The sequence below is a fragment of the Stegostoma tigrinum genome, chromosome 1 (genome assembly GCF_030684315.1).
Source record: "Stegostoma tigrinum isolate sSteTig4 chromosome 1, sSteTig4.hap1, whole genome shotgun sequence".
NCBI classification, from domain to species: domain Eukaryota; kingdom Metazoa; phylum Chordata; class Chondrichthyes; order Orectolobiformes; family Stegostomatidae; genus Stegostoma; species Stegostoma tigrinum.
The window spans coordinates 22,020,114-22,092,202 of record NC_081354.1 but is presented as its reverse complement, the minus strand read 5'-3'; positions in this window follow the sequence as shown (position 1 = coordinate 22,092,202).

The window sequence follows — 72,089 nt, the reverse complement described above, 5'->3', positions numbered from 1 at the left end:
CTATCTAAAAATGAAACCCGAAGGGACAAACACCCCGATTCTATGGCCTCCCAAAAGTACACAAACTGGTAGTACTCCTCAGACCATAATCTCCCTCCCAGGCACACCAACACATAGGCTAACCAAGCAGTTACAACGAAGCCCAAAACACCTCACCCCACGCAATCCACTCAACCCAGAATTTCGTCAAATTCCTCAAAGGCATAAGAATAGATGAAGATGAGGTCATGGAGTACTTTGATGTTATTGCCCTATTCACATCAATTGACATGCCACTGACAAGAGGAACACAAACAACACTTCTAAAAGAACAAGACTTGATGACACTATCTCCACAGACAGCATGCTGAAGTTCCAGGACTTATGTCTCACAGCTGACTTTACCTTTAATGGGCAAGTCTATGAACAAATCAACAGAATGCACATTGGGTCACCTATCTCCGGAGTAATAGCAGAAGCCGTGATGCAGAGACTTGAAAGCAGACCCAACCTAAACTCTGAATCCGATATGCGGACTTACGTCATCATCAAACAGACTAAACTAGAAGAGACAGACCAACAAATAAACAACGCTCTCACCTGCATCAAATTCACCAGGGAAGAAGAAAAGAACAAACAGCTTCCATTTCTGGACATCATGGTAGCATGCAGGGCCAATGGGGAATTTCTGTCAAAGGTCCACAGAAAGGCCACACATACTGACCAAGTCCTGAATTTCAACAGCAACCCACCCCAACGCCCACAGAGCTGTGTAAAAACACTATCTAAATGAGCAACAACACACTGCAGCAATGCCAAAATGGATAAGAATTCCTCTACCAAGTATTTAAGGACAATGGATACTCGAACTGCTGGGCCCAATGATGCCTATCACACAAACAACAAGAAGATACAGTATGCCCTGACACACTCATCACATTACCATACATCAAGAACATATTCAAACCGACAACAAGACTCATATGACCATTGAGTATCAGAGTATTACACAAACCTCCGTCAAGCCCACGCCAACTGCTAACTTGAACCAAAGACCCCTTACCCACTATGCTCACAACTAATGTGACATACAAGATCCCATGCAAAGACTGTGATAAACATTACGTTGGAAACCGGCCACAAGAATACATGAGCACCAACAAGCAACAAAAATACACAACCAGGTGCAGTTGTTTATTGCGAACTGAGCGGAGGTGTTCAACAAAGCAGTCCCCAAGCTTCCACTTGGTTTCCCCAATGTACAGGAAGCCACACCGGGTACAATGGATACAGTATACCACATTGGCAGATGTGCAGGTGAACCTCTGCTTATTATGGAAAATCATCTTGGGGTCTGGGATGGGGGTGAGGGAGGAGGTGTGGGGGCAAGTGTAGCACTTCCTGCGGTTGCAGGGGAAGGTGCCGGGTGTGGTGGGGTTGGAGGGCAGTGTGGAGCGAACAAGCAAGTCACGGAGAGAGTGGTCTCTCCAGAAGGTAGACAAGGGTGGGGATGGAAAAATGCCTTGGGTGATGGGGTCGGATTGTAGATGGCGGAAGTGCAGTGGGTGGGGGGGAAGAGCTGGGCTTGGGGACCGCTTTGCAGAACACCTCCGCTCAGTTCGCAACAAACAACTGCACCTCCCAGTCGCAAACCATTTCCACTCCCCCTCCCATTCTCTAGATGACATGTCCATCATGGGCCTCCTGCACTGCCACAATGATGCCACCCGAAGGTTGCAGGAACAGCAACTCATATTCCGCCTGGGAACCCTGCAGCCATATGGTATCAATGTGGACTTCACCAGTTTCAAAATCTCCCCTTCCCCTACTGCATCCCTAAACCAGTCCAACCTGTCTCTGCCTCCCTAACCGGTTCTTCCTCTCACCCTTCCCTTCCTCCCACCCCAAGCCGCACCCCCAGCTACCTACTAACCTCATCCCACCTCCTTGACCTGTCCGTCTTCCCTGGACCGACCTATCCCCTCCCTACCTCCCCACCTACACTCTCTCCACCTATCTTCTTTACTCTCCATCTTCGGTCCGCCTCCCCCTCTCTCCCTATTTATTCCAGTTCCCTCTCCCCATCCCCCTCTCTGATGAAGGGTCTAGGCCCGAAACGTCAGCTTTTGTGCTCCTGAGATGCTGCTTGGCCTGCTGTGTTCATCCAGCCTCACATTTTATTATCTTTTACACAATGTTGGTTCAACTGATGGAAAGCAGATTGATGTAGCATTAAATGAGGTCAGGTTCAATCTAATGTATTAAATCCAACATTTTATGCCATAGCTCAATTGACAGAATTTTATGTCATGGCACAAAATTTGGTGATAGTAATAATAATCCATGATTCCCAACACCTACGGGTTGTGTTATTTGATCGCCAAAATGATATCCAATATTTTCTCCAGGATTTCTGTGCTTCTTTAACAATCCTGACTACTCACATATGAGCTTCTTTCCATTGTTGCCCTGTCCTTGAGGAAAGGTGGAATTTTTCCTGATCCATCCATCTCCTTTCAGGGAATAGGCCTGAATGTACTTTAATCTGTTTCTGAGAATGTGACTGTCACAGGCAAGGTTAAACACTTAGTGTCAATCGATCTTAATTGTACGCTGTACAATGGATTAAATGCATCTCCAATCTTTACCTTGCACTTACTTTTTGCTCCCTGCCCACAATAAAGGAAGAAACAGGCTTACAACTGAATATAATTCCATGTGTTTATTAATAGATGTAATACAGTTAGTGAAGTTGAAGATAACTTCATAGTTATCTATGAGCCATAAGACTGCACAACGTGGTGTTGGATGGTTGGAGAGTTTATAAAGTGTGAAGGAAGAGGACTGATGACATGCTCGTGTGAAGTGATTTGATGGACTAAGCTTGAGAAGGCAGAGTGAGATTGTGGGGTGATATGCACAGTAGGACACTGATATACAGTGGTCCTTTTCTGATATACTTAGGTCATTAATGTACTTCCTGCACTTGAGCATGGCACAATACCCCAGCTACAGGCCAGTTATACTTCATCCAGCCTACTGTCAGGACCTGGTATAACTATGATGTCTTTTAGAAATGCCTCACTGCTGTGAGAGCAGGATTTTAATATCCTTCCTTAAATAAGATGACCAGAACTGAACACAATGCTCCAAATGAAGTCTGACCAACAATTTGCAGAGGTGTTATATCACTTCCTTGCTTTTATAGTCTGTGCCTCTATTTAAATCTTCTTCACAGCTGTTTCAACTTGCCTGACCAACTTTAGTGGATTATGCACGTGAACCCCAAGGTACAGATAAATTAGACTTTAGTTTGGAAAGCCTGGTTGGCAAATACATATTAGACTAAAGGATCTGTTTCCATGGGCTGTGTAACTCTTTGACTCCAGAAGCTATATTTTCTCTGTTTCTTGCCACTGCGCAGACCTCCACATTGTATGTGTAAAAGTTGCCTCTGTATCCAGAAGTCTATGCAGGCCCTCTCAAAAGCGCATCTTTGAAAAAAAATCATTAAATAAGGCACAGGCTTTGATCATTCTGAATCCATACTGACACTGGGTTCGTTTTTGCTTCCAACTCCAAGCTGCTCCAATTTCAATTTTAGCTTAAAATGTAGGCATTGTATTTGTTACATAAGGTAACATTTCTGAAAGAATTAACATTGAAGTTGCATCAAGCTCCTTCCAATCTGATGATGCCAGACCATCTTTAGCTGAAGAAAGAAATAGTTTAGCACGAGGTCTCAATGGAGACAGATGTGTCATCTCTGGCTCCTGATAGTATTTGTCATTATACTTAATTATTCATTATATCTTTTGCTTATTCCTGTCATGCAATGAGCTGTATCTTGACTTTAAGATGGTGCCTCTTCTCAATCAGGCTTATTTGCAGTTTATCCTCCACCACTGCTAATTACATGTGCCTTTACACTCAACACAGAATTGAAGATTAAGGGTCTTATAGCATAATGGTAGTGTTTCTATCTCTGGGCTCAGGGTTCTGGGTTCAAGCTCCTTCTCTATGTCCTAACACATCTGGAGAGGTTGATTAAATATATCTCGATAGAATAATTGGGGTGTTGTGTGGTAAAATGGGCTGGAAGGTCCTTGTTCAAGCTCTACTTACCACACAGGTACATCATAACATCTGAGGTTGATTCAAAAAACTGTTTTTGAAAGGTATATTTTCAGACCTTCAATGGTCACTGAATGCCGCAGAGTCTAGGGAACAGCATCAAGCACAAAATTGACATTTTAATTGAAATTTGTGTTTCATTTGTGGTTTGGATTTTTGTTGCATGCTATTCAAGGGATGTTATTCTATATCATTTTTAAATTTAGTTGTAGACCACTTATTCCTTTAGTGTACATACGATCTAAACTCCAAAAACTGATAAAGGAATAAAGTTCAGATATATAGATCATTCAAACAAGAATATCTCTGTAACCCTAGCCTTCAATTGGCTGATCATTTTTTTCATTTATTCATTCACAGGATGAAGGCGTTGCTCACCAGGTCAGCATTTATTGCCCATTCCTAATTGCCCAGAGGGCAGTTAAGGGTCACCACAATAATGTGGACCTGGAGTCACGTTTAGGCCAGGTCAGGTAAGAATGGCAGTTTCCTTCCCTAAAGGACATTAGTGAACCAAATAGGTTTTATCCAACAATCTGCAATGGACTTATAGTCATCATTACCTTCTTAATTCCAGATTTTTATTGAATTCGAATTCCACTATCTGCCATGGTGGGATTCAAGCATGGGTCCCCAGAATGTTACCCGGGTCTCTGGATTCACACTACAGCGACAATACCACTAGGCCATTGCCTCCTGCAACCTTGAAATGACCAGCATTACACTCTGCCTTGTTGACTCCAGCTTGTTGTGCCTCATCTCATGTAGATCACATTCTTCAGAACTCGCCCTTCCCAAATCCCATCACATTTTCACTTTACTACACTGATAAAAATCTTACACCGCAGCATTTAACAATTCAGTTCGAAATTTAACCAAGCCTTGACCAAGACAATTCCTCATAAACGGATCTGTGCTTTTATTTTTTATGGTCAGAAATCACACAACACCAAGTTATAGTCCAATGGGTTTATTTGAAAACATAAGCTTAAACCTGTTGGACTATAACCTGGTGTCATGTGATTTCTGATCTTGTCTACCCCAGTCCGACACTGGCACCTTCACATTATTTGTCACCGCCTCCTTGAAATATTGAGTCCTTTGTAGATAAAGGTGCATTGTAAAAATTAATTTCAAAGCTGGAATGATAAGTTAGATAGTATGGCAGATTTGAATTATTTTAGATTTGTCAAAAGCTATTGAATCTTTTCAGGAAGAAAGCATCAAATTTGGACAGAAGGACATATTGTTGCATTTGAATTCATTAGAAAGATGCACTGGACCAAAATACTTCAAAGGTTTACTTTTGAAATTATCTGCCTGCTTGTAGATAAGTCTAACCAATCATCATTCATGTGCCTTTATTGTAAGCACAAATTAAATAACACAGTGGTCACTGTGGCTACACTGATAACCGAGTGGATGATATTGGTCTTCTTGTGCATCAGGAGATGACAATGCAATAATATTCCTGTGAAATCTAAATGTAACACAGATGTGGATTCTGTTTACTTGGGGATTGCTTGTGTTTATTTGCAGCTAAACTAACACAGAATACAGAATAATCTTGATACACAAATAAAGGTAATACACTGTGGATGCTGAAAATCTTGAAGAACAGAGAAAAATTGCAGGAGAAATGCAACAGGCCTGGCAGCATCTGTGAAGAGACTTATTGGTTTGAGTCCAGTACGACTCTTTTTCAGAACTGACAGTCTGTTTCTTGAATGCGAAAGTGCAAAGAGCCAGTTTACTGAGGTGATAGGAACTGCCGATGCTGGAGAATCTGAGATAACAAGGTGTAGAGGTGGATGAACGCAGCAGGCCAATCAGCATCAGAGGAGCAGGAAAGCTGATGTTTCGGGTCTGGATCCTTCTTCAGAAAATTTCTCTCTGAAGAAGGGTCCAGACCCGAAACACCAGCTTTCTTGCTGCTCTGATGCTGTTTGGCCTGTCGTGTTCATTCAGCTCTACACCTTGTTATCTCTGTTTACTGAGGTCATTAGCTGCCATCTAGCAGTTGATAACTTACAAGCTGAGTTTCTTAAAGGATCATTACTCTAAAGGCAATACCATAACAACATAGGACATAAGCAACATCCAATAAGGCAGATTGTAGGTTGTGGGAAGAAGTAAGTCTAAGGTGATTAGAGCCTATGATTGAGAGGAAGATAGGGAGAGTATGTGATGAATGCACCTGTTTCTCTTGGCTACATGTTCAACAAATATAAGCCTTTCGATTTGTACTGACTTACGCTAACCTCCTAAAGACAATCTAATGCAGCAGCAGCCTTGTTGCTCCTAGAAAATCACGCATGTATTTCAGACTCATTACAGCAAGGCTTTCAGGGATTTTTTATATGCTAGCAGTGGGTGCTGAGCAATCTCATTTGTCAGCTAATATATGCACAGCAGGGTCCTGGTTAAGAAAAATGACTAGTTTATTAGTTTTAAAATAACAGCATGTATTCAAAAAGTACCTCAAAAAAAGAAGAATGTCCAAGTTGCTTAAGTGAAGGGTAATCAGACACCAACTGACACTGAACAAAAGAAGAGTGCATTCATCCTTTTGTTACTGCATTGGCAGAGGATTTGTGGCAACGAAGACACACAGGAAGATATCGCATTCAGGGAAGTTAACAATTATTTGTTTGCCTGTTAACAATACATAAATCCAGAACAACATCTGTAAAACTGTACAGTAGAAAATACATTCTGAATATACATTAAAGACAAGATACCTTTTATTAGCCATTATGTAGGTTGAGAATTAAGTATGTTACTTAAATAATGACCATACTTGGAATTTAAATTTAGCATTAATTGATCTGGTTTCAAAACTAGCAATTACTAATGAGTATTTGTTGTGATATAGTTCACCTTTGCAGGTGTTAATATACTTACGTGAAGACGTTGCTATTGTATCAACCAGAGATAATGGGAACTGCAGATGCTGGAGAATTCCAAGATAATAAAATGTGAGGCTGGATGAACACAGCAGGCCAAGCAGCATCTCAGGAGCACAAAAGCTGATGTTTCGGGCCTAAGGCCCGAAACGTCAGCTTTTGTGCTCCTGAGGTGCTGCTTGGCCTGCTGTGTTCATCCAGCCTCACATTTTATTATATTGTATCAACCAGTTCTGTTCAAACAAAAATCCACATCCACATAGCTGTTAGATATCAGAAGGATTGAAAAGCGCTGATCAAGGAATTCTTTGGAGAGTTGCTGTTACGAAATCTTGACAGTCCCTTATTAAAAGAATTGTGGGTATATCTACACCATACATGGACTGCAGGGGTTCAAGATGAGCATCTTATCATCATCTTCACAACAGTAACTACAAGTCAACAGGATATGCTGATTTAATGAGTGACACCCATGCCCCAAAAATGAATATGAAAAGAAAGGCTAAGTAAAATGCACTTATTTGTATAGACTGATACTTTAGTGCAAAATGTTGTTTGGCTTACAAGACAGTAAATGTGGACCAGGGATTTAAAACAAACAATATCTGAGTGGCAATCAGACATCAAATCCATTGGAATTGTTATGCACTCACAAATTGAAAATTCAGCACAATTATGATGTTCGAAAAATTTTGATCATATTGCTCTTCATGACGAATATACAATTTAAGATTGTGCTCTTTGTGTGTAACTAACAATGCTTGCCAGCTTACTGTATTTTAATCCATTTTAAAGAAGGTGTGAATTTCAATATCTTGCTTATTTGGAGGCAATTTCAAGTGATTTGCTCTGCATAGCATTCAGGTTATTCAGAGTTCCTATTTATAAGTGTGAATAGGATAATTAGTGGGTACAAAACATTAAGTTATTGAATGTGGAACATAACTCATGAGAGTTGTGAAAGCAAAACTTAAAAGACTGTTGAGAAAATGAGTTGTGTGGGTTATTCTCCCAACAGTGATGCATTTCATATTTAATTACTTGAGCTTTTCTGCTACAAATTTAAAGTCTAAAATATAATAGGGAAGTTGGGGGAAGTAACAATAAGAGGTGCCAAAAATGTGTAGCATTTTCTCGATCAGATAGACATGTGCCTTTAAAAAAGTTAAATGGCATTACAATATTCCACTTTAAAATTATTTTTCTTTGCCTACAGTTACTTTCTTTGTAACATGGAGTTGGTTATTCAGTCAGCTATGTATATAAAATGTATAGAAAAATGAATAAACACAGCCTAGACTGAGTATACATCCGTAAAATACAGACTTATTTGTAAAAAATTGTATAATATGGACTGCAATCCTATAGTTAGGGTAGTTATAGTGTCATAGTCAAAGACTCAGACAACACTGAAAACAGACCCTTTAATCTAACTCTTTAATCCAATCCATGCTGACCAAGTTTCCCAAACTAGTCCCACTTGCCTACATTTAATCCATCTCCCTTTAAGCCCTTACTATTCATATTCCTATCCAGATGTCTTTTAGATGTTTTAACTCAACCTGCATCTACTTCCTCTGATAGCTCCTTCCACATATGATTCACCCTCTGTATGGAAAATTTACCTCTTAAGTCGCTGTTAAATCTTTCTCCTCTCACCTTAAAAATATACTCCCTAGTTTTGAACTCCCTCACCTTGGTGGAATGGGCTTTGCTATTTGCCGTAACTATACCTCTTATGATTTTATAAACCTCTATAAGGTCATGCCTCAATTTCCTCTGCTCGGTTGAAAGAAGTCCCAGCCTATCCAGCCTCTCCTTATAACTCAGACCCTCCAGTCCTGGCAACATCCTGTTAAATCGTTTCTGAACCCTCTCCAATTTAATAATATCCTTCCTATAGCAGGGTGACCAGAACTGTACCCAATACTCCAAAACTGGCCTTACTAACGTACTATACAAACTCAACATGATGTCCCAACTCCTACGCTCAACGTCTGAGCAATGAAAACAAGCATGTAATTCAGTGTCAATACAAGCTTGACTCTCTATATGATATTTTATGTGGGCTAACACGTGTATTTAGAGATGATAAAATGTGAGGCTGGATGAACACAGCAGGCCCAGCAGCATCCCAGGAGCACAAAAGCTGACGTTTCGGGCCTAGACCCTTCATCAGAGAGCAGCTCTGATGAAGGGTCTAGGCCCGAAACGTCAGCTTTTGTGTTCCTGGGATGCTGCTGGGCCTGCTGTGTTCACCCAGCCTCACATTTTATCATCTTGGATTCTCCAGCATCTGCAGTTCCCATTATCACGTGTATTTAGAGATTGTGCTTTCTGTTTTTCTCAACTGTTTTATTGTGGCAAAGCAGAAAGTAAAGGATTTGCAACAGATGTAGAATGAAAGTCTATACAGTCAGTATCAGAAATTATAGACAGATCTTTTGGACCTCTTAATGGAAAATTTAACGCTGGAGAAGGGCAATGATATCAGAAGCAGTTGAGTGAAGGAATCTTTGCATTTTTCTGGAAAATACTTTCCACTTTGGACATAATTATCAGTTTTGATGCAAATGATGACTAAAAATCTGGTCACTACGCGTTGGAGGCATGTGGTTGCCTGCAAGCTGCCATGGATGTTATTGGGCCGGAGCATTGAAGCTATGAAGAGAGACTAGACTGTCTGAGGTTGCATTCCTTATAGCTGAGAAAGCTGAGGCTGGATCTGATTGAGGTCGACAAAATGATGAGAAGCATTGACAGAGTATCTAGAAAAGAACTTTTCCACTTAGAAGGGTGGTGAATAATCAGAAGCCATGGATTTACATTAATGGGCCAGAAGCTTAGAGGAGATTTAAGGAAGATATTTTTCACCCAGAGGGTGATGGATACCTACATTTCACTGCGTGAAAGAATGGTAGAAAGTATTTCTACATATAAGAAATATATAGATGATCTCCTGAAGCACTGTAACAGACAAGACAAAGGGCAAGTTGTTGGGAAATGAGACTAGACTGGTCGAGTGCTTGATGATTGGCATGGGCAAGATGGGCTGAAGGGCCTATTTCCAGGCTTTAAAATTCTATGACTCTATAATTCAGCCACATTCTAACTGCATTTTTACTTGTATCTGCCAAACACAAGATCTCCTGTTATGAACATTGACCAAAACAGAGTGGATAATTTAGCAGAAGTATGTATATCAAGAAAAGATTATCTGATGTTGTTGTGTTATGGCATACATTCTATATCACGTAGATAAGTATCTTTAACAACAAATCAGTTACATGACATTGCAGCATGTAATTTTCCAGTATAACATTACCCACCATGCCTACAGTCACTTATGTGTCATAGTGTCAGTCCAATTGAACAAAATTTCAACATTTTTGTAGGCTTGCTTTCAAAAATATTCTAAAAATATTCATTTGTATACCTGAGTGACAGCTTGCTTAATGCAACAAAGAAAGGACTTAATACAAAACATAAACATTTTAATTCACTGTCAGATTACCACTTTTGAGGAACATGATTTTAAATTACTGAAACTGCCTTTTAGAAAATCTACATAAATATTTGTTTTGCTAGGTAGAAGTCAGTTCCATAATAAATTTAAGTAAATTCATAGCCGTTCCAAATGTACCTAACTTCTTTACGCTCAAAATATGCAGTTTAGTTGACAGCCTTATTGAATGTCATCAAACTCTTGGTAGTAAATGACTCTGGAGCCAGGATAGAAATGACAGGCCCTGGTTTTTTGCTGGTCTCTGGCCCCTTATTCCAGCCTCCCCGTCCCATTTTACCATTCTCCCTCAAGACGTAGGCACCCAAAACTGGAAATCACAGTCAGAGTGAGGTCAAGATGTTTAATATAAGTTTACTAAAACTCCTTAAATTTTATAACCTATTCCTCTATTTACAACATACATAGGCCCAGATGCAAATATCATGCGCCTTCAACTCTTTTTTTCTTTGGAGAATCATACACAGAGCCTGGCCATTGATATTATGGAACCATCTTTGGAGCAATGCAATATCCAGACAGCAGAATCTAAACAACATAGTTGGTAAAATCACTGCCTCTCAGCCGGCATTCTTCCTCATCTAGCTCAGAGTCTGGGAGATGTAGGAGAATAGGGAGGATGGAGCTGTATCCACAGTGAACAGCTTCCACCTATATAGGAGTATGCCCAGCTCATTCCCAGTCCAAGTGTTCACTCTCCCATCAACAGACCTGGCTCACTCTCCCTATTTTTTCCCCACCATCTCTCTTGATTTGTCATTCTCTCTGTCTCACAATCTCTCTCACTATATCTCACAAAACTCTGTCTTTCTCTTCATTCGCTCCCACTCTTACTCAGTCTGAAACACTCAATCTCATTCCCATTCTTTTACGATCATTCACCCTTCCACTCTCAGACTTTTCACTTTCTTTTTCATCTTCTCTCGCATTCTTACAATCATTTTTTTATTTCTCTTTCACCCTTTGCACCATCAAGGAGGAATATTTTGAATGGGGACATGTGGCCAGGTAGTGCGGTGAGGGGAGAAGATGTGAGGTTATAAGGTCAGAGGCCAACAACACTAAGAAGGTCCTTTGGCCTATCGAGTTTGTGCTGGTCACTAGCAACCGATTAAATACTCTAAACTCATTTTCTAGCAGGTGGGACGATTCTCCATCAGTCACACATATGAAACAGAGAGGAAAAGAAGGGAGGAGGTGGTGTTGGGAAAGACTCAGCTGTGGATGTGAGGAGTGGGAGGGAAGGTGAATGAAGAGGTTATCAGCCAGATGGAACACCATGGAAATTTGGGTTGAGTACTGGGAGAAGGAAGGATTTATCAGCTTTGGGACACCATTGAAAGGCAAGGAATTGAATTAGAAGGGAGGTACCCAGTCAAGAAAAAGGCAAGGCAGGCATTGTTGAAGATGAAGGAACCATCAGCCATCATAGGACCTCTTCGAGAGGGAAGAGTGGAGCAGGTCAGGTGTCAAGTTGAAACTGACTATTAAGGTCAACAAGGGCTTTTCTGGGTAGGGGTGAGTCACTAGGCACTTCAGTTTACCTCACCTTTTCCTCCTCCACTTTTCAGCCCAGAGTTGAGCATTGAAAGACTACAGCAGGCACAAGCCCCCACCTCATGGATTAAACTAAACTCCATCTCAGGGGTGGTGGCATCCTATTCCAACCCTGTCTCACTTAATGTTAATCACAGTATGCATCCCTTGCATTGCCATGTCACTTACGTTAGCAAATTGGTACTTTAGTCACAGCTAAAAGCTACCAGTACTGTCGTATCTAGAGGCCCCGACCCACAGACAGATAAGCTTTTGTCAGCAGGGACCAGGCCGGGGACTGGGGCCATCTTGAGACCTGTATACTGAGAAAGCCCATTCACCATGTCACACCGAGAGCTTGTGCCAACTCTCTGTGCGATAATTGCACCTCCAGGCTGTTTTTCCCATTTACGTTGTCCACTGGGATCATTCTGGATGTGAATTATCCTAGCCAGCTCTAGCAATGGAATACACCAACTGTCCTTTATTAATGCAAAGTGCACTACAAAAACTATTGGAAAAATCTTACCCATATAATGCTAACAATCACAATGGAACCCTTTTCCATGAACTTATCTGAAGATCAGGTGGCCAATCTGCTCCATCCCAGTTTCTACTCATTGATCAATCCACTTGTGATTTTTACTATTTTTTTTACAGCTAAATTTTTACTGTAAGCCAAACCATTTTATACTCTTTCCATACAAAACTATTGTGTATTTCAAATCTTGATACTATTCAGTCTCTGAAAAATGATCGGTTTGACAACTGGCAAACATCACAGTGGGGTGTTATGTTTTCTACATTGGTTTGTTTAATTAACTTACTAAGACTTGCTTGTCTCTGCTTGGAAAGACACTTAGCTCTTGCCTTTAATCAACTTGGAAATGAATCTGAGCTTGCACTTTGCTGTTCACTACTTTTAAGTCATCCAATTAGATGCATGATATTTACACACCATAATTTCAGAATAATCACAAATTCAGCTGTTAAAACAGTCTACATTATCGTAACTAATTCACTGCATCTGGTTTAAACAAAACCACTTCCAGAATTATTTTGGCAGTCGGCCTATTAGTGCTGCATTACAAGGTTTTTTTTAAGAATTGAATCATTTCTTGTCATGTGCATTCAATGAAAGAAGACAGTGAAAGTTGAGTACCTTCACCGTACACACATGGCACTACTCACATTAACTGAGAATAAGATAAGAAAAACAAAATAACTTAAGAGACTCCAACTTTCCTTTCCACTGCCATAGTCCCCCTCAGGGCTTTTCAGCCCTTGCCATCCCTCCAACACAGCCCTGCTCCGAGCTGCCTCACCGACTTGCTGTCTCTGCTACTGCCTCACCAGCCCACTCTTGCTGGCTCACTTTTGATCCACTGTCATCGCTCTGGCCCATGCTCGATCCACTGTCGCTCCAGAACACAGCCTGTGTATTCAGCTCCCACCATGTGGTTCCCAGTCATGACCCGGTTCCTTCCCAACTCCTTAGTTAGGCAGTTAGAAGGTGTGGGGTGGGTGGCGGGGTGGGGGTGGGGTAGAATTACTGCAGAGAGGGAGAGAAAAAGGGAGAGAATAAAGGAGGAAGGACAAAGAAAGAAAGAGAAAGAGAATTAGTAAGGAGCTCTGAATGGAGTGACTTACCCTGCCACCATCTAAGTAACTGGAGGAGCTGATGAGTCTGCAATAGATATTGTTGGACAGTCTCTCCCCAGAAAGGGACACAGAGATGTCAAGGAAGGGAGGGAAGGAGTCAGAGATGGATCAGTTGAAAGAGACAAAAGGATGGAAATTGAAAACAAGATAGATATTAATTTTCCAATTCCAGATGAGCGAGGAAAGCAGCACCAATGATGTACTGAAGAAAGAGTTGTGAAGAGGGATTAGAATAGGACTGAAACAAGGAATTTTCCATGTATCCTGAAATGAAACAGGAGTAACTGGGGTCCATGAGAGCATTCATGGCCACATCTTTGAAAGAATTAAGAGGAGTTAAAGGAGAAGTTATTCAAAGTGAGGATGAGCTTGGCCAGGAAGAGGACGGTAGAAGAAAGCCACATATTTCCCTCGCATCCCTTGTCAGCCTTCTGCAAGGATCATTCCCTCTGAGATACTCTGGTCCATTTCTTATCCACTTCTATCAGCTCCCCACACCTCCATGGAACCTTCCCATTCAATCACAGAAGGTGAAGCATTTGTTCATCTACTTCCTTCCTCCTCACTATCCAGTGCCCATGATGCACCTTCTTGATGTAGCAGTGATTTGCCTGCACTCCACTCAATCTAGTCTACTGTATTCATTGCTCACAGTTTAGAGTCATCTATACAAAGGAGACTCAATGCAGACTGAGTGACTGCTTTAAGGAGAACCTCCAATGTGCCTGTAAAAACGACAAAGTGTTCCCAATTTCCTGTCACTTCATTGCACCATCATGTCACCATGCCAACATTTCTGCCAGAGGCCTGCTGCAGTGCTTCAGTGACGTTCAATGCAAGCTGGAGGAATAGTACCTCATCTTGGTACGTTGGAGCCCTTAGGATTCAACATGGAATTGAACAATTTCAGAGTGTGAACACCTTCCTCCATGTTTGTTATCCACCCCTACTTCTCCAGGCCCTGCTCTATATGGATTGCTCACAGCACAGGCAAACCCATTTTCAACTATTCACACTTGGCATTATCACCCATTCAACGTTCCTCTCTCACCTGGCCTGTCATACGCAATCTCTGATTGTTTTTCTCTTTCTCTCTCCCTCTCTTTCTCCCTTTCTTTTTGCACATCATCTCCATCTAATCAAATCATTACTGACTACACAATCCCCAACACAATCTTCACAATAAATATCACCATTTCCTACCAATGGTCATTAAATTTGAAACATTAACTCTGTTTTCCTCACCACAGATGCTGCCAGACTTACTGAGTTATTCCAGTAATTTTGGTTTTTGTTATTGATTTTGAGGTTTGACATGCTAATTTTCTGCCTTGGCCCCCAAATTGACTGCGTGATCACAACCCACTTCTGACCTGGATCATTGATACCAACATGGAGCGTGACTTATAGCCGATCACACTCCCTGAGAACAATGTCTTGCAGTTGTTCTGTGACATCTTTGACCATGGCACTAAAGACCCTTAGTGTTGGCTCATGCTGTAACTCCTCAGTTGCACAATCGGTCTCATCAGTAACCAGACTGGAAAATCAACTCATGGTCAAAATCTTCCTGTACTGCCTGCTTAGTTCACACTGATACATGAGTTTCCTACATCCTGCTGTCCTGAAGCATGATCACCTCTCTAAAGGCATTATTCACATAGTCCTCTACCTCACAAATGCACCACATTCCCCATGCGACACAGGATGAGTATTTCACATGACTAAACTGTCCTATCAAAGCTTAAACTCACTATTCAGTTCTTTAAAATAAACTGGAGATTAGAATAACAAGTAAAAATACTAACTCTGATCACCAAACTGTTTCTTCTCGATGCTTTTAAATTGAACACTCATTGATAATAGTAATAACCAATTCTTAGAGGAGGGAAAAATTTAAGAAAATAAATAAGCTCCTCGTTCCTGTACCTCCATCAATTCGCCAAACTTTAACTCCATTCAAACTGCACTCGAGTCACACTGGAATGATAAATTTATGCTCGTGAAACTAAATAGTTAACTGAGCCCTAGCTACCAAAAACAAAACAGTTCAAACAATTCTCCTTAATTAACTGATTACAGCTGTTTCACAGCAGAGCATTTCCACACTTCACTAAGATCCTTGAATTTTATAAGAACTTTCACAGTTAAATGGCAAATATGAATAAATTTAGATTTTTAGGATAACAAGGTGTAGAGCTGGATGAACACAGCAGGCCAAGCATGAACAGAGGAACAGGAAAGCTGACATTTCAGGTCTGGGCCGTTCTTCAGAAGATCAGACGGGTCCAGGCCTGAAACGTCAGCTTTCCTGCTCCTCTGATGCTGTTTGGCCTGCTGTGTTCATTCAGCTCTACACCTCAATCTCTCAGATTGTACAGCATCAGCAGTTCCTACTATCTCTGAACAGATTTTCAGGAAATGGTTCAGATATCCTCAACTCAACAAACTTCCAAAATTCAATTCAAGCTCTACTCCAACTGTAAGAAATGCAGACACTATGAGGACACTGACTTGTCTTACTCTTCAGAGTGGCCATCCTGTAAGCTGGGGCAAAAACCCCCATCAGTTTATGGACGTACCCTAGATTGAATACCTCTGAAGATAAAATTTTATAGATTTTTTTTCTTTATTTGTTCATGGGACGTGATTGTCACTGGATAGGCCAGCGCTTATTTCCCATCCCTAATTGCCCAGAGGGCAGTTAAGAGTCAGCCAAATTGCTGTGGGTCTGGAGTCACATGTAGGTCAGACCAGGTAAGGATAACATTTTCCTTCCCTGAACGACATTAGTGAACCAGATGGGTTTCCCAACAATCGACAATGAATTCATGATCCTCATTAGATTTATAATCATCATTAGATTCTTAATTCTAGATATTCAATGAATTCAAATTCCACTATCTGCCATGGGGGGATTCAAACACAGGTCCCCAGAAAATTGTCTGGGTCTCTGGATTAGCCGTTCAGCGTCAATACCACGAGGCCATCACCTTCCCTTGAACATTGTATTGGGTTAAAATTCACTGAACCTCTGGGCTCAAGAAACCATGGGCAGTAACTGAATCAGGAAAAGGCTGGTGGGGACAGATTGGGTAATATGCAAGCCCGGGGCTGATGTCTGGAATAGAGGTTAGCTTGTAAAACTAAAAAGACGCTTGACAGTCATTTTAACCGAACAGATGACATTGAGAAAGCGAACGCACTGCTTGCAGATACCGACACTTACCAACAGGTGGCGATAGACCCGACCTCACAACTAGAGAACCGAATCACAGCCTTACTCAAAAAACTTCAAAAATCTGGAGAATTAAACAAGAGAGACTTCCAAAAAATGAAACCAGATGGATCCAACACACCACGCTTCTACGGACTACCAAAATTCACAAACCAGGAGCACCCCCTCAGACGCATAGTGTAGCCACCTGGAACACCAACCTACAGATTAGCCAAGGAACTACACCAAAGACCAAAAGTAGAAGACTCCTGCCACTGCATTCACTCCACCCAAGAATTCCTGAACACCATCAAAGACACCAAGATAGAAGAGGATGAAATAATGGTCTCCTTTGATGTAACAGCCCTGTTCACATCCATCAACATCAACCTGGCCAAAGAAACACTGACTACACTATTAGAAGAACCGAAGACACATACACCAGACACCACCAACCTCATCAGCAAGGACAACATCATCAAGCTAGTGGACCTATGCCTCACCACCCACTTCAGTTTCAATAACAAAACCTACAGACAAACCAACGGTACACCCATGGGATCTCCAATATCAGGGCCCTTAGCAGAGGCAGTAATGCAGAGACTCGAACAAACAGCTCTGCCAATCATCCAACCCAAACTTTGGGTCCGCTATGTGGATGACACCTTTGTCATCACGAAACAAAACAAATTAGAGGAAACCTTCAAGACCATCAATAATACCCTTTACTGGCAGAGCATTCACAAAAGAGGAGGAAAACAACAACAAATTGCCATTCCTAGATGTCACAGTAGAGCGAACAGCCAATGGGGAACTTCAAACCAGCGTCTACAGGAAAACAACACATACGGACCAAATACTGAACTACAGGAGCAACCATCCCAACACCCACAAACGAAGCTGCATTAGAACATTATTCCAACGAGCCACCACACACTGCAGCACAGAGGAACTACGAAGAGCAGAAGAAAATCACCTATACAGCGTATTCAAAAAGAATGGGTACCCAATGAACACAGTCCGCCGATTCCTCAGCAACAAACCCAAACAAACAGACAAAACGGGCTCAGAGGCCATAACCACTCTCCCCGACATCAAAGACATTTCCAAAATGACTGCCAGACTACTCGGACCTCTTGGCATCAGGGTAGCCCACAAACCCACCAACACACTAAAACAGCAGCTAATGAACCTAAAAGACCCTATACAGACAACAAGCAAAACAAACGTCATCTACAAAATACCTTGCAAGAACTGTGGCAAACACTACATTGGACAAACTGGCAGAAAGCTAGCCACCAGGATACATGAACATCAACTAGCCACAAAACGACATGATCCACTATCACTCGTATCCTTACATACAGATGAGGAAGGACACCACTTTGATTGGGACAACACATCCATCCTAGGACAAACCAAACAGAGACATGCACGAGAATTCCTAGAAGCATGGCATTCCAACCGGAATTCCATCAACAAACACATTGATTTGGAGCCAATCTACCATCCCCTGAGAAAAAGAACAGGAAATGACATGCCCAACGCAGGAAATGACATCACCAACCCAAGCAAACCTAAACAGATAAATAGAAAGCCGGACATAACACCAGTGCTTCTTTGGAGGCTCACTGATGATGTTACCTAGAATGGTGAGGAAACATCTGGGAACAAACCTTTAATCTCAGTGAACCAGCTTACATCTGGAACAAAATAAAGACCCACTCTCTTGTGGACCGAGAGGAGGAGAGTGCTGTGTTGGAGGTGAAAGGAAGACATCGGGTTGGCTGTGCACCCTTGCAACCAGTGGATCTTAATGCTGGCTTCGGCCTAACGCTGGTTCAGGAGAGCAGCCAACCTGCAACGATGGCTGCGGCAAGTGCTCGTGCCCCAGGTCAGGGGGTCCGGAACACCATCCGTGTTTCCGTGAAGAAGGTGGATGAAGGTGCACCTGTGGACCGCACCTTCTTCGTGAAGAGGGTCCTGTTGGACTGTTGCGGGTTCGCTGCTGCGGACATTTACTGCCTGCGGGATTTCCCCGGAGGAGATTTTTACGACGTGACCTTCAGGAGTGCCAAGCTTTGCGAGCGCTTCCTGGAGGTTTTCAAGGAGAAAGGAGGTGAGGGCCCCCTCTCTGTATTGACCGCTGTCCCGCTGTTTGTGATGCCGGTGCAGAGGAGCTGTATGGTAACTGTGCACATGTACAACCCGCATGTGCCAGCAGTTGATGTCCTGAACTTCCTTGGAAGGTACGTGAAGGTGGAAGGGGACCTAACTGACATCATGGACCCCTTCGGCATCTGGACCAGTAAGAGGCAGGTCAAGGTGACGCTGAGGATGGGCGCGGATGGGAACGTCGTACACCCACCATCCAGCTTCGCGATCGGCAGGAGCAAGGGCTACCTGACCTATGCAGGGCAACCTAAAGTCTGCCATGCCTGTGGTAGGTCAGGTCACGTGGCAGCCGACTGCAAAGCCACCATCTGCAGGAACTGCAGGGAGGAGGGACACCTTGCAAAGGATTGCCCACAAGAGAAAAGCTGCAACCTTTGCAGGGAAGTGGGCCACCTCTATAGGGCATGCCCGCAGCGGGGGACCACCTACGCCCAGGTCGCCGGCAGGGGCAATGTGGGGCCAGCCCCACCCCGGAGGAGAGGAAGGCACCAGGGCCCAGCAAGGACCCCACTAATGTGCAGGAGAGCCAGATCGTGCAGGAGGGTCCAGCCCCGCAGGATGGGCCCGAGGCCAGCAAAGCACCCCTGCAGGCTCCACTCCCCCCCGACAACCCGGAGTCAATGGAGGCGGCGACAGGCGACCCAGGGGAGTGGACGACGGTCCAGAAAGCGAGGAGGAAGGTGCATCGACGGGCCCAGGAACCACAACCATCAGGTGGGAAGAGGCAGCTACGGGGGGGCTATAAGAGCTCCTCTGACGAGGTGGATTTGGAGAGGGCCCGCCCGAAACAGAAGTTAAAGATCTCCAGGGAGAAGGAAAGCAGCGCCATGCTTCCAGGTGACGGGAGGGGTCCTGAGGCTCCCTCCGACACCCAGTCAAGTGCCACTGGGGCACTGGAGGGCCGCCGGAACTTCGAGGCGGGAAGGAGGAAACAGCACGTCCCCAGCCTGACCCGGAGCTGGACCCTTCTGCCTCCGCTCCCCCGACGGGGGGATGGCACCCGGAAGGCAGCACGGATGGTTTCCTGAGCCCGGAGAGCATCCAGCAGTTAGCCCGGGCAATGGGCATGAAGGGACAGACGGAGGGGCTGGACCTTGGACTTGGGGAGGGTACTGCGGTCACTGCCCACAATGGGGGTACGAATTGCGAGCATTAATGTGCGCAGCGTCAAGTCAACCGCAAGATGTGTGTCCACGTTGGCCTACCTGACCACCATCAAGGCGGACCTCCTGTTTCTGCAGGAGTGCGGGATACCGCACCTCGGCAGGTACGGGAAATGGTCCAGCGCCTGGACCTGTGGGCCTTCGATCTGGTCGGGGGGTAACGACTGTCGCTCCTCGGGCCTGGCTATTCTGCTGCGGCGGTGCAACTTCACCATCTCTCAAGTTCAGGAGGTGGCGGGGGGCGCCTCCTAGTGGCTGACGTCACCTACAGGAACGCTCCCCTGAGGCTGATCAACGTGTACGCCCCAGCGGTACGGAATGAGCGGTTGGCCATCCTGCAGCGGCTTCCACACCTGCTGGCTACTTCCAGGCCGGTCATCCTAGGCGGAGACTTCAACTGCATCATCGATGCAGATGGAAGATCCAGCGTGGGGACAGTGGGTGGGAGGAGTCAACTGGACGTCACGCCCAGATTCCTGATGGGCACAGTGAAGGACGCCAAGCTGCTCGACGTCTTCAGCACCCCTGCAGACGGAGCGCAGCGGAGGTACACCTGGTCGCGGCCAGACGGGTCTATCTGCTCAAGGATAGACTTCCTGTTTGTGTCACGGGCGTTCTCGGTCAGGTCCACCGGCATCGAGCCGGTGTTCTTCTCTGACCACTGCCTCCTGCTGGCCGACTGTCACTTACAGGACGACCAGCCGGCCGGCAAGGGGACGTGGAAGCTCAACACGACTCTGTTGACCCCAGAGAACGTCGAGGAGCTTAAGAGGGAGTACGCCAGTTGGAGAACCGTGAAACCCCTCTTTGAGTCTCCGGGCAACTGGTGTGAGACGGTGAAGGAGAACATCAAGAGGCTCTTTGTCCTCGAGGGTGTTCGGAAGGCGAGAGAGAGGCGGGGAAAGCTGTTGCGACTCCAGAAAAGGGTGCAGAACCGGCTCCTTCTGCAGTTGATGGGGGTTGATGTCACGGAGGACCTCCGCGAGGTGAGGGGCCAGCAAGCCTCGCTCTTTGCCGCGGAGGCCTCCAGGATAATCTTCCGGTCCAGGGTCCGCTCCGTGGAGCAGGACGAGACGTGCTCGCGTTTCTTCTTTCAGAAGGTGTACAAAGAGAGCTCTGTGCTTAGCCGGCTGAAGGAGGACGACGGCTCGGTGATGTCATCTCGGCCAGACATTTTGAGGATCACCAGATCCTTCTATGCCAGACTGTACGACACGAAGCCCACGGACAGCACGGCCTCCGAGTCGTTCCTGTCGTCTATCACGGAGGTCTTAGATGACGGCACGAGGGAGTGGCTGGACCGGCCGATATCCCTGGACGAGCTGACCAGAGCCCTCAACTCCTTGGAGAGGAATAGGACTCCCGGGAGCGATGGCTTACCGGTCGAACTGTATTCTGGTCTGTGGGACCTGGTTGGGAAGGACCTGCTGGAGGTGTACGATAGTGCACTTCGGGCAGGGGAAATGTGCAAGTCCATGAGGAAGGGCATCATCACCCTCATTTACAAGAAGAAGGGGGCGAGGAAAGAAATTAAGAATTGGCGTCCCATTTCACTATTGAACGTGGACTACAAAATCCTGGCCAAGGTCATAGCCAACCGGGTCAGGTCTGTCCTGGAGTCGGTGATTCACCCTGACCAAACCTGTGCTGTGCCGGGCAGGGAGATCGCTGAGAGCCTCGTGCTCATCAGGGATACGATCGCCTACGTACAGGACAGGCGGGTGGACACCTGCCTCATCAGCCTGGGCCAGGAGAAGGCCTTCGACAGGGTCTCTCATGCTTACATGAGGGACGTCCTCTCCAAATTGGGGTTCGGGCAGGGCATCCGCAATTGGATCCGGCTGCTCTACACCAACATCATTAGCGCAGTCTCAATCAATGGGTGGGAATCGGACAGTTTTCCTGTTAGATCTGGAGTCAGGCAGGGCTGCCCGCTCTCTCTTGCCTTGTCCGTGTGCTGTGTGGAGCCCTTCGCCGCATCCATCAGGAAGGACGTGAGCCTGAAGGGCGTGACTATCCTGGGCAGCGGAGGCCTTCAGGTCAAGACCTCCCTGTACATGGACGATGTCGCCGTCTTCTGCACCGATCGTCGGTCGGTGAGTAGACTATTGGACATCTGCGGCCAGTTTGAACTGGCCTCGGGTGCCAAAGTCAATAGGGGTAAGTGCGAGGTCATGTTCTTCGGGAAGTGGGACGACCGCTCCTTCATCCCCTTCACCGCCAGGACAGACTACCTGAAGGTGCTGGGTCTTTGGTTTGGTGGAGCTGGGGCGTGCACTAAGACTTGGGAGGAGCGTATCACCAAATTGAAGCAGAAGCTGGGCAGGTGGACGCTCCGGTCCCTCTCCATCACGGGTAAGAACCTGGTTGTCAGGTGCGAGAGGCTTTCGGTACTGTTGTATGTGGCACAGGCCTGGCCTATTCCCTGGACCTGCGCCACTGCGGTCACCCGGGCCATCTTCCACTTCATTTGGGGGTCGAGGATGGACTGGGTCTGCAGGGACACCATGTACAAAGACCTGGAAAATGGGGGAAAGGGCATACCGAACGCCACCCTCGCCCTGACGGCTACCTTTGCGTGTGGCTGCATCAAGCTGTGCATCGATCCTCAGTACGCAAACACCAAGTGTCACTACTTACTGAGGTTCTACCTGTCCCCGGTGTTGCGAAGGATGGGCCTGGCCTCGTTGTCGCGGAACGCTCTGAGTAGTTGGACCGTTCCGTACCATCTGTCCTTCGTGGAGACATTTTTGAAAGGAAACACCTTTGACCACAAGGCCGTCAGGCAGTGGTCAGCACGTAGTATCCTCGAGACCCTTCGGGAAAAGGAGAGGGTGCATCCCGTCGTGTGGTTCCCCATGCAGACTGCCAAAGTCGTTTGGCAGAATGCCTCATCACCAGAACTTTCAAACAAGCACAAGGACATTGCTTGGCTGGCGGTGAGAGGGGCTCTGCCAGTGAGATCCTTTATGCATGCCCGGAATTTCTGCACCACCGCACGCTGCCCTCGAAGTGGCTGCGGGGGGGACAAAACTGTCGATCACCTCCTTCTGGAGTGTGCCTATGCGCAGGAGATCTGGAGGGGGATGCAGTGGTATTTGTCGAGGTTCGTCCCGAGCAGCTCCGAGACGCAGGACTCCGTGCTCTACGGGCTGTTTCCCGGGACACACACCGAGACCAACATCAACATCAATGCGGTGAAAGACGCTCTTTGGTCTGTCCGCAACTTGCTGGTCTGCCAGCTGAAAGAACTGACTCCGACTGAATGTTGCAGACTGGCGCACTCCAAGGTCCAGGACTACTTGCTGAGGGACGCGCTAAAGCTTGGGGCAGCCGCCGCCAAGGCGCAGTGGGGAAAGACCACCGTATGAACCCCCTCGTCCAGAATAGAAAAAAGGACCCTATCTGGTAACTGGGCCCAGCTGGCGCCTTCCCCAACTGGTCAGGGGGCCAACTGGGACTGTGCAGGTTGACGACTGCTGGGGTGTTTTCTTTGCTTTGTTTTTTATTTCTTCTTTGTTTGTTTGTTTTTTTTCCTTTAGTTAGTGTATGTACCCCTGGGTAACCCGGAGCGGCCTGCATGACTGGGTAGGTGTGTAAATATGTTATATTTTTTGTACATCTTATGAATAAAGTATATTTTTTCAAATAAAAAAAAGGTGACGAAACATCTGAAAACTAACCTTCCAGCTCAGCGAGCAATCTCACATCCAAAACCTCAGCCTGAGCTACAAATCTTCTCAAAACTTGCTACTAAAAAGAAGATCCCCATTCAAGCCCCAGCTTAAAACAACGGAAGCCAGACTGCAGGAAAGAAACAAGTTCAACAACTTCAGACTTTCTGGAGCCTACACAGGTACAAAGCCATTTCAATTCCCAACCAGTGCTCAGGCACAGAAATACCGAACATTTCACACCATTGGGCTACATGTAAATCTGCTTCACCTTTGGATGTAAAAACATTCCCACTACTATTCAAATTTAATGAATACTCATCCAAGGGAAATGCTGGGCCTTCCAAACCATTAAAAACTATTCACTTTAATCAAAAAGTCATTCACGTCTACTCCAGTGACCAAGAAGCTCATTCAGCCCCAGAGGAAGAATAATAGCTCAGCAGCGGAATCCAGATTTGGCAGGAGGAATGGGGGCCTGCAGTTGGGTACAGCTAGAGAACCCAAGCCCACCATTGTGCACTGTGATACCAGCAACACATCCCAATTCCAACCAGGTGTGTGCTCTGAGGTGGGCCCTGTGCACTCCCTTTGTGAGCGGTTCATGAGAGGAGTTTGAGAGTCCGAACAAGCAGCAAGTTGTGCACCCAAAGGAGTCCTGGGGCCAAAACTAGGGGTAAGGGAAAGGAGATTGGTCCAACTTACCAACCCAGAGAAAAATTCCTGCAGACGTCTATGAGTCCAGGACTCCATGAACTCTGCGCACCAAGACCAGCCCTTGCAATCACTGAATACCTTCAACCAACCACAAACCTCCTCCCGATATCTGGAGGCGACTGAGGGCATCCAGAGACCACAAGACACCAACTGGGGCAACATTATCAACATCCACCGTTATCTGAGATAACAACCTGCTCACAAGGGCCACCAAGAGAAGAAAAGAAACCCCAGGTACTCATCCATCAGGTACAATGTGCCTAACCACATCAGCAGACGCCCTGGGATTGACTGTTAGGAGTACTTACGGCCCTTCACAGAGCCCCAGTTACGGAGTGGACAAGAGCCAGTCGAAATCGCGTTTTCACTCCAGGGTGAGCCTAAGGTCAGCGAGACCCTATAACCCACCTTGGCTTGTCTTAGATCAAGGAGTATAGGGTTCAAGAAGGTTAATGGTGTCAGGCTCCCAAAAGATGGGAAGCGGGATGCGACTTAAGGTCAGCAGGTAATCTCTCTCTCTCTTTCTCCCTCTCTGTCTTTTCCCTCTTAGCATAGGTCACAGCCACCCACTGTATCCATTTACCATATCAAGTTTTGGCTATATGGCTTAACTGGGGCACCAAGTTACTGGGAGATAGGTCTCAGTCAGTAATAGTTGGGTTTGATATTCACATTCTTGTTTTCCTGTAAATACATTGTTTGCTTGTTTTTCAATTAAATCTGAGTTTTTCTTGCCTATGAAGCTTCTACCTCCTCTGTTTTCCACTGCACCATATTCTACATAAGGCCATTGTCAGAACCAGGGTGAACAATAAACCAGGCAGCACTCCCTACAACCTACCTGCGTGAATTCTCACTGCTTGTGAACTGGCTATGTCCTAGTCGCCTCTCATCCTCTATAATGCTTCATAGTGATTCCAGTTGCCCTGGAAGTTCATAAATCCTCTGTTCAAACCATTGGAGATATTTCCGAAGTGCGTGTTCCTCAAGCTATATGAAGCGTTCTGAAGTTCCCACAAGGTGCAGAAGTCACAAGCACCAGGTTTCAGTGCCCATTCATGACCTACCTAATTTCTTTTCACCTCCTACAGAATCTGCTTTATGCCTTGTTAAATTTTCAAATTTTAATTAATGCCTCTGGACTTGCTTTGTGCTGATACTTCCATTAATTCACTTATTCTGATTAAAATGTATGATTGCCCAACTCCTGCTTTAAATGAATTCCCGAGTTTAGAGAGAGATAAAAATACTCATCAACCAATTGGTTAGCTGCTCTCCTATGGCATTACGCTTTTAATTCTATATTGTCCTTTTTCTGAACGTGCACAGTGTGACTCCTCTGGTTCTCTGTCATGTTTAATTATGAATCCCCTTCACCTATCTCGCTCCGGTGACATAGTCGCGCACCTATCAATGATATTTTGATATTCCAAAGTTAATTTGAGAAGACTTTTTCTCTGCACTTAGTGTAGAAAAATTATCAATTTCTCTGATGAACAGATAAATCATTCCATTGTACCTCATAGAAAAGGAAAGATTTCCCCCAATATCTCACTTGTCCCAGCATTGATTTTGACCTGTTATGAAGCCCTTATTTCTGGTGAAAATATGATCAGGCATAGTAAAACTTCTTGGCTGCCAACAAGTCAGTTGCTGAGTTGAAGGAGTTTCGGCTCTTTTTGGATTTTTCACCATGGTCGCATTCAGTATTTCTCAGTCAGAAGTACCAAGTGAAATAATAGAAGTGCACAATTCAATTCCTTTTAGGATTTTAAAATAGCAGGATCATGTCCTTACTCATGTGTCTGTTGGATTATGATTTGTTCACATCTGAGCCTTAACTGTGTTGTCAACAGTGCACTGTGAAAATTGCAAAATTAGAGAATCACAGAATTTTTGTGGTATAAAATGAGGGAATACAGGGCAGCATGGTAGCTCAGTGGTTAGCACTGCTGCTTCACAGCACTAGGGGCTCAGGCTTGATTCCAGCTTCGGGTGATTGCTGGTGTGGTATATTCTCCCTGTGTCTGCATGGGTTTTCTCCCACAGTCCAAAGATGTGCAGGTTTGGTGGATTGGCCACACTAAATTGCCCATAGTGTCTAGAGTGAGAAATGCAGAGAAAGGATAGGGGTTAGGTCTAGGATGTCTTCCGAGGTTTGGTGTGGATATGATGGGCCAAATGGCCTGCTTCCATGCTGTAGGGGATTCTATGATTCAGCCTACGTACCTGTTCTGGCTCTCCAATGAACATTATGACGTTACAATTGCTGAGAAAAGACATATTTGTCAAAATCTTGCACTCTCATTATCTTTGCAGGGCCTTTATAGAGTCATAGACATTTAGAGCACAGAAATAGGTCATTAGGCCCATCGAGTCTGTGCCAGTCAAAAACAACTACCGAAATATTATGACCCCATTTCCAGCACTTGACCCATAGCCTTGTGTGCCTTGGCATCGCAAGTGTACATTTAAATACTTCTCAAATATTACAAGGGTTTTTGTGCCCCTACTGCCTTTAGGCTAGTTTTATTTTCCTCATATTTTTTCAAATTTTGCAAAAATATAAATTTAAGTTAATAAACTTTTAAACTGCATAAGTAGAGAGGTGTGATTTGCTGGCAAGTGAATTCTGATTGGATTTGAAATGCACCAAACAATGAGTAGGAAATGACTGTCACCCAATTTTGTTGCGTTGAAACCGATGCGGTGTGTTTATTTCTTCTATCAAAATTATGTACACAGCTTCCAGTATGCATGGCGCTTCAAGGCTGTACATGGTAAATTGTTTGTCACTATAATTAACAGAAATAAATGCAGGATAATCCTGATTCACCACAGCAACACCTCTACCAATCGGAGTCAATTTGCCAACCAATCAGCACTCCCCTGTTACGCAGTATAGATGTTGGTTTTCCACTTAAATTGACATCCTTATGAAGAGTCTTGATGAGTTCAAGGTGAAAAACATCAGCAAAGTGTATCATTTTTGCAGCAAAATTCAATAACTGTATTATTAAATGGCATGATGAAATGATACAATTTACCCTCTTTCTCTTGTTCCTAGGCATATTATTTTTATTTAAATTATTATCCTATGCCATCTTGAATGCCTCAATTGAATCTACCTTCACAAAATCCCAAGGTGGTGCATTCCAGGCCTGAACCACATGTTGTGTGAGAAAGGGTTTTCTCACAACGCATTTGTTTTAAAATCTGACTCCTAGCATTCTTTATTCTTTCAAGAACAGTCACAGTTTCTGCCAATTTACTCTGTTCAATCCCTTCATGATTTTGAAAGCTCATATCTTCTCTTAGCCTTCTCTTCTCCAACGAGAATCATTTCAATTTCTTCCATCTATCCTCAGAACTGAAATCTTTCTTGTCAGTCTGTTTTGCACAAGCTCTGTGCCCACATCCTTCTGATATGGTGGGACCCAAGAATGTACACAGTACTCCTGCTGAACTGCAGCAATTATTTTGTATAAATTCAGCAAAAACTCCTTCCTTTTGTATCCTATGGCCCTATTAATAAAGCCCGATGTACTATTTGCTTTATTAAACATTCTCTCCATGTGTCCTACAACCGTCAGAGATTTATTGACATATACACTGAGGTCCTCATACTCCTGTACTATCTTCAGTATTGTACCCATGATTTTATATTTCCTGAGAGAATGGGAACCGCAGATGCTGGTGAATCCGAGATAACAAAGTGTGGAGCTGGATGAACACAGAAGGCCAAGCAGCATCTCAGGAGCACAAAAGCTGACGTTTCGGGCCTAGACCCTTCATCAGAAAAGGGGGATGGGGAAAGGATTCCGAAATAAATAGGAAGAGAGGGGGAGGCGGACTGAAGATGTTTAGAGGAGAAGATAGGTGGAGAGGAGAGTATGGGTGGGGAGGTAGGGAGGGGACAGGTCAGTCCGGGGAGGACAGACAGGTCAAGGGGGCAGGATGAGGTTGGTAGCTAGAAAATGGAGGTGCGACTTGAGGTGGAAGGAGGGGATAGGTGAGGGGAAGAACGGGTTAGGCAGGCAGGGATGAGCTGGGCTGGTTTTGGGATTCGGTGGGTGGAGGGGAGATTTTGAAGCAGGTGAAATTCACATTGACAACACTGGGCTACAGGGTTCCCAAGCAGAATATGAGTTCACCTGGACCATCTCCAACTCATCCCTCACCTTCTGAGGGATCCATCTCAGGCAAACACCAATAAACCGACGTCCATTTCAAGCCCACCGACTCCCACAGCTACCTGGAATACACCTCCTCCCACCCACCTTCCTGCAAAAATTCCACCCCCTATTCTCAATTCCTTCTCCTCTGCCACATCTACTGCCAGGATGAGGCATTCCACTCCCGTACATCCCAGATATCCTCGTTCTTAAAGGACCGCAACTTCCTCCCCGCAGTGGTCAAGAACGCCCTCAACCGTATCTCCCGCATTTCCCGCACCTCATCCCTCACACCCCACCCCCGCAATAACCGCCAAAAGAGAATCCCCCTAATCCTCACATACCACCCCACCCACCTCCGGATACAACGCATCATCCTCCGACACTTCCGCCATCTACAATCCGAACCCACCACATTTTCCAACCCCACTCTTGTCTGCCTTCCGGAGAGACCACTCTCTCCACGACTCCCTTGTCCGCTCCACACACCTCTCCAACCCCACCACACCTGGCACTTTCCCCTGCAACCGCAGGAAGTACTACACTTGCCCCCACACTTCCTCTCCACCCCAATCCCAGGTCCCAAGATGACTTTCCACATCAAGCAGATGTTCACCTGCACATCCACCAATGTGGTATACTGCATCCGCAGTACCCGTTGTGGCTTCCTCTACATTGGGGAAACCAAGCGGAGGCTTGGAGACCGCTTTGCAGAACACCTCCGCTCGGTTCACAATAAACAACTGCACCTCCTAATCGCGAACATTTTAACTCCCCCTCCCATTCTTTAGACGACATGTCCATCCTGGGCCTCCTGCAGTGCCACAATGATGCCTCCCGAAGGTTGCAGGAACAGCAACTCATATTCCGCTTGGGAACCCTGCAGCCCAATGGTATCAATGTGGATTTCACCAGCTTCAAAATCTCCCCTCCACCCACTCCATCCATCCCAAAAACAACCCAGCTCATCCCCGCCTGCCTAACCTGTTCTTCCCATCACCTATCCCTTCCTCCCACCTCAAACTGCATCTCCATTTCCGAACTACCAAACTCATCCCGCCCCCTTGACCTGTCTGTCCTCCCTGGACTGACCTATCCCCTCCCTACCTCCCCACCCATACTCTCCTCTCCACCTATCTTCTCCTCTATCCATCTTCGGTCCGCCTCCACCTCTCTCACTGTTTATTTCAGAATCCTTTCCCCATCCCCCTTTTCTGATGAAGGGTCTAGACCCGAAACGTCAGCTTTTGTGCTCCTAAGATGCTGCTTGGCCTTCTGTGTTCATCCAGCTTCACACTTTGTTATTTTATATTTCCTGTCTATGTTTTCCCAAACAAAATTACACCACCTCTCACTTCTTAATATAGCAGTTCTAAGATAATTGACAATATTAATAATTTAATTTTAATTTTAATTCAGCTTGTTTTGAACGGTTTTGAATGAAATTTTAATGAAAGTGTGGTTCTGGCATAAACTAAGAGAAACTTTGTTAGTGAACAAAAGGCTAACACCATTGACCGCAATATGTAGGCTTATATCATTCCGTAAGCATTTTGTTGTGAATTAAATGTAAGATTATCCTGTGCCAAAAGAAAGCACAGTGAATCTGCAGTAAATTAGTTAATTAGAATTCTACCTTAATTGCTTCTGCACATCTCTTTGTGATCCTTTATGTCAAGTGTAAATGTTATAATGGCTGTAGGATGAAGAGCTCTATTCTATTGTAATTTTGTCTGCTCAGAATGCAAGGTCATCTTTTGGTAAGCGTTCATTACAAAATACTAATCAGGTGGATCCTTATTTGAACAAATTGTTTGAAACTGTCAATTTGATAATTCCAGTCAAGTCCAAACATGGTCAGTTGCAGTATGACAAAAGAAATAACCAAGTAAGGGAACATATGATGCATTACCTTGCAGTTGTAATGTAATTCTGAGAAAGAACAAAAGAGCATGATAAAGACAAGAAATTTAACAGCTGGTTCATATGTGTAATAATTTACAGATAAAGCAACAAGTCTTACCTGCTCTGAATTTCTAATTTAATGTGGCTATGCATTCTCAGTTTTGTTAATTGATGTTTATATTCTTCATATTCATAGTAGAACCTGGTAAGCCATTCATTATCATATTTTATTAATACACACCCATTGATATCTTTGTTTCTCGAGTGAATTTTTTACAATACAGTTCTGTAGTGTCATTCAATAATAATGGATCCCAAGTGAGTTACATCATGCATGTGTATCAGAGAATTAACGGAACACCATATGACATTACTTGTGCTTATCAATGCAGATGTCGCTTACTTGGACTGTTTATAACATATTTAGTTGGTTGGGATGCGTTCTAGGAGATACAGTTTAAAAAAAACACTTAGCAAGCTTCAGAGAATCAAAATGCTGACTTAGTTTTGTATCTATTGACTTTTGTGGCTTTGATAGCATGACTTTTGAATAAAAAAAAGCTTAATGTTTCATTTAGTTCTGCTGTGCCTAATAATGTTTATATACTTGGTGGTAATATTTGCTGTTGTATAAATAAATAAGTTTTATTATAGAAGCACCAATTAGGACTCCAGAATGTAATGCTTCCACTCAATTTTCTGTCTTCTAGTAACATGTACTTAAATGCAGTTACAAGAGATTTGGCCAAAAAACTCCAGTGTACTGGATAGTGAAGTTTATCATTAGAAATCACATGCCAAGTCTCAGTCAATACCTAGGTTCTCCCAGAGGTCACAAGACATTACTTAAAGTGAGAGCTTTGTTTTATTTAATTTTTCATCGATAGGCCAAAGACATTGAACTGTTTGGGATCAGCTGACTTGGCACAGATCGTACATTACATTTAAGACCCACATAGCAGCAGTGCATTTGCCAACTAAACTGCTGCAGAAGCAATACTCTCTTAGAAACACAGAAACATAGCATTATAGAAAACAAAAGCAGGTATAGGCCATTCATATCTTCACGCATGTTCCATTATTAATTATGATCATGGCCGATCATCCAACACAATGTGGATAAATGTGGACAGCGGCTCCTACTTTTCCGCAATATCCTTTGACCCCTTTAGCCCCAAGTGCCATATCCCATCATTCTTGAAATTATAAAATGCTTTGACCTTGACTGCTTTCTTTGGTAGTGAATTCCATAGGCTCACCACTCTCAAGATGAAGAAATTTCTCTTCATCTCAATTGTTAACCCCATTTCCTTCAATTCTGATCTCCAGCTCTGGGCTCTTCTGTCTTCGGGAACATCCTTCCTATGCCCACTCTGTCCAGTCCTGTTAGAGTTTTGTAGGTTTCTATGACATTCCCCATCATTTTTCAGAATTCCATTGAATATATCCCTAACCGATTCAACCTCATACATCAGTCCTGCCATCCCAGGGAATTTTCACAGCATTCCCTCTATAGCATGATGTTCCTTCCTCAGATAAGGAGACCAAAACAGTAAACAATATTTTTGTACAGGATTTGGAATGTCACGCTACAGCTGTACAAGACATTGGTGAGGTTACATTTGGAGTATTACATACAATTCTGGTTGCCCTGCAAAGGGAAGATGTTGTTAAGCTGGAAAGGGTGCAATAAAGGATGTTACTGAGACTGGAGGGTTTCAGTTATAAGGACAGGCTGGAACATTTTTCTCTGGAGCATAGGAGGCTGAGGGGTGACACTTTATAGAAGTTTAAAAAATCATGGGGAGCATAAATAAAGTGAATTAGCGAGGTCATTTCCCCAGGATATGGAAGTCTGAAACTAGAGGGCATAGGTTTATGGTGAGAGGGGAAAGATTTAAAAGAGACTTGCAGGGCAATTCTTTTCACATAGAGGATGGTTCACATATGGACTGAGCTCACATCTGGATAGGTACATTAATAGAAAGGTTTGGACAGATATGGGACAAATGCAGGAAAATGTGACCAGTTCAGTTTGAGAAACTTGGTCAGCATGGACAAATTGGATCAAAGTGCCTGTTTCCCTGCTCTATGATTCTGTGACTGTGTGGTCTCATCAAGGTCCTGTCTAACTGTAACGAGGCATTCCTGCTCCTGTACATAAATCCTCTAGCTAGTGTACCATTTGCCTTCTTTATTTTCCGCTGCATCTGCACACTTATCTTCAGTGGCTGAAGTAAGAGGATATCCAGTTCTCGTTGCACACTTCCCTCTCTCAATTTATAGCCATTCAAATAATAATTTGCCTTCCAGTTTTTTTTTGCTACAAAATGGATAAACTTACATTTATTTACATTAAACTGCATCTGCAATGCATTTGCCCACTCATTCAGCTTGTCTAAATCATAATGAAGCATCGCCATATCCTCTTCACAGCTCAACCTCCAAACACAGCTTTGTGTCATCTGCAAATTTGAAGATATTACATTTAATTCTCTCATCCAAATCATTAACATATAATGTGAACAGCTGGAGTCCTAGCACCGATCTTTGTGTATCCCACTAGTGACTGCCTGCCATTCAACAAAAGATCGTTTATTCCTATTCTTTGTTTCCTATCTGCCAATCAGTTTTATAAGCACTTCAATACATGACTCCCACTTCTTCTTTCTGGACAAAGTTATATTGAGTAGTGATAATGGGAACTGCAGATGCTAGCGAATCCAAGATAATGAAATGTGAGGCTGGATGAACACAGCAGGCCCAGCAGCATCTCAGGAGCACAAAAGCTGATGTTTCGGGCCTAGACCCTTCATCAGAGAGAGGGATGGGGTGAGGGTTTTTTTGGTGTCCAGTAAAGCTGATTGAAACTGGGTGTTCATCCCCCTCTCTGATGAAGGGTCTAGGCCCAAAACATCAGCTTTTGTGCTCCTGGGATGCTGCTGGACCTGCTGTGTTCATCCAGCCTCACATTTCATTATATTGAGTAGTATAATTTAAGATGACATGACAACCCTTGGCCCATTTGTGTGACAATGACATGTGTACAATAGCTGTGTGTACTGTTAAATATATTGATTCTATTTCTTAAAGGCCCTGTGCAATGCAGGGACTTGAACTGGAGTTTATTGTGGTGGCTGCAAATTAATCTCACATTTGCAACCTTTGCAGACTATGTTTGGTATTAATATTTACTATGAAACAATAGAACCTCAGAATTTTATAACATGAAGGATCTAATTTGTACTCTTATTCCTGAACTGGCGTTCTGAAAATGTCATTTCATTTGTCTGCCCTTTCCCATATTTTGCTGAAGTCTTCCTTGTCAAAATTAACCATTTCCTTTTTAAGATCCATTATGTATTCTGCTCCAATCAGAGTTTCCATGGGTTGGGGTGAAATGTTACTGATCCAGGCAGTCGTGTGGAGTATTCAGGTCAGCTTTGACCTTACTGAGTGGCAGAGCAGAATTGAGGTGGTTACAGCTGCTTTTAATTGGTAATTTTATGTTCTGCTTGGACATTTTCATGCCTTAGCAAATGTTTGCTTAAAACACTGTATTTTAAGTCTTCTGTGAAGAAAAAAATTGATATCTTCCAGTTACTAATTCATCAATAAGCCAAAGTATGATTCTCTATTTACTTTATTAAAACCACACAATAAAAAACCTTCATTAATTTCTTAACAACTTCCTTAAATCTGATGAAATGAGGCCCAATTTATCTATTCCTTCTCATAATTGAAGCAGTTTATAATGTCAAAATAACAAGGTGTAGAGCTGGATGAACACAGCAAGCCAAGCAACATCATAGAAGCAGGAACGCTGATGTTTCAAGCCTAGACTCTTCTCAAGATATGGAAGAGTGGAAGAGGCTTCTGAAATAAATCGGGAAAGTGGGAGAAGTGGATAGAAGATCAATAGAGGAGAAGATAGGTGGAGAGGAGACAGACAGGTCAAAGAGGCGGGAATGGAGCCAGTAAAGGTGAGAATAGGTGGGGAGGTAGGGAGGAGATAGTTCAGTCCAGGGGGGATGAACAGTTCAAGGAGGCGGGATGAGGTTAGTAGGTAGGAGATGAGGATGAGGCTTGAGATTGGAGGTGGAGGTAGGTGGGAGGAAGGACAGGTTAAGGAGGCGGAGACAAGCTGGGCTGGTTTTGGGATGCTGTAGGATGAGCCTTAAACAAAATGTTTCTGCTGATGTCGGACCTAACACAGCTTCAAAATTATTTTGTTGTCAATAATTTAACATTGAAATATATTTGTTGTCGTTTTGTGTCCAAATAACACCTGTACAAGGCAAAGTTCTTTGAGAGTATGGGTCTCTCCAATACGCTCTATTTAGATGCAGTTCCTGGTCATATACACTTGTCTCAGACAAACATAATATAACTATAAGAAGTAAGCACATCCTTGCTGGGGTGAGAGTTCTATGGTTTTGACCCAACAACAGTGAAGGAATAGCTTTGAATGTCAAAATTGCATGTGAATTGAAAGGAAATTTGCAGCTGGTCGGATGAGATACATAGAGCACACTGTATGGAAACTGGAGATATGAGGGGTAAGTTTTTTATGCACAGTTTTAAGAGCCTGGATCGCAATGCTGGGGTGGCGATGGAGGCAGATATGATAGGGACATTTAAGGGACTTTTTGATAAGTACTTGAATATGCAAGGAATGGAGGGATATGGACAAATGACAGGCTGAAGAAATTATTTTAATTAGGTGTCATGTTTGACACAATAACATGGGCCAAAGGGCCTGTTCCTGTGCTGTACAATTCAACGTCTTAAGTTCTATATTCTTTGTTCTATGAAGTGCCTAGGCTTTCTGAGAGCTTCCTTCCATTTATTTTCATCTTAGGGAAGGTAATGGCCTGGGTATTGTTGGTAGACTAGTAACCTAAGTATTGTGCTGGCGACCTGAGTTTGAATCCCAGCATGGAAGCTGACGAAATTGGAATTCAAAAAGTCTGGGAATTACAGGTCCGATGATGACCATGAACCACTGTTGATTATCATAAAAAGCTGACTGAAAAAGAAATTGACATCCTTTACCCAGTCTGGTATACACTCGACTCCAAACCAAAGTGATGTGTTTGACTCTTAACAGGCCTCTGAAATTAGTTTTGTCAATCACTGGAAAATCTCAGCAAAAAAATGAAATTGGACCGACCATCTGGCATCAACTTAGAAACCAAAATGGAGAATGACAGGCATAGACGTGCCAACCCTGTAAAGTACCCTTATTAATATCTGGTTCAAAAATTAGGAATGCTGTCTCACAGATTAGCCAACCAACAGCCTGACATAATCTTTCACATGAAATTCTAACTTACAATTCCCAGACACCAGCATCACAATCTCTGAGTATGACTTACCTCACCAGCTTACTCAGATCCCGAAGCATTAACTCAAGACCTCCTTAAATCTCATAGCGCCAAGTCAAACCTGGGCAAGGAAACCTCCTGCTGAACACCAAATTCTGTTCTCTCCCTTGGTTAATGGATCAGTGCTCTTTCATGTTGAATAACACTTAAAGGAAATACCAGAGCTGGCAAGGCCACAGAATGTACATGGGTGGGGATTTCATTGTCCAAAGTGCATTCCTCAGGAGTACCACTAGAGATTAAGCTGGTCAAGTATCAGTCTAGGTTTGCAGCCGGTGCTGAGAGAATCAACAAGAGATAAAATTATACTGGACTTCATCCTCACCAATCTGCCAGCTGCCAGTGCGTAACTGTATTGATAATAGTGACTACTGTGCAGTCTTTGTGGAAACAAAGTCCCATCTTCACATTAAGAATGACTTCCATCAGGTTGTGTGGCACAAACACTGTGCTAAATGGGATAAAATTCAAACAAATCTAACAGTTCAAGACTTAACATCATTGAGGTTCTGTGGGCCATTTACAGCAGCTAAATTGTTCTCCAAAACAATCTGCACCCTCATGGTCCGACATATCCTATACTCTATCATTACTATCAAGCCAGGGGTCATTCTTGTCAGAAGAAGAGATCACGCCAGGAGTAGCACCAAAATACATAATAATCAGGAATCAACCTGGTGAAGCCATAAAAATGGCACTACGCACAGTACCAAACAGTATTAACAGAAAGTGAGATATAGATAAAAACAATTCCGCAACAAATGAGCAGATCTAAGAATTGAAGTCCTGACACATCTAGTAAAAAATGGCTGTGGAAAATTAAACAACTCACTGAAGGAGCAGGATCTCCAAACATCTCCATTCTGAAAGGTGGGAGAGGCCGGAATATTGGTGCAAAAGGCTAGGCTCAAACATTCACAACGATTTTGGGCCAGAAATGCTGAATGGGTCTTGATGTCCTCTAGAGGTCCCAATCATCCCAGCAGCCAGTCCTCAAAATTACCTTGTTTTAAGATGAACAAAAGAATTTCAAAGTTCCATTTATGGTGAATGAAATGAATTAAACTTTTATTATATCGTGGTGGCTCCCTGTCCAAACTAGACTGACTGAACTACTAATGTCAACCCAGGTTGTTGAATCAGCATGAAAATTACCCTTTATTTAGAGATAGCTTCGAATGTGGGAAAAAAAATCAGTTGGTGAAGTAGTCAAATTTCTTAGTCTGCTTAAAATTTCAGCAAAGTACTGTTTATGGCATTAGTTAGTTCATCTGTCTAGAGTCTGCAGATTCAGAAAAGAGCGATTATCCATCAGGCAGCCAAACTATGTAACTTGAGGCAGTTAAAATTCACCTGAGAAGAAACCTTCTCGGAATTTACATCAAAGAAACCCCACAGCCTGCTGAGAACCACTTGCTCTACAAGAATCTCACCCAAACTTTAAAGCATCCACTTCATTCAAGAAACTAGGCTCGACGACCAGAGACTGACTTACCAAGGGGTGTGTGTGCTTGTGCGCGCATGTGTGTGCGCGTGTGTATGTGTGTAAGTGAGTGAGAATAAATAAACTTTTTTGACTCAGAGAAGCAATATACTTAATTAGGATTCTCAGACTATGAGAAAACTCATACGTCTTGCCATATAAAAACATACTGATCATGGCAAGTAAGAGGGCATGCGCACTTTGTCCACTACAACGGTTGGAATCCATCGGGGTTTTTATGAGTAATCAGTGGAGCCATGATTGTTCTATAAAACTGAGAGGTACAGACTAATTGAGATGGCATCAAATTGAAATGTGGCTGTAAATGTTTCAAATCTCAAAGAAGTGAGACCGAACATCTGGTCCTCCTCAAAGTCTCTGTAACAATGACTATCATGTCGATGTAACCTGTAACTAGTCACTAACGTGGAAATAAACTACCTTCTGTTAACTACTGGAGACTCCTAATTAAAACAGGACGTGATTTTCCTCTACCACACTAGATCAAGCAGGCCCTGTAATGTCTACTCTTTTTTAAATAAACTTTAAACAACTTACACAACAGCTGGTGGAGCTCTGAAACCAAAGCAAAACTCAAATGGTCAACTGTGATGAAACGTAGCAAAGTTAAACGAAAATATTACCTCTTGGGATAATGATACAACCCAGTCACTGCAGAGATCTCTGTCCACTGAAGGTACCTATTGTGCCAGTGAACTTTGCATGCTCCATCTCCTGAGCATAGATAGGCAATTCCGTGGACACCTGGGCACACAGAGATGAGGGGCAGAGAGGCAGGTGTTTTGACTCTGCCCATGATAGATTCCCTGGATGAAGGTTATCCTCTGATCTGCCTTCCCTCATTTCCCCTTCTAGGCTCAAAGCGAATGATATCAGTAATCTTCATCACAAGCAGCAAATCAGACAATGTAGTGAGCTAGCATGACCATACAGCAGCAAACATAGAACACAGGACATAGAACGTAGAACATTACAGCACAGTACAGGCCCTTCGGCCCTCGATGTTGTGCCGACCTGTCATACTGATCTCAAGCCCATCTAGCCTACACTATTCCATGTACTTCCATATGCTTGTTCAATGATGACCTAAACGCACCTAAAGTTGGAGAATCTACTGCCATTGCAGGCAAAGCATTCCATTCCCTTACTACTCTCTGAGTAAAGAAACTACCTCCGACATCAGGCCTATATCTTTCACCCCTTAATTTAAAGCTATGCCCCCTTGTGCTCTCCGTCACCATCCGAGGAAAAAGGCTTTCCCTATCCACCCTATCTAACCCTCGATTATTTTATATGTCTCAATTAAGTCACCTCTCAACCTTCTTCTCTCTAATGAAAACAGCCTCAAGTCCCTCAGCCTTTCCTCGTAAGACCTTCCCTCCTTACCAGGCAACATCCTAGTAAATCTCCTCTGCACCCTTTCCAAAGCTTCCACATCCTTCTTATAATGTGGTGACCAGAACTGTATGCAATACTCCAAGTGCGGCCGCACCAGAGTTTTGTACAGCTGCGGCATAACCTCTTGGTTCCAGAACTCAATCCCTCTATTAATAAAAGCTAAAACACTGTATGCCTTCTTTACAGCCCTATCAACCTGGGTGGCAACTTTCAAGGATCTGTGTACATGGACACCGAGATCTCTCTGCTCATCTACACTACTAAGAATCTTACCATTAGCCCAGTACTTTGCATTCCAGTTACTCCTACCAAAGTGCATCACCTCACACTTGTCTGCATTAAACTCTATTTGCCACCTCTGAGCCCAGCTCTGCAGCTTATCTATGTCTCTCTGCAATCTACAGCATCCTTCGTCACTATCCACAACTCCACCGATCATACTGTCATCTGCAAATTTACTAACCCATCCTTCGACACCCTCATCCAGGTCATTTATAAAAATGACAAACAACAGTGGACCCAACACCGACCCTTGCGGTACACCACTAGTAACTGGTCTCCAGGATGAACATTTCCCATCAACTACCACCCTCTGTCTTCTTTCAGCAAGCCTATTTCCGATCCAAACTGCTATATCTCCCACAATCCCATTCCTCCGCATTTTGTACAATGGCCTACTGTGGAGAACGTTAAGGAACGCCTTGCTGAAATCTGTGTACACCACATCAACCGGCTTACTCTCATCTACCCGTTTGGTCACCTTCTCAAAAAGCTCAATAAGATTTGTAAGACACGACCTACCCTTCACAAAACCGTGCTGACTATCCCTAATCAAATTATTCTTTTCTAGATGATTATAAATCCTATCTCTTATAACCTTTTCCAAAACTTTACCAACAACTGAGGTAAGGCTCACTGGTCTATAATTGCCAGGATTGTCTCTACTCCCCTTCTTGAACAGGGGAACTATATTTGCGATCCTCCAGTCGTCTGGCACTATTCCTGTAGACAATGACGAGTTAAAGATCAATGCCAAAGTCTAAGCAATCTCCTCCCTGGCTTCCCAGAGGATCTTAGGATAAATCCCATCCGGCCCAGGGGACTTATCTGTCTTCACACTCTGTAGGATTTCCAATACCTCTTCCTTGTGAACCTTAATCCCACCTAGTCTAGTAGCCTGTATCTCAGTATTCTGCTTGACAACATGGTCGTTTTCTAGAGTGAATACTGTCGAAAAATGTTCATTTAATGCTTCCCCTATCTCATCTGACTCCACACACAACTTACCACTACTATCCTTGATTGGCCCTAATCTTACTTTCATCATTCTTTTATTCCGTAAATACCTATAGAAAGCCTTAGGGTTTACCCTGATCCTATCTGCCAACAACTTCTCACGTCTCCTCCTGGCTCTTCTGAGCTCTCTCTTTAGGTCTTTCCTGACTACCTCGTAGCGCTCAAGCGTGCTAACTGAGCCTTCACATCTCATCCTAACATAAGCCTTCTTCTTCCTCTTGACCAGAGATTCCACTTCCTTCGTAAGCCACAGCTCCCGCGCTCTAGAGCTTCCTCCCTGCCTGATAGGTACATAATTATCTAGGACACTCAGGAACTTTTCCTTGAATAGGCTCCACATTTCTAATGTGTCCATCCCCTGCAGTTTCCTTCTTCATCCTATGCTCCCTAAATCTTGCCTAATCTCATCGTAATTGCCTTTCCCCCAGCTATAACTCTTGCACAGTGGTATACACCTATCCCTTTCCATTACTAAAGTAAACATAACAGAAATGTGATCGCTATCATCAAAGTGCTCACCTACTTCCAAATCTAACACCTGGCCAGGCTCATTACCCAGTACCAAATCTAATGTGGCTTCGCCTCTTGTTGGCCTATCTACATACTGTGTCAGGAAGCCCTCCTGCACACACTGGACAAAAAGTGACCCATCTATAGTACTCGAACTATAGTGTTCCCAGTCAATATTTGGAAAGTTGAAGTCCCCCATCACAACTACCCTGTCTTTCTCAGTCCTATTGAGAATCATCTTTGCTATCCTTTCCTCTACATATCTGGAACTATCCGGAGGCCTATAGAAAACTCCCAACAGGGTGACCTCTCCTTTCCTGTTTCTAACCTCAGCCCATACTACCTCAGTTGACGAGTCCCCAAACATCCTTTCTGCAACTGTAATACTTTCCTTGACCAACAGTACCACACCTCCGCCCCTTTTACCATCTTCTCTGTTCTTACTGAAACATCTAAATCCCAGAGCCTGCAACAACCATTCCTGTCCCTGCTCTATCCATGTCTCCGAAATGGCCACAACATCGAAGTCCCAGGTACGAACCCATGCTGCAAGTTCACCCCCCTTATTCCGGATGTTCCTGGCGTTGAAGTAGGCACACTTCAAACCAACTTTTTGCTTGCCGGTGCCATCTTGCGTCCCTGAAACTTTATTTCACCTCCCTACTCTCAACCTTTTCTATAGTCGAACCACAATTTTGGTGCCCATCACCCTGCTGAATTAGTTTAAACCCACCCGAAAAGCCTTCGCAAATTTCACCCCCCCCCCAGGATATCGGTACCCCTCTGGCTCAGGTGAAGGTCATCCTGCTTGTAGAGGTCCTGCCTACCCCAGAAAGAGCCTCAATTATACAAGAATCCAAAACCCTCCCTCCTGCACCATCCCTGTAGCCACGTGTTCAACTCCTCTCTTTCCCTATTCCTCGCCTCACTAGCACGTGGCACGGGCAACAAGCCAGAGACAACAACTCTGTTCGTCCTAGCTCTAAACTTCCATCCTAGCTCCCTGAATTTCTGCCTTAAATCCCCATCTCTCTTCCTATCTATGTCGTTGGTGCCAATGTGGACCACGACTTGGGGCTGCTCCCCCTCCCCCTTAAGGATCCCAAAAACACGATCAGAGACATCACCCACCCTGGCACCTGGGAGGCAACACGCCAACTGTGAGTCTCTCTCATCCCCACAGAACCTTCTATCTGTCCCCCTAACTACGGAGTCCCCAATGACTAATGCTCTGCTCCTCTTCCCCCTTCGCTTCTGAGCAGCAGGGACAGACTCTGTGCCAGAGACCTGTGCCCCACTGCTTTCTCCTGGTAAGTCATTTCCCCCCCCAACAATATCCAAAACGGGATACTTATTGTTGAGAGGAATGGCCACAGGGGATCCCTGCACTGCCTGCCGGTTCCCTTTCCGTCCCCTGACTGTAACCCATCTGCCTTTTTCTTGTACTTGAGGAGTGACTACCTCCCTGTAACTCCTCTCAATAACTCCCTCTGCCTCCCGAATGATCCGAAGTTCATCCAGCTCCAGCTCCAGTTCCCTAACGCGGTTTTCAAGGAGCTGGAGTTGGGTGCACTTCCTGCAGATGTAGTCAGCAGGACACTAGTGGTGACCCTTACCTCCCACATTCTGCAGGAGCAACATTCAACTGCCCTGACCTCCGTTCCCATTATTCTAAATTCCCAAAGAGACTGTTAAAAAATAAAGAATAAACAATAAACTTGTTAGCTTCCCAATCAGGAGCACGGAACCTTTTTTTTGGTTAGAGGAGGAGGATGGGTGGGAGACAGTACCCGAGTAGTGTTTCGGGTAACGCAACCACACAAACACATTACCTCACTTACTCAGCAGTCCCATGTCGGCTCCTGCTCAGCGTACCTCCGCCTATTCTCGAGGTAAGCTTTTTATAGATTCAAAAACAGTGACTCACTGGATTCCCGACAGGCTCCTGCTCCAACCTCCCGCTCGCGCTGCTGCTCAACCAGAAACCTTATCCAGAGGCTAGCTTCTTCTTTCAGATTTGATAATTAATTGAATTTGAATTCCCCTAGCTGCTGAGATGGGAGTTGAATTCGCATCGCAGGCATTGGTCTGGACTTTTGGATCACTAATCCAATGACATTGTCACTGCACTACCATTGCCCTTAGGGACGAAAGAGAATTTTGGCAGTTCAAACTAAAACCTGGTGGAATTGCTGTGCAACTAACCATTGCAGAGTTAGCAGACCACACTAGTAGTGCTCCAGGTCGAAAATCTTTCTCAACTTTGCAGCATACTTTGACAGAAATCGTTTAACTCTGTTGACATGCTGCAAACTGGACAGAAGATCTCTTAACTTGGAGAGTAAGTTACTCCCTTTCCATTCCAAACCAGTTCTGATTGTGTTTTTAAATTGCTCGCACCAAGAACAGAAGCCTGAGGCTGAGTGTTATTTTTCGTTAAACATGTAGATATGCAGATTGAATCCCAGTGGTGTAGATCTAGAAAGCTACATTCCAGATTAACGAAACAACAGTAGCTCTCTCTGCGGCCTGAAATAGACCAAAGCCTAATCACCAGAAGAGATGACTCAGAAAAAGTGTCTACTTCTCACGCCTTGGACTCTCACTACCCAGTAATCTTCTGGTCCTGCATTTTGCTCAGTTCTGGCCTGTGGCCTACAAGTGCCTGAAATTAATAGTGGAGAAGCTAATGTTCTGCTGACAAGTATCCTTTGGATCATTGATTCAGTTAGTGGCATAGTTATTCTACATTGTAATGAGACCAATCACTGGAGAAACTGGTATGGAATTCCTTACAGTTGATTACCTAACGAAAGCAATTCATTCTCACTTAAGGACCACTTCCTATTGTTGCTGATGTTAACCCAGCAGTGGGCAAGGAGCTCACCATGTGAGAACATAACAAGAAAGTCTTGGTGTGTTTGCTTGTGAGTTCCCATAAGGGTTTCCTTATCCAGGGGTACTCAGTGCCTGATGTAGGGGCATAGAACTGGGAGGGGAAAAGTCACTGAAAACCAGCACCTTGCTCATGTATACTGAGCACTCCTTGTGATCACTCCACCCCACCATCTGCACTGTGTCTCTTGTTGTTCTAAAGCCTTGGGTGGATCCTATATCCGTGCCAACACCTAGGGGTGATGCTGCACACAGAAGAGCTGTTCGCCTGGATTGCCCAGCAGTTCTTAACTGGCAAGACATCTGCACCTACCCCCGCACCCCCCAGGGTCCTTGATATTGGGGATTTTTCACTACTTGTCTATGGTGCATCAGACTTCCCCGAAAAGAAGTGATTCAAAACGCCCATCACCTGCTGATGATTCCCTTAGAGTCCAAATAGTGGGACTCTTCTGAGATTGGAGCTGAGGGCATCAGGTGATTACTTGGACAAAAATAGAGTCCACAGATATGGGGAGAAAAGCAGTAAATTGAAACTTGGTAATGATGCTCATTTGATGAGCTGATGTAGGCATGATGGGCTGAATGCCATTCTTTGTCACTTTAACAATTCTGTGATTCAGTGATTGTGAGTTGCATTCTTGGGCTAGTTTAGAAAGAACCTCACCCTAATGGAGCTATTAGATGCTGACAATAATGGTCCTCACACTAAAGTGCCAGTCTTCTAATCCTGAGCAACTTCTGTATAATTCTTCTCTCCTGAAAAGACAATTGAATGAAACTTTCTTGTTGGTTGACTTATCCTAGTCCAATCTGTAAAAGCCACCAAATCTCCTAATAAAATTGTGGTGTAGTGTTGAGCAGCAACCACGAAGTGATGCTTATACAAAGTTAGAACAGAGTTGGAATGAAGCTACTTAAGTAGTCATACAATTATAGAGTTTTACAACATGGAAAGAGCCCATTTGGGCTAATTGTCAAGCACCCATCTACTCTCATCTCATTTTCCAACACTTCACTCTTAACCTCCTATGCTACTGCTTTAAGTGTTGTGGTGGTTCCCGCTGCTATCACCCTATCTAACAATACCTTCCTGATAGACCCCTTCCTTTCATGAAAATATTTTCCCACAAATTTCCTCTAGACTTCTTGTGCCAAACAGTTCTGATGAACAGTCATTGCACCCAACATGTTAACTCTGTATTCTTCCTACAGATGCGCAGGATCTGCTAAATTTGGTCAGCATTTTCTGCTTATTTTCCCTTCATAACCTTCTGTTCCTGCATTGAATGTCTTGATTAATAAACAAAAATATTCCGTAAGCTTTATTAACCACGATACCTTTCCTGCTATGTTTATGGATCTATGGTCATGTACATCAAGGTGCCTCTAATCCTTGATGCCTCCAAGGTTCTAGCATCCTTTGTGTACTGCCTTGCATTATCTGTCCTCCTAAAATGCATAGTCTCATACTGTTAATGATTAAATTCCTTTTGTCACTGTTCTGTCTGTCTGACCAGTGAATCTGTGTCATTCTATAGCCTAAGGTTTTCCTCCTCACTATTTATCTCTCCACCAATTGTCATGTCATCTGCGGACTTATTGATCGTACATCCCACATTCACGTCGGATCATTATCATACCCTTCAAAACCAAAAGGTCCAGAACCCTGTGGTACACCACAGTTTTCTGTAACAAAAACAACTTTTAACCATAACACCCTGTTTCCTGCTGAGAAGCTAAATGAAATATGGTGCCACAGACATGAAAGCTGCCAGTGGCGAGCATTTCCACCTCTCTGGCACAGTGATTCTCTGAGAAAGCTACCCAACAGCTCAGTCACATAACTGATACAATGGACAGTAAAAGATCATGTGAGAAAAAGTCATTTTGAGCTACATCTGACCAGGTGCCATCAATCTCACTTGCCAAAATGCTTCTACTGAAAATGAGAAAATTCTGTCCACTGACTTGAATCATGTTTAATGATATCAATTGAAATACTAAACTGGTCAAAATGAATAAAATGTAATTACCTCAAAATCCATGGTGGCATTTGTACTATTTTAATATAATCAACTGTAAAAGTCATAGGGTATTAAAGGACGGGCTATTGAGAATATCACCAAGTAAGCTGCAGTAAATGACCTTTTGTTATATGGTTGTCATAGCAACAGGGAATAAACCGTGATAACATCTTTTGCTTGACAACCATGTCGACTTCACTAGAGAGAAATTAGATCTATTTACTTAGACGATGCGTGATTCCAACAATTGTATACCAGAACCAAATTATGACAGATTAATAGGTTTGAATTGCCTTGCATTCCCCAGTGCAGTTGAGTTTTTATTTCCGCAACTTTGTGCATACTTTCTTCTTTTGGAAGCTCTGAAGAATTCTTTTTTCATCTCCTCCAGAGCATCAATGCTAGTTCCAGCTTAACTGGCAGGATGAATGCCAGTTAGCAGCTTAAAAAAAAACTAATATTATCATCTGTAGCATAGATTTTAACTCTTGACCTCTGTGCGTTTATTTCAGCCCAGGCTGAGACTTTCTGACTGAAGATTTGTGACATGTCTTTAAATATCTTGACAATTTACTACCACATGTACCTCCTGAATTTTTAAAGAACTGAATACTGCCCATGAAAGGAAAGTAAGATGTCCACAAAATAGAACCAGAATAATGATTCCCTTTTCTCTTGTTTCAATGATGATAATTATGTTCTTACTGCCCTATTGAGACATATTAAGTTATTCAGCCACTAATGAATCTGTAGAAAGCTTTCTGACCACATACCTACTCTTCCCACATCAGTTTATGTGCTAGATTGATCATAAAAAATACTGGCATATTTGACTATTGAGAACTGTCCAGCAGTTGTTTTGTTCCAATGTTAACTAATGAAGATACACTGTAATTGAATATCGGAGTTGGAAAGTCATGTTGCAGCTGTATTGGACATTAGTTAGACGACTTTTGGAGTATTGTGTGCAATTCTGGTCTCTCTGCTATAGGAATGATGTTGTGCAACCAGAAGAGGTTCAGAAAAGTTTTTCAAGGATGTTGCCAGGGTTGGAGGGTTTGAGTAATAGGGAGAGGCTGAATAGGCTGGGACAATTTTCCCTGGAGCGTCGGAGGTTGAGGAGGGACCTTAAAGATTTTTTTTAAAGTTACGAGGGGCATGGATAGGGTAGATAGGCGAGATCTTTTCCCTTGCGTGGTAGAGTCCAAAACTATAGGGCATAGGTTAAAGGTGAGAGGGGAAAGATATAAAAAGGACCTGAGGGGCAACTTTTTCAAACAGAGGGTGGTACATGCATGAAATGAGCTGCCAGAGGAAGTGGTAGAGGGTGATATGATTACAACATTTAAAAAGCATCTGGGTGAGTACATGAATAGCAAGGGTTTAGCAGGATCTGGGCCAAATGCTGGCAAATGGGACCAGATTTAAACAGGATATGTGGTCGGCATGAACAAATTGGACCAAAGGATCTGTTTCCATGCTGTATATCTCTATGACTCTATCATTAGACATGTTTAAGTGAGGTGTAACTGAATGTTTTAGATTAATAACTGGGCATCTAAAACGCATTAATAGGAAGAAGTGCATTTTACTTACTGGAATCAAACAAAATATGTCTCTGAATTTGATGCAGGTTAATCTTTTCAAATTCTTCAGACCCCACTACACAGTCAGTTGAAAGTGGTGCTTAAAGATACATAGGGTCAGTTACCTATAGTGATGTTTCACTTGTCATTGTATCCCGCAGGAATGGAATATCACGCAACGTTAAGGTTAGCATTTAACGACTGGTTTTACTTTGCTAAGTTGACGAGGAGCTTCTTCACCCAAAGGGTTGTGAATCTGTGAAATTCCCTGTTCAGTGAAATGTTTTTAAGGCAAAGATAGGTAGATTTTTGAACAGTAAAGGAATTAAGGGTTATGGTGGGCGGGTGTGTCAGTGGAGCGGAGTCCATGAAAAGATCGGCCATGATCTTATTGAATGGTGGAGCAGGCTAAAGGGCCAGATGGCCTACTCATGCTCCTAAATTCTATGTTCTAATGTTCTTATATTTCTGGAATGCATGGCTTAGAAAATCTTCAACCAAACAACCAACAAAGATAATTCAAAATTTTGGTGGGAGAATATTTCAAAGAGGAAAGAATCTGCTTTGTAAATCATTAGTCGAAGCTGGTTAATTTCATTTCAGCAGTCTGACTACTATTAATTGGCTAATGGAAAGGCTGTGCTGTAATTAATAAAAAAAACCCCAACACCCTCTTCCCATTTAACAAGGGATTTGCACTGTTGAGCCTCCAATAGATTTTTAACTGAGCTAACACTACCAATCACAGTAATGTTGACAGTGTAGAGGGACAACAGACATAAGTTACACTTTAAAAGTGAAGTTTTGATTCTCTTTTGTTGCTTCTTCTTCTAAACTATACATTGTGAAATGATCAAGCATTTCATTTTATTTATGACATTTCATTCTCTATGTTAAAAACGGTGAGGTAGGTATTCCTCCAGCTTTATTTTCAGGCTTGTAAAAGACGTTGCACTCACCAGAAGCTGGAGGCATGAGGCTTCTTTCAGTCTGATGTGTGATAGATTGGTTTCTTAAAGCCTATTATTCTGCTAGCGCACTGGAAAAACAAACTCATTTGCTCCTGAGATTCATCTAACAATGCTATTTTTGTCATGAAAGCATCTCAGTATAATTTCTTACAGTCATGACATTAACTCTGCAGTAAGCTGTCATGAATCTTATTTTCATTTTCATCGAGATCAAAATATGTATTATTTAAAGAGAAAAGAACAAAGGGAGATCATTCAAAATGTGTAATTTCATTTCAGAATTCACATAACATGTAAATCACATTTTGCTTTTTTGATCTACAATATGAAACTAACTCTTGAACTATAATGTGATTATTCAATCTGAACCATTAGTTATTAATATTAATTATAAGACCAGAAAATCTTAAGAAAATCAAAACTTTTCCTGCAGTAAAATCCTGATGAGTTGAAGCCTCTGGGAACCAGTCACAAACTTGTGTTAAGTGGAGTATCGAGGTAGCCAGGAACGCTCCAATGTAACCTAATTTGTCTACTTTTTCCATTTGCCGGATTCACTTGATGTCAACAGAATCCCAAGTGAATGCATTGTACAGCAGTACATGTGTGAGAAATGTTTTCATTCTTACAATGTCCTGATCTTGTAACAGGTTTTGAAAAATGTTGTGAGTTAACCCTGGAAGTACACAACATGGCATATGACATGTTTAAAAAAGTTGGACTAATACAGAGTCACTGGTGCAGAAGTTCACCTTGTCACAGGCATCAGTCTATTTGATTTGCTATTCTGCTTTCAGGAATGGCTGACAACATTGACATAAATTTTCATGCCTTCTGAAATTGACTCAGTGATTTTGCTGTGTGCTTGTACGCTTTAGTAATAAATCCTGCTCTGTGGAATGGTCTAAGGGGTGGAGGATGCTAGGTAATATTGTTCCCAATGGTGCCTCTTTTCTCAGGGACAAAATGTGGACAATAAAGCTCAGTACTGGAGACCATACCAAAGAACACTTAAACTATGTCTATTGTCATAACAGTCTTGGATAAATAACCACACACCCCATCTGTCTCCAGAAGGCATTGGTTCTCTGCATATAGAAAAGTCTAGTAATGGTTGAAAGAGTATTTCTAGGAATTGGCTAGTGCTGAGCAGAGCAGACACCAGACATGCTCCAATTGAGTTTACCAGTTTTAGTGTGAAAGAACCAGTGAACATCACTAAAGTGTTTGACAAAAATGCCATCTTGACCTTGAGTCAAGTGGGGTCGAAGAGTTCCACAATATGCCTAATGGCTGATACTGACTTATGTCCGCCCCTCTTCTCCAGACTTGTCCAACCTGAGACGCATTGCCAACATGGTAGCCAACACAAATTAGATGAGGACACTTGTCCAGACTGCCCTTGAAGTACAATAGAACAGCAAACTGCTAAAGCCAGATGCCATTAGACTGAAATTCAACTAAAAAAAAAGGAAACTGAAAATGCCGCATATACTCTATTCTAATTGACATGTTCAGAGATGTTATTGCACACGTCTGGAGCAGGTGGGAGTTGAATCAGGGCCTCCTGGTTCAGGAGTAGGAATACCACCGCCATGCCACAGGCAAGTGAAAAAGGAACTAAATGTTCATTTCAGTTCTGTGGAAGTTTACAGTTCTGAAGAAAATGTCTGACACAATGTGTTAACATGGTTTAGGCTTCCAAAAACATTGACAGGCTTGATGAGTTTACCCGCTCTGTTTTTATTTACATAATTTTCTGTATTTTGCTTTTATTATAGCAATGAATATGAACTGAGGCTCCATATTATCAAGAGTTATTTTGAAGTTATTTTAATTGGAGAACATTTTGCGAGACAAATTCCAGGACTTAAATAAAAGGCTTGTAAAGCTATTGAGATTGCATAACTTAAGGTTCACTTGATAACTAAAGTGAGCAAGAACCAAAAGCTAACAAGGTGAAGAGAGATAGTGGATTAGAAAAAAAAAGCCAACCTCACCAAAAGACATGATAAATAACTTTTTGCCAACAAATATTAAATTAATTCTATGTCCTGTGTTTCTTTCTGGATCAAAAGAATAGAATGGCTAAAGGAAAGGCGATGCTTTGAGTTAAAAATCATACCTAGAACTCTGGAGCTGGAAACTGAATCCAGCCATGTCTAATGAGATTAAAATTTATACTTCTTGCTGTCTGTAAAAGAATCCAAAGTTAAGTGATTTTGACAGTCTGGAAACAGTTCAAATGAATGGCCACACAGCTTACAAATTGGACACAAAGTGCTGATGTTTGCTTTGGAATTAGGTCTCCATTTCCACACTGACTGCAGATCAGGCTGAACACTGTGTTATAAGTAATGTATGTTTAATGGTTGCTACAGTCTGCTCACAAAAATACTTACAACATCGGTGGATTCTGCATGACGACAACTTGGCAGTATACTTGCTATAATTGTATTTCTCTAAATCTTTTCATCAAAGAAATATCATATTCCATCATTTATCATTGCAAAATGTGCAACTTGCTCAACAGATACATTCACAAAGGAAATTATTATTCATTAAGAAAATAATGTGTTAACATCTGTCGGTTCTATTTTCATCAGTCTCTACACTTGCATTATAGGTGCAAAGCTGAGATGAATATAGAAATTTCTGGAAAAGCTCAGCAGGTCTAGCAGCATCTGTGGAGAGAATCGGACTTAACATTTCGGGGTAATTTGACAGACCTGCTAAGCGTTTCCAGAAATATCTATCTTTGTCTCTGATTTAAAACATCCACTGTTCTCTTAGCTTTTATTATACATCAGGTTGAATTGCTTTGATGGTTTTCTTGAGTAAGCTTCATGGCAGCCAGTCTGCCATACCCCATGTTGACTTTTTCTTTTAAAACTTCTACACAGCAGCTCATTAATAAAGCAATTGACCTCTTTGATCTCTGTCTCATGGAGTCAGGTTATGGGGGAGGTGAACATGCTCACCGTGGCTGGAATAATAGCCCAGCGCACCTCAGATACTGCAAGCCAGGAACATATCTTCACAAACTGGTGTTCTATTTTAATTAATGGGATATGGCCCAGAAATGAAAACTTTCACCCAGGTTTGTTGACGTGCGCCTGGAGGTACTGGTGGATGGGGTGGTGGAGAGGAGGGCTATCCTTTATCCTGCTGATTGGCAAAGCAGGCCACATAAATGGGTCTAGCCAGCCAGGATAAGTGATAGCAGACTGAATTAGTGCAGTGTCCCAGATGAAGTCGAACACACAACACAGCAGGTAGAAGGTGAATTCTGCACACCACAAGAGTAAACATTCTTATTGTCTTTCTGCTACTTCCCAGTTACAAGATCACACCACTCTCTTAACCCTGGTACTGCCTCTCATCCAGGCACATGGAATTACAACTCACAATGTAGCATGCAGCATGTTCACTCAATGGCTCTCACCTACTTCGTCCTCACAAACTATTAATCCTTCCTGCCCTTTATGCGCCCTACTGAGATTACCTCATCACCTCTGCAGCTTTTGTATCACCACCAACATTTTATCCACTTCTATCACATTCAGTCGTACATTGCAGGGAAAAAAAAAATTCTCATAGCTTGGCCAAAAGCTGTCAGACATAAGGGTCTTTATCACCTATGAGTTGAAAATTCCTGGTGTATCCAATGAAGAGTGTGACTACTGATATAGGGACATGAAGACTGTCATGGGAAAACAGACAATGATTTTCATTACAATGTGCTGCACTGCTCTCCCTTTAACATCAATGCTAATTCATTCTTATTGTGCCCAAGCATTTGTCTCCTTGACAGAACCAATTTCCCTCTCTTCTCTAAGGCATGAGCTAGCTGGGCTCTGCAAAACCCCACCAAGAAAAGCTTCGTGACTTTCAGCTCTTCCTTCACTCTGAGGAGGAAGCCATTCAACTTTCAGAGGTCGAGCACAGCTTCCATTTGCACTCTCTACCAGCTCAGTCTGTATTCTAACTACATTAGACTGGTCAGAGCCATTTAGTGTGCACATCATCAGCTGGCCAAGAAAGAAACATCCTACCTCTCTGCCAATCAGAAAACTATATCTGAATATTTACATTCACCATGCATAATCAAGGTGACAATTACTTAACATGGGTCCTAGATTATCTGCAGGGCTGACTCTGGCTGTGTTAATTGGATGTTATTATTCTGACTGGCATTCTACTTCTCAGCTCTGAACTTTTGGCTTCAATCATTATTTTTCACCATTGAAAGAGCAGTTTAGGGGCAGCTTGATATTGGTTTTTGGTCTGGACTACTTTCCATGCTTTTAAGATGTATATTTCCTCACCATTGCTTTGTATAAGACTGTGCTGAATTTTTTTTTCAATTTCTTTGTGATCTCCTTTCCATTTGACTGAATAGACGATGTATGGTGTCAATCTTTCCAATCCATTTCGAAGTGTCTGAATTCTTCACTTGTGAATTGTGGCCCATTGTTGCTTATCACCATACCTGGAAATTCATACCAACTAAACTGTGCCTTCGGACAAACTACAGTCTCACAAGTAGTTACTGAAGTCAATTGGACTGGCTCCCAATAGTGGAAGCCAATGCATTATTTATCTTTGTACTGCATCAATCATCTTGAATATAACTGTTATTTTATTTCCTTTATATTAATTAAAGTAAACTGGTCATAGTGGAGGTCTGTGTACAAAAATTGCTTCATGGTAGTGGAGTGGAACATTGAAGATTTGCACCCTGACTGAAGAACTGCCTTGTGGCTTTGAGCGCAAGGATGTGGAACAGTAAATTATTCCAAAATGCAGACTTGCGAGGATCAGTGCTCTGCTAATTGATTTAAACTTTAGATAATGCAGCAGATTGGGAAGCCTCCTGTGTGCTCATTAAGACTGTAAAAATTCTTCCTTTGTTCAAGCATTAGATTGATAAGTGTGTTTGAGATAACTTCACAGACAACTGCCTGTGTTTGTTCCAGCATGGCCCTCATTGGGGGAATGTCCCAGATAAGTACGTCTGGAAGGAGCTTTGAATGGAAATGTACTTTCATTAAAATCCAGTTAAATAATCCAGAATCAAACATTACATTATACATAAGTGTCTAATGATTAAAAAAACAGACTGCATATGACAGAAACTTCTCATTAACATGGAAACATTTCAATGCTAACACTGTAAGTGTTTACATGAAGAAAACAATTCCTTTTCTGAAGAGAATAAAATGTGAGGCTGGATGAACACAGCAGGCCAAGCAGCATCTCAGGAGCACAAAAGCTGACGTTTCGGGCCTAGACCCTTCATCAGAGAGGGGGATGGGGGGAGGGAACTGGAATAAATAGGGAGAGAGGGGGAGGCGGACCGAAGATGGAGAGTAAAGAAGATAGGTGGAGAGGGTGTAGGTGGGGAGGTAGGGAGGGGATAGGTCAGTCCAGGGAAGACGGACAGGTCAAGGAGGTGGGATGAGGTTAGTAGGTAGCTGGGGGTGCGGCTTGGGGTGGGAGGAAGGGATGGGTGAGAGGAAGAACCGGTTAGGGAGGCAGAGACAGGTTGGACTGGTTTTGGGATGCAGTGGGTGGGGGGGAAGAGCTGGGCTGGTTGTGTGGTGCAGTGGGGGGAGGGGATGAACTGGGCTGGTTTAGGGATGCAGTGGGGGAAGGGGAGATTTTCTGAAGAGCCTGAGTTATTGAACAAATTTATGCTTACCAGAGCTTGGAGGAAGATATTTACTCTACAAATACAAGCATGGAAATATAACCGGGCTATAAAACAGAAGCACTTCTCATTTTTTTGCTAACAAAATTGTTCATTGAACGTAATTTGAATGGACTAGATCTTAATTCATGGCATGCTAACGAATGAAAAACAGGTCCCTGCCAATTATTTCAGAGATGGTAGGAACTGCAAATGTTGGAGAATCTGAGATAACAAGGTGTAGAGCTGGATGAACTCAGCAGGCCAAGCAGCATCGGAGGAGCAGGAAGGCTGATGTTTCAGGCCTAGATCCTTCTTCAGAAAGAAGAGACTTTTCTGAAGAAAGGTCTAGGCCCGAAACGTCAGTTCTCGTGCTCCTCCGATGCTACTTGGCCTGCTGTGTTCGCCCAGATCTACACCTTGTTATCCCTGCCAATTATGTTTGGGAAACCCAACTCACCTAAAGGCTCTGTGGTAAATGTTTAACATGGACTTGCATACCGCCTCAGTCATGCTCCTACATCTGGACTAGAAACCACAGCTTCAAGTCCCACTTGCTCCAGATGTGCATGATAACATTTCTGAACGATTGATTGGAAAAGAATAAGTTACATTAAATGTTTAATGTGGGTCCTCATGGTGCAGTGCTAGTGCTCCTACCTCTGGACCTGAAGCACCAGGCTCAAGTCCCACTTGGTCTAGAACTCTGAACAGGTTGATTAAAAAATATCTAAATGTTTAATATGCGATTGAGAAGGACAAATCTTATCTCTCATGCCATTAGGATCCTCTGCCAGCTTTCCAAAATCTCTAGGCCAGTCTGGAAAATTCTATCCATATTACGAGTGATGTATCTTTCATGGCTGCCCTAGCTTACACCCAAAGTCACTTACAGCAGAGGTAGAAGTTACAGGACAATTGCAAGCCAGCTCGTACATTAAGTGCAATTGCATCTCTCCAAGCACACTGCTTCTTAAAGCAAAACTTTAAGTGGCAGTTTCACTTTAGGAAAAGTAGGCTCTCAGATTAAGTTGTTCACTGTCATTAAAATAAAGATTGAATCTTGAAACAGTTCAGCTGGTACTCTGCTGCCTTTATTTTAACCTTCTAAAATTCAGCTATGAGCAGCTATGTGTTTAAAAAAAATTGCAGTAGAAAAAAGCTGCCAGCTCTGAACTTCCTCAGAGTTGCTTAAAGCACCTGTCTTTGATTTTGCCGTCAGTTCAACAGAATTACAATGTACACCTGTAATCAGGGATCTGCTGCACTTGTGGCAAAATAATGAAATGGAATTCAAAGTGGCTCCAAACATATTTCCAGCCTTTTGGCAAATGAGTTGAAACAATATTGTACTTGCCAGCTTCTCCCCTATGTACTTTGTACATCAAAATAATAAACCTGTTTTATAAAGAAGTTACTGATTTTGTTATATACAACAGTGAGGTAATCTGATAGATTTCTATCAATTTAAAAATGCGAATATATTTTGAATTAATGTCCAACACGCAGTTTAACCACACATTCTTTTCTTTTCATGGGCATTCAAGATAATAAATGTTCCCTAAATATCTTAGATTTAAAGGTCTAATTGTCCTGTTAGTGATAATGGTCAGTCAATAAATCACTCACCAGGAATTGATTATTTCCCTGGATTAGTTTATTTTTAAAAGAATAAAACATGATGGTGAAGTAGATATTACAGCAACCAATACATTTCTGGAAATCACAACAGGTTATGCAGCATCCATGGAGACGACTCTTCGTCTAGACTTGAAAAATTTACTTGCTCTCTCCATGGATGCTGACTGATCCATTATGATTTCCAGCATTTTTTTGTTTTCATCACAGATTCCAGCATTTGCAGCAATTTGCTTCAATAATTTTTGTGTGTGCAGCTTATAAACCAACAGCAGAGAAATTGGTACGCAGAGTCATATCATTATATATTCATAACACGTAGAGTTATTAGTGATGAACCTTCCTAAAGATAAGGTACACATACAACATATAATTTAACACGCATAGAATCACATTAAAATTCCATATGATATTGCTGTTATTGATAAGGTCAACATTTTCTGCCCATCCCTAATTGTAATTTAAATGACAAACTTGAGTATGTTCTTGATTATTACAGTGCTTTTGGCCAATCAAATAGTTTCTGGTAGCCATGTCATTATCAAACAACACAGTCTGAGTTTTATCAATTTGTAAGTCAGTGTGATACAGTAGATTTTTCTTGTTCCAATTCTCTGCAGTTCAAACCTGAAGTGAAGACTGCAAGCAGAATTGTGAAAATGTTTCCTTAACTCCTTGAAGAAAAGTTGTCATTAACATTATAAATCCACTTTGCATTTTAATGACTTCTAAGGCATAAATCCTGGAAATGTATTTGCACTTTAATAGACAGAATCTTCTCAGCCAATGAACAACATGGGTATTGGTGAGAAAGTTGGGAATGTAAATTGAGATTGGTATTGTTAAGGACATTTGAGGTAGAGAACAAAAAAATCACATTCTCTAACCAAGTGTTGAATGACAAGACAGGACCTCACTGACAATCAGCAAGAGGCCGATTTGCTTTTATTTGTATGGGTCAACATCTCATTTCTAGGTAATCTCTCCTTGTTGAAAGGTGGCTTCCCCTTTTTCCACCTATCAGATAAAATCTAGCTGGTTCCAATCCCCAACATGAAGTCAGAGCAGTTACATAATGACTCCAGCTTGTATTCACCAATGTTTCAGAGCACACTGTATCGATAGCAAACTCAGATAACCCACCTTCTCCAGACACTGGCGTTGGACACATGCCAGCCTCAGTGCATCCTCATGACACATATCTGATTCACTTACATTGTGGTTCTGCACTTGAATAGTGCACTTTGGTACATACTAGTTACCTTTTATTGGAACGCTGATGCTTGGACACTTTGCACACAGACACAGGCACCCATAATAACTTGGGCCAGCAGCACCTTATGGCTTCTTGCTTGCTCTTAAACTCACTCACTTGACACTTTACTGGGATACCCACAGCTTCTCTGCCTTGTCTTGTTTTGCATTGCCTTGCCACTTTAGCCAGGGCTTGAAGGCTTGTGTTACTTCTACTAAGCCTTGCCTTCTCTTGCAGACACAAACCTCAGTCAGGGTGTCCCAACACAGAAAAATAGGGCATTGCTCACTATCAGTTCAAGGGCTTGGACAGAGTCAGTCAGATGGGTGCCCAGCATCGGGGCAACACAACACTGCAGCCCAGGCCGTGGGCCACAATCAACAGTGAATGTCCAGTGGAACCAGTCATGGAAGCCATGAATAGGAGCCATGGGAGCTGCATTCCTATCAGTCAGGGGTCTGATCACACATCAGTTAGGACTGTCCATTCGAGTCAGTTAGGGAAGTGGGTCACAGACAGTCCTGGATCAGCTCAGCTAAAGCCCAGGAGGATAAGATGTCGTACACTGGGATGGAGAAGAATATATTGCTGGGGGCATGGGAAGTGGGAACAGGTGAAACAACAGTGTATTGGAGGACATCAGTTATTGCAGATGGACCTGTCATTGGCAATCATCATCACCTTGAGCTTAGTGGTGGGGGAGGAGCGGTGCAATTTGATTTTGTCATGACTAAATTGAAGCGAGACAGGGTTCAGCATGTAATAGTGGGAGACAAAATCTTAATTTAAAGTTGAATGTGAGAATTCTTGGAGCCACTAGGCTGAACGAGTGACTTACTGTGACAAACATTCCATGCAAAACGTAAACGCACAATAGAAATGGAAAATAGCTGCAACCACAACTGGAGTGGGTGGGGTGAGTCTTTTCCCTTCTGTCTGAGTATACGGGCTGTAGCTGTGACCAATAGGAGGCCCACCAAGGGGCAATTAATCAAGCACTTCCACAGTACAGGTTGTAGTAATCTGTAATCATAATAATCAATACATCCAGCATGTGAAATGCATGCGCTGTTTAAGTGATTAGAATAGAAATCTTGTTCGCAAGCAATCGTAACTACATCTTTGTTCATTACAGATTGAAGATAGTCATCTCTGTGAGTAGAACTAATCCCTGGTGACATTTAAAAGTGGTGCATCTGGGTCACAAAGTTATTATAAGATCTCAAAGGCTGGACAGCGGCATGGAACTGATTCCCTTCCTCCTAAAATTATTTGCCAACTTATTGTAATCAAATATGCAATGTTGATTTTCATGAGTAACATGGGGCTGTGAAGACAAGTTATCAAGAACAGTGCAGTACCTCAATCACCTATTGTACTTGTGCAAAATGGTTTGTACTGCATCCATTAGAATATGTTCCAAATGTCAAAGTTCCATGTAGAGGTATTTCATCTATCGCCTTGCCGAAGTCCTCCATGAGAAATTGTCTGAGGATTACCTGAAACAATCTTTCTTGAGTGATGCAAATGTTGCCTGCTCACGTTAGTAAGGACCTGTCCTATTTCTGAGACTCCCGACACAAATGTGTACAGTCAGAACACAGGTTACTGTTGCTTTTACTGTGATACAATGAAAGCATAGAAAAATCGAGGGAAGATAGAAGAATCAATATGCCCAGGACCAGTAGTAACGTCCAACAACTACAAAACAGCCTCCATATGAAGAGGTCACATAGATGTACAAATATACACTGGTATGTACAATAAAGTATTAGCTATGTCTGTCATGTCACCCAAGCTGACAATACTTGACTGGGAGCAAAGCTGGACTTTAAAGATGACTGATGCTGGGAGTCCTGGAAGATCCTGTCTGTGCTGAAGGAGAGGATACAATAAATGAGGCATGCTAGAGGGAGTGCTGCACAGATAATGAGGCGAAGAACATGTGAAATCCCATTATGCCTCATGGAAATAAGGAATCCGTGAAATTCAACATCACAGCAATTGGTACTACAGAAGGATAGAGTGCTAATTGGATGATAATTTGACAATGCTTGGCTGGGGTGATATTATTTGATTTGATTTATTGTAATCACATGTACTTAAGTACAGTGAAAAGCTTTGTTTGCGAGCAGTATAGGCAGATCATTACAAGCAAGGGCATACAGATCATAGGGTGCTTAGACAGAGTGAGGCATGGAGGTTACACTGCACAGGAGGTATGCAAAGCAAGATCAATATTAACAAAATCAATATTGTTTAAAGTTAGAAAGCCCATTCATCAATTTAATAACAGCAGGGAAGAAACTATTCTCGAACCTGTTGGTGTGTGTATTCAAGCTTCTGAACTTTCTGCCTGATGGAAGAGGTTGAAGGACGGCATTACCAGAATGGGAGGGGTCTTTGATGATGTTGGCAGCTTTTGCACAGCAATGAGAAATGTAAATGGAGTCCATGGATGGGAGGCTGGCTGCCCTGATGGCCTGGGCTTTGCACACCATCTTCTGTAGTTTCTTAATGTTCTGGGCAGAGCAGTTACCTTACCAGGCTGTTCCACCACCAGACAGAATGCTCTAAATTGTGCATCAGTAAAAGTTCATGAGAGTCCTTAAGGACACGCCAGATTTCCTAAGGTCCCGAGGAAGAAGAGGCGTTGTTGTACCTTTTGGACCATTGCTTCTTTGTGGGAAGTCCAAGACAGATTTTTGAACAAAATCAACAAAGAACTTTAGTCTCTCCAACTTCAGGCTCAATTACACTTGCTAGATGCTATGCAAGTTCATGTGCAGTGACTTGTTCTCCATTCTCAATAATTTGGCTTTTTCATCTCCTTGAATTGTCTGTGGATTCAGGGAGTGTAGAGTTCCCAATGGCCAAGGTGTTGCCATGGCAAAAGCAATCAGAGCCATTGTGTCAACAATTTCTTATTCTCTTCTTGTATATGTTATCATGATAATTTGAGCTTTGGCATTCTTACATTTGTCCTGATAGGTGAAGATGAAATGCTTCAGTATATCATTCTTTCATCAACAATATTCAAGCTCTATACTACCGAGTGACTATGTAATATTCCATTTCTGGTTGCAGCAGTAGCGCGAGCGGGAGCTTGGAGCAGGAGCCTGTTGGGAAGCCGGTGAGTCACAGTTTTTGAATCTTTAAAAAGCTTACCTCGTGAACAGGTAGAGCGGACGCTGAGCAGGAGCCGACACGAGACTGCTGAGTAAGTGAGGTAATGTGTTTGTGTGGTTGCGTTACCCGAAACACTACTCGGGTACTGTCTCCCACCCATCCTCCTCCTCTAACCAAAAAAAAGGTTCCGTGCTCCTGATTGGGAAGCTAACAAGTTTATTGTTTATTCTTTATTTTTTAACAGTCTCTTTGGGAATTTAGAATAATGGGAACGGAGGTCAGGGCAGTTGAATGTTGCTCCTGCAGAATGTAGGAGGTAAGGGTCACCACTAGTGTCCCCGCTGACTACATCTGCGGGAAGTGCACCCAACTCCAGCTCCTTGAAAACCGCGTTAGGGAACTGGAGCTGGAGCTGGATGAACTTCGGATCATTTGGGAGGCAGAGGGGGTTATTGAGAGGAGTTACAGGGAGGTGGTCACTCCTCAAGTACAGGACAAAGGCAGATGGGTAACAGTCAGGGGACGGAAAGGGAACCGGGAGGCAGTGCAGGGATCCCCTGCGGCCATTCCCCTCAACAATAAGTTTACCATTTTGGATACTGTTGGGGGGGACGACTTGCCAGGGGAAAGCAGTGGGGCACGGGTCTCTGGCACAGAGTCTGTCCCTGCTGCTCAGAAGCAAAGGGGGAAGAGGAGCAGAGCAGTAGTCATTGGGGACTCCATAGTTAGGGGGACAGATAGAAGGTTCTGTGGGGACGAGAGAGACTCACAGTTGGTGTGTTGCCTCCCAGGTGCCAGGGTGGGTGATGTCTCTGATCGTGTTTTTGGGATCCTTAAGGGGGAGGGGGAGCAGCCCCAAGTCGTGTTCCACATTGGCACCAACGACATTGGTAGGAAGAGAGATGGGGATTTAAGGCAGAAATTCAGGGATCTAGGATGGAAGTTTAGAGCTAGGACGAACAGAGTTATTGTCTCTGGTTTGTTGCCCGTGCCACGTGCTAGTGAAGCGAGGAATAGGAAGTGAGAGGAGTTGAACACATGGCTACAGGGATGGTGCAGGAGGGAGGGTTTTGGATTCTTGGTTAATTGGGGCTCTTTCTGGGGTAGGTGGGACCTCTACAAGCAAGATGGTCTTCACCTGAACCAGAGGGGTACCGATATCCTGGGGGGAAATTTGCTAAGGCTATTTGGGTGGGTTTAAACTAATTCAGGAGGGGGGTGGGCACCAAAATTGTAGTTCGACTATAGAAAAGGTTGAGAGTAGGGTGGTCTGAAATAAAGTTTCAGGGAAGCAAGATGGCACCGGCAAGAAAGAAGTTGGTTTGAAGTGTGTCTACTTCAATGCCAGGAGCGTCCGGAATAAGGTGGGTGAACTTGCAGCATGGGTTAGTACCTGGGACTTTGATGTTGTGGCCATTTCGGAGACATGGATAGAGCAGGGACAGGAACGGTTGTTGCAGGTTTCGGGATTTAGATGTTTCAGTAAGAACAGAGAAGATGGTAAAAGGGGCGGAGGTGTGACATTGTTGGTCAAGGACAGTATTACAGTTGCAGAAAGGATGTTTGGGGACTCGTCAACTGAGGTAGTAACAGGAAAGGAAAGGTCACCCTGTTGGGAGTTTTCTATAGGCCTCCGAATAGTTCCAGAGATGTAGAGGAAAGGAGAGCAAAGATGATTCTCGATAGGAGTGAGAGAGACAGGGTAGTTGTGATGGGGTCTTCAACTTTCCAAATATTGACTGGGAACACGATAGTTCGAGTACTATAGATGGGTCACTTTTTGTCCAGTGTGTGCAGGAGGGCTTCCTGACACAGTATGTAGATAGGCCAACAAGGGGCGAAGCCACATTAGATTTGGTACTGGGTAATGAGCCTGGCCAGGTGTTAGATTTGGAAGTAGGTGAGCACTTTGGTGATAGCGATCACAATTCTGTTATGTTTACTTTCGTGATGGAAAGGGATTGGTGTATACCACTGGGCAAGATTTATAGCTGGGGGAAAAGGCAATTACGATGAGATTAGGCAAGATTTAGGGAGCATAGGATGGGGAAGGAAACTGCAGGGGATGGGCACATTAGAAATGTGGAGCCTATCCAAGGAAAAGCTCCTGTGTGTCCTAGAAAATTATGTACCTGTCAGGCAGGGAGGAAGCTGTGTGGGAGCTGTGGTTTATGAAGGAGGTGGAATCTCTGGTCAAGAGGAAGAAGAAGATTTTTGTTAGGATGAGATGTGAAGGCTCAGTTAGGGCACTTGATGGCTACGAGGTAGCCAGGAAAGGCCTAAAGAGAGAGCTCAGAAGAGCCAGGAGGAGACATGAGAAGTTGTTGGTGGATAGGATCAGGGTAAACCCTAACGCTTTCTATAGGTATTTACGGAATAAAAGAATGACAAAAGTAAGATTAGGCCCAATCAAGGGTAGTAGTGGGAAGTTGTGTGTGGAGTCAGATGAGATAGGGGAAGCGCTAAATGAATATTTTGCGACAGTATTCACTCGAGAAAATGACAATGTTGTCGAGGAGGATACTGAGATACAGGCTACCAGACTAGGTGGGATTGGGGTTCACAAGGAAGAGGTATTAGAAATCCTACAGAGTGTGAAGATAGATAAGGGCAGGTCGTGCCTCACAAAACTTATTGAGTTCTTTGAGAAGGTGACCACACAGGTAGATGAGAGTAAACCGATTGATGTGGTGTATATGGCTTTCAGCAAAGCGTTTGTTAAGGTTCCCCACAATAGGCTATTGTACAAAATGCAGAGGAATGGAATTATGGGAGATATAGCAGTTTGGATTGGAAATAGGCTAGCTGAAAGAAGACAGAGGGTGGTAGTTGATGGGAAATGTTCATCCTGGAGACCAATTACTAGTGGTGTACCGCAAGGGTCGGTGTTGGGTCCACTGCTGTTTGTCATTTTTATAAATGACCTGGATGAGGGCGTAGAAGGATGGGTTAGTAAATTTGTAGACGACACTAAGGTCGGTGGAGTTATGGATAGTGACGAAGGATGCTGTAGGTTGCAGAGAGACATAGATAAGCTGCAGAGCTGGGCTGAGAGGTGGCAAATGGAGTTTAGTGCAGACTAGTGTGAGTTGATGCACTTTGGTAGGAGTAACCAGAAGGCAAAGTACAGGGCTAATGGTAAGATTCTTAGTAGTGTAGATGAGCAGAAAGATCTCGGTGTCCATGTACACAGATCCTTGAAAGATGCCACCCAGGTTGACAGGGCTGTCAAGAAGGCGTACGGTGTTTTAGCTTTTATTAATAGAGGAATCGAGTTCCGGAACCAAGAGGTTATGGTGAAGCTGTACAAAATTCTGGTGCGGCCACACTTGGAGTATTGTGTACAGTTCTGGTCACCGCATTATAAGAAGGATGTGGAAGCTTTGGAAAGGGTGCAGAGGAGATTTACTAGGATGTTGCCTGGTAAGGAGGGAAGGTCTTACGAGGAAAGGCTGAGGGACTTGAAGCTGCTTTCATTAGAGAGAAAAAGATTGAGAGGTGACTTAATTGAAGCATATAAAATAATCAGAGAGTTAAATAGGGTGGATAGGGAGAGCCTTTTTCCTAGGATGGTGACGGCGAGCATGAGTGGGCATAGCTTTAAATTGAGGGGCGAAAGATATAGGACAGATGTCAGAGGTAGTTTCTTTACTCAGAGAGTAGTAAGGGAATGGAACGCTTTGCCTGCAACGGTAGTAGATTCGCCAACTTTAAGTACATTTAAGTCTTCATTGGATAAGCATATGGACGTACATGGAATAGTGTAGGTTAGATGGGCTTGAGATCGGTATGACAGGTCGGCACAACATCGAGGGCCAAAGGGCCTGTACTGTGCTGTAATGTTCTATGTTCTATAAACTTTGCTGTTTTTCCAACACTAATTGCATTGATTAAATGCTGTAATAAAACAACTCTTCTTATTAATAAAAATGAAGCCATGGTCCCTCTGTTATAGAAGTGTAATTTATTTTAATGCATTTATGTGAATACAGCAGTGGGTTATTTTATTATCCTGCTAAGAATGAAATTTTCTTAGTGTAATAACAAACGCATTTTGCAAAGCTTATGTAATTGAATTGTTTAATGTATTAATATTCACAGTACAGTATTTTTAATGGGTTACATTGTATGACATTCATGCATGTGTGAAGGTTCAACAAGATAATGTCAGATCTCGCACTGTAAATGCTTCAATGAAAGGACAGCCAGTCGCCTGTACTACAATACATTGTCCTAACCCTTCCACATGTACTCTGCTTGACAACCATTAACATCCTGACCTTTAGCTGCCTAATGACTTTCTTCTGCCACATGCCTCAATGAAAAGAATACTCCAATCCTGGCCAATCAACCTTAGGTATTAAGTTAGTTCTTCAGCTTTTAGAGGCTTGGATTATTTGACTCAATGTTGTGAAATGATTTAAAAGAGGCCATCAGTTTAAAACTTAGTTAGCAATGGAACATGATTATCATGCCGACAGTACAAACTAACCCCATTCTAATGTTATACCTTGTGACAGATAAATAAAATATTCACTTTTTGAAGCACCATTTAATCACAGCACATACATTCAGTGTGTCTGTGTTTGTTATTCTTGACTGATTCCAGAGGTGAGAGATTGAGCTCTTTAAGCCTATACTTACTAGAGTTTAGAGGAATGAGAGGAGATCAAATTCAGGTATGTAAGTTGGTAAAAGGATCAACAAAGTTCTTTTTTTAAAAACATATTCATTTGTGGGACATGGGCATTGCTTGGGCATTTATTGCCCATGCTTTGAGAAGGCTGCTTCTTGAGTCACTACAATCCACATGTGGTAAGTGGACTACAATACACCTGGGGGGGATTTCCAAGATTTTGACAAAGCAACGCCACAGGAATAACAATATATTTCCAAGTCAGGGTGATGAGTTGTTTGGAGGAGAGCTTGCAGGTGGTGGTGCTCATATTCCCTAGAACTCCTACAGCATGGAAGCCAGCATTTGGCCCATCAAGTCCACACCAAAACTCTGAAGAGCATCACACCTAAACCCACCCCCTACCCTATCCCTGCATTTTCCGCCCTAGACAGTATGGGCAGTTTAGCATAGCCAATCCATCTAACTTGCACATCCTTGGACTGTGGGAGGAAACCAGAGGGAACTCATGCAGCACAGCGAGAATGTGCAAACTCTACACAGACAGTCGCCCAAGGCTGGAATCAAAGCCAGTTCCTTGGTGCTGTGAGGCAGCAGTGCTAACCACCGAGCCACCAAACTGCCTATCTGCTTACATTGTTCTTCTGGATGGAATGATTGCAAGGTGCTGTTCAGAGGTTCTTTATGAATTCTAACTGGTAGACTTGTAGTGCACGTATGCTACTGCTGCCTGGACGCTCAAAGATTTATTCTTTAAAACTGGGATCTAAATAAGGGAATTGAAGATGTAATGGCTAAATTTTCAGATGAAACAAAAATAGGTGCAAAAGCTTGTTGTGAAAGCATCATAACAAGGATGCAGACTGATATAGATCTAATCATAGAATCATAGAAATTTACAGCTCAGCAGGAGGCCATTTGACCTACCATGTCTACATTTGCCCCCGATACAGGTACCCAGCTAATCCCATTCTCTAGTCCTATCTCTATAGCACTCTAAATTCAGCAATTTCAAATATATATCCAGCTCTCTTTTGAAACCTACTATGGAATCCAGCTCCACTACTCTCCCAGACAATGCACTCCAAATCCTAACAGCTCTCTGATTATCAATGTTTCTCCACATCTCATTCTTAGCTCTTATATCTTTAAATTGTGAACCCTAGTTAATGAAATAATAATATGAAGTGAGTGGGTAAAAATCTGCCAGTGGATGTACAACGGGGAAAGACATAAAGTTGTTCACCTTGCCAAGAAGCAAAAAAGCAGATTATTATTTAAATGTCAAATGCTTGCAGAATTCCAAGGTGCAGATGGATTTCCATGCTCTAGTACGTAAGTCAGAAATTATTATGCAGGTACAACAAAGTGATTATGAAGGCAGTGGAATGTTATTCTTAATTTCAAGATGAATTGATGTAAAATGCAAAGATATCTTCATCACTTATACTTGCAATTAGTGAGACCATATCCTGAGTATAGTGTGTAGGTTGGCCTCCTAATTTAATGAAATATGTAATGCATTGCAGGCAGTTGTGAGGACGAAGCTCACTTGATAGTTGTCTTGAATGAGTAAATGGTCTTGAATGTTCTTGACTAGGCAAAATTGGAGATGGTATTTCGTTTGTGAGTGAGCTCAGATCTAGATGGCATAGTTTTAAAAATTATTGATTGCCCTTTTAGCGTAGCTTGTGATTTTCTGTCCGAGACTGTCTGCCTCAGAGGTTGTGGAAGTGGGGTCATTTTATGTTTCTGAGGTCGAGGTAGATGTTTTCTTTTTGGACAACAGTTATCAGGAATGTGGAACTTGAAACATTAGATCAGCCCTGAACTCAATGAATGACAGAGCAAATGTTAAGGGCTAATTGGCCTACTTCTGCTTCTACTTTCTACATAAAACACAAGGTTAAGGAATGGAGTGGGCTACATAGACCAACAATCTACTTTGGAATTCAAGGAAATTGTGACTAATCTTCAATATCCGTTCCGTTTCCCTATCTGATCCCTTCATCCTTTTTATGCACCATTAGAACAAAAATCTACTCATCTTACCCTTTAGCATTCTCAAGAACTGAGCAGCCACAGTCCCCAGGGCTGAGAATTTGAATGATTCACAACCGACTGGAGAGATTCCTCAACTCGCTCTTGTGTTCAACTACTTAGCCTGAGAGAAACCACGGGCAATTAATGATTAAATTCAGCATCTTCCAAAAAACACCAGGGAGATTAAAGTTGAGATGGTGTCTACGTAAAACAAATGGCTGAGCTAAATCCATAGCCCACCAATTTCTGGGGATTATGAAGTCACAGCGTACATGTTAATCTCCTGAATTACCTGTCTGATATCCAAATGAATCTCGGCATGAGTCATCAATATGCTATTCTATTATCAGCAAGTTCTGGCCCAGTATATTCCACAGTAATTTTCTCTGCAGGCGAATTTACTCCTAAAAATTTAAAAATAAAAAAAAATTTCTTCAGGCAGCATGTAGTTAAATCTCAGGCCATCCTACGCAAGATGATTTAAAGTCCTTTTTATTCCACAGTTAAAGCAGGAACTATGACAGATGCTACAGCTTCTAAAGTTTGCATTTAGTTCGTCAGAGTAGTGATTTGGCAAAATATTCATGTATTTAAAATCAAGATGATTTAGGAAATTTTCCACTCAGTACATCTTGCTGGAAGCATGCAATCAGAAACTCAAAAGTAAAATTCGAAAGAAAGTGAGGCAAATAATTTGAATCTAATGATAGGAACAGAACATTTTAAGTTTTCAATAATAATTTTTAAAATAAAATTATAAGGGATCAAAGCCTTAGAGCACAGTTTCACAATTCATGCTGAGAAGTATATTGCCATTGATTTACCCTGTTGTGCTTCTATGTTATAGATTAAGTTTAGTGTCATAGTATTTGTCTAATGTAACTCAAACTAATTCAGCATGTATCAATTTCAAAAGAAGCCTGCAAGGTTTCCACATTAGAACTAAGGCTGATATATTTGTTCAGACCCCGTAGTTTGCAAATCATTGGAAATCAGATGTATATCCTAAACTGTGATTGAGGACCCCAACACACTGGATTCTGGGGATAATAGGAACTGCAGATGCTGGAGAATCCGAGATAACAAGTTGTGGAGCTGGATGAACACAGCAGGTCAAGCAGCATCTTAGGAGCACGAAAGCTGATGTTTTGGGCCCAGGCTGATGAAGGGTCTGGGCCCGAAATGTTAGCTTTACTGTTCCTAAGATGCTGCTTGGCCTGCTGGATTCTGGGCAATTGCCTGGGTTACTTGACCTATCAACAGGCAGGCAATTCCCCACACCCAGGAAATGTTGTTGACCCTGATTTAGAGTTGGTGCCTTCAGACAATTTTGATATACTTAGCTGTGTAATTATGCAGGAGACGACTAAAAGATCTAGTTTAACTCTAGGGTAATGAATTGAGCCCCTCAGATTTGCTCACACTGATGCCTGTCCCCTCCTTCTACACTCTGCTACCCAGCGGGATTAATGCACCAAATATTCTCTGCAGCTCTCGACAATCTGGCCAACGTGCTGTGACTGTTCTCCTGGTTACACTATATCACTCCCACACCTCACCATCATCTACAACCAAATTGGACAACCATACCTCCTCCTGGCTAAGCCTCCATCACCCAATGATTCAACCACTACCTTCTCAGTGCCTTGCCCAGCATGACTAGTCACCATCACCTGACAAGCAGCCTTGACCCAGCCTAATTAGACCTGACCGGATAAGACTACCCCGCCTTCCCAAATACTCACCTCTGTATTCTTATAACACCTTTCCCATTTGCCATTCTAGCCAACTGATATTCCAAATCCCTGACAACCTACTAGATCTGCTTATCACAAACTTTCTGCTATTGAAACATACTGCCCATCCTCTGGCCTAACCACCCGCTATATGTCCAACCTGTCATATTACCCATTTCAAGCAACCCCTCATCTAACCCCTCCATCTACCAACCCACCCACCTGTCGACCTGCCATCTTAAGAATATAAGAATGAGGAGCAGGAGTAGACATTTCAGCCCCTTGTGCCTACTCTGCCATTTAATACAATCATACAATCACTTCTCTGCCTTCTACCCATTCTCCATAACTCTTCAAGCCATTACTAAATTAAATCCCATTCTCACCTTAAATTTACTCAATGTCCCAGATTCCACCGCAACCTGGGGTAGTGAATTTGACAAAATCATGATCCTTTGAGAGAAGTAATTTCTCCTTATCTCTGTTTTAAATCTGCTGGCCCTCATCCTAAAACTATGACCTCCTGTTTTGTATTGCTCTACAATGAGAAAACATTCTTTCTATATTTATTTAGACCATTACTTATCCCCTTGGATTTTTTTCTTTATGTGTTTATTCTATGTTTTCTGAAATATGGCTCTAACTTCCACTGCTTCTCAACTGATGAATCTCTTAACCTAATATCCCAGTTCATCAGGCTGGCTCAGCTTTCATGCCCACATTGTTCACTTTATTATTCTGGGAGTATTATTGTTAGAATTACTCTTTACGCTTTCAAACGGGATGTAAAACTCGATCACATTATGAGTGGTGCTGTGTAGAGTTGTCTTTACTCTGTGGTAATTAAGTAATCCTGTCTATTAAGTCTAGTGTGGCCTGCTCTCTGGTCAGTTGCAGAATGTGTTGGTGTAAGAAACAATTTTGTAAGTATCTTATGAACTCTTGATGGAGGTTGCTATCAACAATCTGATTTTTTTCAGTTTTTCTATAAATTATAATTGTCATAATTATTGTAGACTCTTTATCACTAAGTGCTGATATTTCTTGTATTCTTTTTCATACCTCATGTTACTATAAGTAACTATGACTAGTGACTTCTTTCTCATAATATTCCTAATCTCTGCTCAAATCCATTCATCATTCCAATCAACTGAATGAAGGTTACTTTTAACAATTGTATCTTTGATCAGGAGTACCACTCCTCTGCCTTTACCTAGCTTATTCTTCTTGAATGCCCCTTCATATTCAGATCTCAATCCATGTCATTCTGCAGCCATATTTCCAATGACCATCAAATCATATATATTTACTTCAATGTGAACTATCAATTAATTAACTTTGTTCTGAATGTTCCGTGCATTCCAATAGAGAGCCATTAGATTTGAATATTTTTCTTGATATGTTTTAGCATCTAGTCTCAACTGCTAGTATATTCACAGGTAATTTGAGCTTGTTCTCTGCCCCTTCCTACCATTTTTTCTAATACCCATTTTTCATATTAATATTTGGCTCTCTTGCTTCAATGCCATCCCTTGACTTGTTATGGTTACTCAAGCTTGAACCCCCCACTGTCTCATTTCCCCTGAACACCACCTGTCTTTGTTTAGCTTAAAGTCCTCTGCACTTCCGTCACTGGGTTTCACAAGAGCACTAGTCCCAGCACAGTTCAGGTAAAGTCTAGCTCAACTGTATAGATTTCGTTATTCACTGTTCTTTTGCTAGTGCTCGACAAACCAGAATTGATTTTGAGTCGACTGATACAGACCACAACTACTGAATCCATCTATTCCCATTGCAAGATTTTTTTTTCCCAGCCCTAGAGCAGATATCCCAAACCCTGGTACAAGGCAAGAACACAGCTACTTGGAGTCATGCCTTTAGCTGCAGAGAACTGGGTCAATCTTCCTCACTGTACTCCTGCTCATACCACCACATACTTTCCACCCTAACTACCCCCCGGCCCATATCCAACACTTAAATGGCATCCTATTCCTCAGTAAAAAAGACCAATTAGCTCACCTACTCTGCAGATGTTTCTTTCGTCCAAAACAGCTGAGGAAAATTGTTGGGCAATTACTATCAGACAATTAGTAATTGTCTGATATTACTACTGATATTACGGCTCCCATGTTCGTTCCTACCTTCTGGACACCTTCACCATAATGTTGTCATACCTCTCCGGTCCTGGGTTGTTGACCAATTAATGAGGCTTTTCTTACAAAAACTGTTTTTTCTCTAGTCCCCTGCCTGAAGGCAGGCCCAACTCACACTGCCTTGATTTATATCATTGTTAGGACTTGGAGTCAGAGACCTACTGCATCTAGCCAGACCTGGAATCAAACCCCATGCTATTGGTAACAATCTGAGTCATACAGTCTGCCCAGTCAACTGAGCTAACCTAGAGATTTTCAAAGCATCAAGTTTTAGCTTTTAACTTTTTTTTCCCCCTTTTATTCTGATTTCTGCCTCTACTTTTGTTGGTAAAGCAACAGGCACTTGGTAGGCCTTGCAGATTTGTAGAAATGCTTCCTGGTCAACATGTAAGGTGGCCTTGTCTTCTTTGATAGTTCCTAGACCTTCCTAAAAACAAAAATGTTGACTCAACCTGGGTGAATTTTCCTCAGCCAATTTTGCCCCATCAAGCTTGGGCCTGAGACTTTTACTACAATCGCTGGTTACTGAACCAGCTGCTTCTCATAAGAGACTGGAACCGAAGTTGTACCCTTAATCTGTAGAGGTTCCCCGATATAGGTTCTCAGTCTAGCTGAGATCTTGCACAAACTTAAGGATTGGAGTTCAGAGCGAATCTTGTTAAAGATTGGTTCTGCAATGTGCCAGCATTGACCTCCATTAGTACCGTTGACCACTTAACCAGGCATTAATTTTGATTGGTTCTGATCTGGATGTTGCTAAGCAATTTGTCTATTCGAAGCCAGATGTAAATAGACTTCCCAGGGTGTGCACTCTCCCGGATACTGGCCTACGCATTCTATTACTCAATTTCGGTCAAGTGGGACTCTTTTGCTGCCTTGAGTCTGCATGATGACAGTAAATATAACAGCCTACCAGCCTGGATCCTGAAGAAGATGTTAACCATTTGGCCAAGGGTTGGCTTTGTTTTTGGGTTTTGCTATGGGCTGACCTAGAGCCCCTCTGTTCAGGATATATCCTGACTCAGGCTATATAATTGCCTTCACTGAAAGTGATGTTCCCCATGCTCAGCCAGACTGGCAAGGGCATCCATTTCTTTTGGAATATCCTGCAAATCATATGGTCCACTTGCTGCATTTTCCAATGACAAAGCCAGTTGGAGCGCCTGTTTGAAGCCCAATTGAGCTTCAACTAGTAGGCACTTTTGCATGGTTACATCAATAATTCCACATATCAAATGGTCTGTTAGCATCTCATTAAGTGCTGAATCAAAGCCACGTTCCTCTGTCAGTTGTCTTAATCTAGCCAAAAATCCTGATACGGATTCCTCTGATTGTCGAATTGCTGACTGAAACCAATAACATCTCAGAATTAAAGGAGGCTTGTAATATTCCTTAACTAAATCCATCAATTCTTGAAACATTTTAATATCTGCTGCCTCAGGGAATGTTAGTTTCCAAAGATCCGAG